Below are 52,643 nucleotides of genomic sequence, written 5' to 3'. Positions count from 1 at the left end.
CATGAATTCACAATTTGGCACAAAACCTTATGGTCTCTGACCGAATTGAAAATTGAAAAACACTGCATTAAAAACAAAAGACATTTGCCCACAATGCCCAGGTCTCAATTCGATTTTCCATATATATATATATATATATATATATATATATATATTTTTTTTTTTTTTCTTGTGAACCCCGTAACGGCACCCGTTTTTTATTGTTATTATTAGTATTATTATTATATATATATATTTTTATGAAAGAATTTCAAGATTTGTATTGTGATACACTGGGTAACAAAGCCCTTGAAACAATTTGGTCGAATTTGTGACCCGATACTAATAAAATCTAAAAATTTAATTTCGATCAAGCCATCATCAATCACTATAAAAGCAGGAATAGCATCTGAATCTTCCACAATATAAAACACATAAAAATACAGTTTATGAATTTTATATATCTAGGCTATGATACCGCTTGTTAGTGCTACCATAATATAAACAACTTAATATACATAAAATTATAACATTATAATCACAAGATTTTCACGCACATAATTATAAAATTGTATTTAATTAAATTATTAACATTTAAGCGTAGTTATTAATTTATCAAATACATTTGTAAAACAGAACACTCTAACCTTTCTTCTTTATATTTTTATCAAATAGGCATTATAGATACCTCAAAACCTGCATCACTCATTATGTATATTGTATATGTCACTAGTGACTTCCCAATTTATCTATCTATATATACAAAATAATTAATAAATAATAATAGTAATAGTATAATATAATAATAATAATAAAACAGCAAATAAGCTAATTGGGCGTCTAGAAAGAATAGGTCTTTCAGTCCAAAGAACCAATTGAAGTATTACCAGGAGTATGTGATTAAGAACTCTACTGAAAAGTTCAGTAAACAAATCAATCCCATTATTAGTATAAATAAATCCTGTAAATAAGTCACATGATTATGACTAGTTTACACCAACAGTCGCTACCATCCAAAACCAAGTAGGAGTTATCAGACCAAAGATCATTTGGTAGGCCACGGCCTCCTCTAACTTTGTGGATGTTTATTGCTAGTGGGACAAGTAGCAGAGGAAGAAAAATGAAACATGGTGTTTTTGTTATGCTCTTCTTCATACCTTCTTTGGTGGCGTGTGTTGTTAATTGATTATTAGCCTGAAGAGTGACGATGGAGGCCATTTTTATATTATATATGCATCTAGCTTGATTTATTCAACAGGTTGGAAGTAAGGTTAAGGAAACTAATTATTAAGATTTTCCTTTATTTAAATATTATTCAAATCTATGATTCTTTGCTTGTTAATTTATAATTTGGGATAATATCAAGTGAAGTCCCTAAACTATATAAATTATAACATTTAAGTCCCTAAATTAATTTTTGTGACAATTAAATCCCTAAACTATATAACTTATGGTAATTTAGTCCCTAAACTAATTTTTTAAACAATTAGGTCCCTAAACTCCTTATAATGGTGCACCGTTAGTCCAAAATCCAAGTTTCCATCCAAATATTTAACAAAAAATGCATATGATTCTCACTTATCATTTTATAAAGGCATTGTATGTCATTTTGACTCAATGAACCTCTCATCTTCTTCCAAAATCTCCTAAATTAAAAAAATATTATAACTTTACTTTTAAAATTAAGAACCATGAGTTGGAATTCGAACAAGTCACCTAAAGTGAGTTGTAACCTGAAATGAGTTGAAATTAAATGTTCAGCCAGGTGACCTAAAGTGACCTGAATTAATTTCAACACACTTTAACTAGGTGTTCCAACTCACTTTAGTTAGATGTTCTTCATTTGGAATCTGGTCTAAAGTGATTCTTTCCTTTAGCTAGGTGACCTTGAGGTCTTCGCTGGAGCTTTTAGGTACATCGATGATTGCACCAAACGAGTCTCATGCCAAGAGCAATTGGGCTTTAAATGCCTTATAAAATGACATATGAGAATCATATGTATTTTCTGTTAAATATTTTGATGAAAACTTGGATTTTAGACCAACGGTGCACCGTCATAAGAAGTTTAGATACCTAATTGTTTAAAAAATTAGTTAAGAACTAAATTATCATAAATTGTATAGTTTAGGGACCTAATTGTCACAAAAATTAGTTTATGGACGTAAGTGATATAAGTTATATAGTTTAGGGGCTTCATTTGATATTATCCCTTATAATTTCAAATGAATTAGGTAATAATCTAATGGATTTTCATATTTGAAAAAAAAAATAATAATAATAATTAGACATGTTTTAATATATATATATATGTATGTATGTATGTATGTATGTATGTATATACGTACTAATAGAGTTTACTTGTAGAACTTTTTTATATTATTTTTTCTTCCATCGCTCATATTTCATAGGTTTGATTTGAATTAGACTTATTGGTTAATTAATTAATTGGTGGTGGTGATCAAAACACATTTCTTTTGTGTCTCGTCGCGTGATGCTTTGGGGATAAGGTTAGTACTGTCTTTTTACTTGAGAATTAATAAGAGTCATATATATTAGTATAATAGTATATATGTTTGTATATAGTAATTGCTCCCCAATATTCAATGGCCTCTAACGTCTAATTAGAGTACCGAATAATTACGAAGCTGCTAATATACGGTGAAACTGAGTTTTATTCCTATTATTTACAGAGAATTCTTCTGGAAAACAAATTTTTGATAAATCTTTTGTATAAAATAAAGATTTGAATATCAGAATATGCATCTTCTTTGTGTCGGTGGTCGAAAAATGTTAAAAGCCGAGTATCGTCAACTGATGAAATTAATTGTAGGCAAATATATAGGGTGACTTGAGAAACAGAGGAGGTTGAGTATTTAAAATTTAGATTGAAATAGGATAATTATTAAAAAGTTAAACAACAACAAACTATCCAAATTACCAAATGGACCACTACACTGCCATTGAATTACAAACTATCATTAAAAGGCAAACAAATATAATTCATATTTTATTTTTTCTATATTTGATAAATTTTTGAATTTAACAATAGTTATTGTATAAAAATATATATGCTTTTATTTAAAAGAATAACAATTTTTTTTAAAATTTTAAAATTTCTATTTCTATATTTTAATGTGGATAAACTTTAAAATATTTCTGTCACATTTAGATTTAAATTGATTATCACATACTAAAAATACATAAATAAATATAAAATTTAATTTTTAATTAATTTTTTTCAAATTTGAATGTTTTTGAAAAAAAAATATTTATAAAAGCTAAACCTTAATTTTAAGTCAATATTTTTACCAAATATATAAATAGGAATTATTAATTCATTTTCCATTTTTTATTCCTATGAATAATTATTCCTATTTTTAAAAGAATAATTATTTTTTACACCAAATGTTAGAGTTAAGAGTCAAGGAGAGCCTTAATATAAGATTTTGTTAATGCTCTTTTAGGTGTTTTTGGGTTCTTTTGATTATAGGGAAACAACTAAAGTTGCTCATTATTTAGATAGTATATTTTTTCTGTAGATTCTTTCAAATCCTAAGTGGACAAAACAAAAATTAAGAATTCTGAATGTTAGTTATAGTTCTACAAAATGATGTATTTAGCTCTTCTTCTTAATAAAAGTTTTTCTTATTTTGAAAAAATAAAAAGAAGGAGAGCCGTGAATTGAGTTTAAAACTAATTCCAATTAATTTTTAATTTTTACGTTCATTGATTGTTACTGTTTGTGTTTTCAAACTCTTGAACATTGCAGAATCAAGAGGATCGGCAGCAACAGAATGTTTCTTTGTCCAAAATTGTTCATTAATTCATGGGGTTATACAAACACATAGAAGTGGTAAATTAGAAATGAAAGAACCGTTTTAATTAACTTATAGATTTTTACTTATTTTGTGTTATTGGAAGATCTAGTAATTAAAATAATTCCTAGCTAAATAATGGTTAATCGTGACTAAACCAATAATTAATGGTCAATCATCCGAGTTCAAGTCAAGATTCAATGGTCACAATAATGAAATATACATAAATATACATATACGCATAATGTGTATATATATATATATATAGATATGTAGCATTATTATAAGATAAAAGAGAATATTTGTTTATTAGGTGTTTAACTGGACTCTTGCAAGCAAACAAAGCGTACCACATTTTGTCATGGAAATGATGATGCAATTAATTATAGGTTTTCTCCACATGGGAATTTTTCGTCGTTTAATAGAAGTTACGCCTACTTTATAAACTATTGATAAAAAATTAACAGATTCCATGGCATATAATTCAAAATATATACATTGTTATTAATTAATTCAGGCATCTTAATTGGCTTTATATCTTTATATCTTATATACACAAAATAAAATATCAAGAATGAAATTAATCTACTTTTTGGGAATTAAGTTCATGTGTAGCCAAATTAACAAACGGTATATATTGATAGCATTTCTTGCAGCTTTTGATTTAAATCAAACTTAAAAACATAAACATGTACATTAAGGTAAACGGCCTCTTTTTTGGGACATCAATTAGCAACTGCTTTAATTTAAGAACAGAGGTTGAGTAATTAAAATTTAGATTGAAATAGGATAATTATTAAAAAGTCAAATAAATAAATAAATAAATAAACAACTGTTTTGCGGTGTATTTAGAAGCAGGCTCGAAATGAGGCCCCTTGATGTATTGTCGAATAAGGAAAACGGTAATACAGTATACCAGATGGGCCAAATATACTACCCAAATTATAAATGAGAATTACAAACCACCATTAAGTGGCAAACGAAGGAAATAGATACATATTAAAAAAAAAAAAAAAACAAAAAAACAAAAAACAAAAACAAAAAGTTAAGGGTCAAGGAGATTAAGTTTTTGTTAATTCTCTTTTAGGTGTTTTGGCATTCTTTTGATTATAGGGAAACAAATAGAGTTCCTCGTTGTTTAGATAGTAAGATTTTTCTCTAAATTATTTTTGAATTCTAAGTGGATAAAACGAAAATTAAAACTTCTAAATATTGGTTAAAGTTCTACAGAATGATATATTAAGCTCTTCTTCTTAATAAAAGTTTTTCTTATTTCAAAAACAAAGGCCGCAAATTGAGTTTAAAACTAATTCCAATTAATTTTAGTTTTTTTACATTCATTGATTGTTACAGTTTGTATTTTCGAAATCTTGGACATTGCAGAATCAAGAGCATTAGCAACAACAGAATGATGGTGTTTTTGAAAGCAACTTGAAACAAGAGCTTCAGCATCAACATGTCCATAACATTTCTGAAAGCCGTCCGAATTAAAACATCAGCAGCAAGAGAATGTTTCTTTGCCCAAAATGTTATTTTTGTTCCTTTTGAATAACATGTTGTAATAGTTGTGCTTTGCATGTATAAGCTATCCAATAGCCAACTTCTCTATAACAAAATGATGAAAAACGTGCACCAACTCATTCAAATATAAGAAAAGTCCAAATCGATCCAAATGATGACTACCCATGTTTTGATCACAACAACATAGAGATCAAAATTGCAAACAGATATATATATATATATATATATATATATATATATATATATATATATGTATGTATCAGTCCGTTTATGGTGCGGTCGGTCCTCATACGGACCACAGTATTGGTGACAGTTTTTCATAGTATTGGTGACAATTTTCTAAAAAATCGTTGTTAATACTATAAAAAATCATCACTAATACTGCGGTCCTCATGCGGACCATTTTCACCATAAAATTTCCAATGTATGTATATATATATTTGTGTGTGTGTGTGTGCGAGTGCGCATGCCTTACTCTGTATTACTACTGTAACAAATCTTCGGACATATAAAACATCTAAAAAACAATTACCAAAAAAAGAAAACAAATCTAAAAGACAGAACATAATGTTTAGATAACCTTAATCGAGAACAACGTTGTCCAATGACATCTGAAAAGTTTCAGTATTGTATTTTTATATATTCTTATAATAAATTTAAAAAAAAAAAAACAAACAAACGATAGAAAGTGAATACTCTCTTTGGCCATGTGCTAGAAAACTTCGTTGTGTGTCTTAAAATCATATAATTTACATGGCCAACCACAAACACTATAGCTGATTCTAGCTATCTTTTGTTTGGGAGAAAATTCAATTCAATTTGCATGAGAGGTTTCGACTAAGTATACCGTTTGTGTTTAGGAAATAGCAACTCAGTCAAAGATTATGACAAAGATTATGAGGGAGGAATATTGTAACTTGGCTATAATTTTGCTGATGTTTTTGGTATCTAAAATTAGGGTATTAATCAACCCCTTTTTAAAATATATTCCAATTAATCGATATATTTAATCTATTATTTTTTGAAAAATTAATCCAAAATGATATAACATTAAATCAATATAATCATATTTGATTAATTAAATTCTTAGTGAGTCTATTTCATCAATTTAATTAAATTTGTCTTAGAAAACAGACCTCATACATTATTTAATTCATAAAAGTTAATGTTGTCTTTCTAAAATGATCTTATAAGGAGCACTATAATAATTGACTTATATAAGTTAAATACAGGTTATTGGAATATATGAATAAACGGTTCCAAAAGTCAAAGTCAATTCAGTATGCTTCACAGGAAAGCACTAGAACGTCATGACTCATGACTCGGTTTAAAAAGAAATCAAAAATTTTACCAAGTCGTCAGTCGAAGATTCTTATGTCAACCTAATTGTCATAGAGGAATATTACTCAAGAATAAGGGGAAGATTCTTATGTCAAGGGAAATTCATCAGTCGAAGACCAATTTTACTTTTCCAAAATTCAATGGTTAGAATAGGCCAACCTTTAACTTTCCCATACTTTGATGCCTCTAATTTTTATATATGATACATATATATATATATATATATATATATATATATATATATATATATATATATATATATATATATATATATATATATACAATTCTACCATAGAGAGCTTGTTCATTTGATATTGTAAATACCCAAACATAATTTTTTTTTTTTTTAATTTTCAAGTGCTATACAAGTGTATGTACTAAAATTTATGAAAATTAAATAAAAGAAAAAGAAAAAAATTAATGATCGGATGCTCATATATGTAGTGGACAGGTTCTCCTTATAATAAGTAAATTATATATATATATATATATATGTGTGTGTGTGTGTGTGTGTGTGTGTGTGTGAAGTCCCATATCGGTTGGAAATGAGAATGAAGTATGGCTTATAAGCGTGTAGATACTTTTCCTTTATAGATGCTTTTAAACCCGTGAGGGCTAGGTTATAAGAGGATCGCTTTGGTTGTAAAAGGATTCCTCAGCTCTAAAGCGGACAATATCTACATGCGGATGGATTGGGCTGGTACCGGATCGGTGTGCCACGGACAATATCTACGTGCGAGTGGATTCTACCGGATCGGTGTGCGCCACAGACAATATCTAGATGCGAGTGGATTGGGCTGTTACAGTTAGTATCGGAGCCGGATTGGGCTGCTACCGGATCGAGTTAGTATCGGAGCCGGATTGGGCTGCTACCGGATCGGTGTGCCACAGACAATATCTACATGCGAGTGGATTGGACTGTTACAATTAGTATCGGAGCCGGATTGGGCTGCTACCGGATTGGTGTGCCACAGACAATATCTACATGCGAGTGGATTGGGCTGTGGATTGGGCTGTTACATTAGTATCGGAGCCGGATTGGGCTGCTACTGGATCGGTGTGTCACAGACAATGTCTACATGCGAGTGGATTGGGCTGTTACAGTTGGTATCGATATCTACATATGGGTGGATTGGGTTGTTACAGTTGGTATCAGAGCCGGATCCAGATCGGTATGCCAGCAAGGATGCTGGTGAGCTGTTATAGTTGGTATCGGAGCTGAATCTGAATCGGTGTGCCAGTTGGACTGTTATATATATATATATATATATATAAATGATTGGACTGTTATATATATATATATAAATGAATTTTCAAGTACGATACTTACGGTATGCAATGCATATATATAAAATTATATGTTTGACTACTAATTAGGCATATACCATGTGGTTTAGTTAGATAGTTACGTTTATGATTAAAAAAACCAATGATTTGAGCAGAAGATGCCAGGTAGCTTATTCATACAAACTCTTTTAACAATATTTACTCCTCGATCACCTTGGAAAAATTCGTGAATGCACGAGGAAATTGCAGTGGTATTTGCACCATTTATACTATCTAGAATGTTTGACTCTTTAGTCAATTAATTAATATCTAACTAGCTAAATGCCCAAAAAATAGAACATTATTTCTATGTTGACCGTTAACAAGACGTGTACTAGTTGCTTTCTCATGCATGCATGACTATAAACAGGAGCAGAGAAACATGGCTATGAGACAATATTTTTGCCCATCATAAGGAGATAGAGACAATACTAAGCACAAAATGTACAGGCTTTTCCCTCTCTACCACTTCTTGATCTTCGTTCTGATATCTACCGAAAACTTCACAGCTGCTGATCATAAAATTGGTAGTGAAAAAATGAAGGATGGGGGTGTTATAGGTATATTAGGTGCCATTGTTGATAACACTAGCCGAGCCCGCAAAGAAGAGAAGGTAGCCATGAAAATGGCCATTGAGGATTTCAATTCCAGCACAAATCAAACCTTGATTCTCCATATCATTAACTCCTCTGGGGATCCCCTGCAGGCAGCTCTTGCAGGTAATTTATTGTCCTTCTAGCATTATTGCAAATTTGGTTTTTTTTTTTTTTTAATTAATTAAATTTTTTTTTTTGGGGATTTTGGTAATTTGGGTGACATTTTCATTGATCAATATTGCAGCTAGAGATCTTATAAGTAAACAGCAAGTGAAAGCGATTCTAGGACCGCAGACATGGGAAGAAACGTCATTAGTAGCCATGGTTGGGAGCGAGAATCACGTCCCTGTTCTTTCTTTTGCTGAAGATACTCCCAAATGGGCAAATGAAATTTGGCCATTTCTTGTTCAAGCTTCACCTGATCAATCAAACCAGATGAAAGCCATAGCTGCTATAGTTAAATCATGGGAATGGTTTCAGGTCACTGTAATTTACGAAGAAGGAGACACTTCTGCCAGTGAAGTTTTACCTCACCTATCTTATGCCCTGGAAGAAGTAGGTGCAGAGATTACTCATTTCCTACCACTCCTACCTTTTGTATCCTCTTCTTTGCTGTCTGAAGAGCTTGAAAGGCTAAAAGGAAACCAAACCAGAGTTTTTGTTGTTCATTTGTCCTCTTCGTTGGGATTGAACCTATTTGAAAAGGCAAAAGAAATGAATATGATGGAAAATGGCTATGTATGGATCACCACTGATCCTTTTACAAGCCTTGTTCATTCATTCAATTCCTCCATCATTTCCTCCATGAAGGAGTTCTCGGAGTTAAGCGATACTTCTCCGAAGATTCTGACCCTTTTCGTTATTTTGATAACAGATTTCGAAAAAGATTTCGCTTAGAACATCCCGAAGAGGACAACTATGAGCCTGGTATTTTTGCAGTGCAGGCTTATGATGCTGCAATGACGGTAGCTTATGCAGTGAAGAAAAGCACCATATTAGGGGGTCAAAATTTGTTAGAAAACATTTTGCAAAGCAAATTTCAGGGCTTAACAGGGAAGGCTGAGTTTAGTACTAACAAAAAATTACCTCCAGCAGACATTTTCCAAATCATCAATGTGATGGGAAAGAGTTATAGAGAACTTGGGTTCTGGTCTGAAAAATCAGGTTTCTCTGTGAGCTTAGGTGAAAATGCTAAGAACTGCTCTTCCATGGTAGTTTTGGGGCAAGTATTTTGGCCAGGTGCACCTACTTCTACTCCTAAATGTTGGACTCCAACAAATTCAAAGCCATTGAGGATTGGTGTCCCAAACCTATCAAGTTTCCAAAAGCTTGTGAAAGTAGAGCAAGATAATCAATTGGGAAATAACTTTTCTTTCAGTGGACTTTCAATAGTAGTCTTCAAAGAGACTTTGAAGAAACTGCCATACAATTTTCCTTACGAATTCATCCCCTACAACAATGGCACATATGATTCTTTAGTGGAGCAAATACATCTCAAGGTAAGAGATCTACTTCTTAATTAGATGAAAAACACAAAATTAAATGGTACAAACTTTTACTCATTGAATTGTACCTGTTTTCTTTGTTTTAGAATTTTGATGCTGTAGTTGGTGATGTAGCAATTCTGGCCAACAGACAGAAACATGCAGAATTCACACAAGCGTACACAGAACCTGAATTGATAATGGTTGTCCCCGTTCGACAAGAAACGTGTAATAGAGCTTGGTTGTTCGTGAAGCCTTTCACAACATCCATGTGGGTTTTCATAGTACTTGTCAATGTTTACAATGGCTTTGTGGTCTGGTTTATAGAGAGAAACCATTGCCCTGAACTCAAAGGCTCCATGATTAGCCAAATTGGAACATTGATTTGGTTGGCCTTCTCCACTCTTTTCTCCTTACATGGTAAGATGATAATGATATATATATATATATATATATAGGTATATGATTTTGCACTCAAACTCTTCAGGGGGAATTTGATTATAATTATGTCTTTGATTTTATTTTATTTTATTTTATTTTTTTTCTAATTGAACATAATAAAGGGGATAAATTACATAGCAACTTGTCTCGGATGACAATGATTGTGTGGCTATTTGTGGCACTAGTCATCACACAGATATACACGGCTAACCTCACCAGCATGCTCACTGTCCAAAGGCTCGAACCCACCATAGCCAACGTTGATATACTGCGTAGCACCAACGCCATGGTCGGTTATTCCACGGGATCCTATGTTCGAAGATATCTAAATGAAGTCTTGGGATTCAAGGACAACAACATAAAAAATTTCTCCACAGCAGAAGAATATGCTAAAGCCCTCAGAAGCAGAGAAATAGCAGCAGCTTTTCTTGAAGTCCCTTTGGCCAAACTATTCCTTGCAAAATACTGCAAAGGGTTTGTCACACCTGGACCAACCTATAAAGTTGGAGGCTTTGGATATGTAGGCAACTTATCTTTCCTTACAATTATTCCAACTACACACATTATACAGATATATCTATATATATTAATATATATAAACTATATTTTGATTGAAATGTATAGGCATTTCCAAGGGGTTCTCCAATGCTTCCCAGTATAAATGAGGCACTACTAAAGGTATGCGAAAGCGGGAAACTTCTAGAGTTAGAAGAAAAAATGCTTGCATCTGAGAAGTGTGAAGACGTGGATGAAGAAGGTGAAGAAAGTACTAAAAGTCTCAGCGTCAATAGCTTTTGGGTACTGTTCATTATCACAGGAATCACATCCACCATTGCTCTGGTGTTTTACTTGTGTCTTGTGTATAAATCAAAGTCTGAGCAAAAAAATTGGATGTGGAGGTTAATGATGGTTGTGATGAAATACTGGGGATATGGAAAGAGAAGGTTCTCCAGAAGAGTGAGTGATGTTCCTGAAAGTGGGAGGAATTCTGTGGATAATGGATCTGATTCTCATATACGTACTTTAGTTTAGACAAACAGATCAAGCCCAAATTTTTTGGCGACAAATTGAAGCATATAATCTTAGAAATTTTTCCATTTCTTGTAGTGTCTCTGCAGGATATGTCTAATTATTGACACATTTTATTCTTGTAGCATTTAACTTCATATTTGGCTTAAATTTGCTAATGTTCTAATGAACCTACTATAGAAGCATACTCTACGAAAAATTTCAAGCGGCATATATGATTTACAAAAGGAGCTAGCAGAATTTGTTCAAAGCTTTCAAACCATCAGTATTTATAGATATGCGAACCATTGTTTCCTGCTTTTTATTTCATTTAAAAAAAATAAAATAAAATAAACCATAAGAAAAAGTAAAATACACACGTCGTGCTGACGTCATCACGCTGACGTCAGCAGACTGCATCAAACGACAGGTCGTTGTTCCTGGCTTCCCTTGCCGACCGGGTCCGCTTTGACCCGGTATCCCCGCAAATGGGTGGCGCGACCCGTAATGTCGACCCGCCAGTTTCTCGCACTTCTATTTTCGACCATTTTTGCCGTTTTATTCGTCTCTTTATGGGAAGGAATATCTCCATATCAATTTGGCCAAAACCAAACTGAAAAACGATGCCTAAGAAGCTTACTTTTCGGCCATGAATTCACAATTTGGGAGAAAACCTTATGGTCTCTGACCGAATTGAAAATTGAAAAACACTCCATTAAAAACAAAAAACAATTTCCTACGATGTCCAGATCTCAAGTTTTTAAATTTGACAATAATTATGGTATAAATATATATATATATATATATATATATATATTTATTTGAAAAAATAATAATTTTTTTTTAAAACTTCAGAATTTTTATTTTTATGTTTTAATTTAAATAAATTTTAAAATATCTTTATTACATGTAGATTTAAATTGATTATCACATATTAAAAATATATAAATAAATATAAAATTTATTTTTTAATTTATTTTTTTTAAATTTGAATATTTTTGAAAAAAAATTATTTATAAGGGCTAAACTTTAATTTTAAATCAGTATTTTTATCAAATATATAAATAAGAATTATCAATCATGTTTTTATTTTTTATTTCTATAAATAATTATTTTTATTTTTAAAAGAATAGTTATCTTGTATACAAAAAGTTAAGAGTTAAGGGTCAAGGAGAGCCTTGATATAAGATTTTGTTAGTGCTCTTTTAGGTGTTTTTGGGTCTTTTGATTATACGGAAACAATTAAAGTTGCTCATTATTTAGATAGTATACATTTTCTATAGATTCTTTCAAATCCTAAATGGACAAACAAAAATTAAGAATTCTGAATGTTAGTTAAAGTTCTACAAAATGATGTATTAAACTCTTCTTCTTAATAACAGTTTTTCTTATTTTGAAAAAATGAAAAAAAGGAGAGCCGTGAATTGAGTTTAAAACTAATTCCAATTAATTTTTAATTTTTACGTTCATTGATTGTTACTGCTTGTGTTTTCAAACTCTTGAACATTGCAGAATCAAGAGCATCAGCAGCAACAAAATGTTTCTTTGTCCAAAATTGTTCGTTAATTCATGGGATTATACAAACATATAGAAGTGGTAAATTAGAAATGAAAGAACCCGTTTTAATTAACTTATAGAGTTTTACTTATTTTGTGTTATTGGAAGATCTAGTAATTAAAATAATTCCTAGCTAAATAATGGTTAATCTTGACTAAACCAATAATTAATGGTCAATTATCCGAGTTCAAGTCAAGATTCAATGGTCACAATAATGAAATATACATAAATATACATATGCGTATAATACATATATATATATAGATATATATATGTAGCATTATTATAAGACAAAAGAGAATAGTTTTTTTATTAGGTGTTTGATTGGACTCTTGCAAGCAAACAAAGCGTACCACATTTTGTCATGGAAATGATGATGCAATTAATTATAGGTTTTCTCCACATGGGAATTTTTCGTCGTTTAATAGAAGTTACGCCTACTTTATAGACTATTGATCAACGATTAAGAGATTCCATGGCACATAATTCAAAATATATACATTGTTATTAATTAATTCAGGCATCTTAATTGGCTTTATATCTTTATATCTTATATACACAAAATAAAATATCAAGAAGGAAATTAATCAACTTTTTGGGAATTAAGTTCATGTGTAGCCAAATTAACCAACGGTATCGATAGCATTTCTTGCTGCTTTTGATTTAAATCAAACTTAAAAACATAAACATGTATATTAAGGTAAACCGCCTCTTTTTTGGGACATGAATTAGCAACTGCTTTAATTTAAGAACAGAGGTTGAGCATTTAAAATTTAGATTGAAATAGGATAATTATTAATAAGTTAAAAAATAAAAAACAACTGTTTTGCGGTGTATTTAGAAGCAAGTCATCCTAAATGAGGCCCTAGATGTCTTGTCGAATAAGGAAAACGGTGATACTGAATACCAAATGAGCCAATACACTACCCAAGTTATCAATGAAATTACAAACCACCGCTAAGAGGCAAACGAAGGAAATAGAAACATAATTAAAAACAAAAAAAAAAACCAAAAAAAAAAAAAAGGGTTAAGGGTCAAGGAGAGCCCTCATGTTAAGTTTTCGTTAATGCTCTTTTCGGTATTTTCGCGTTGTTTTGATTATAGGAAAACAAATAGAGTTCCTCTTTGTTTGGATAGTATGATTTTTCTCATAGTCTTTTGAATCCTAAACGGATAAAAAGAAAATTGAAAATTTTGAATATTGGTTAAAGTTGTACAAAATGATGTATTAAGTTCCTCTTCTTAATAAAAATTTTTCTTATTTCAGGAAAAGAAGAAGAAGCCGTGAATTGAGTTTAAAACTAATTCCAATTAATTTTTAGTTTTTTACATTCATTGATTGTTACTGTTTGTGTTTGAAAGAAGAGCTTCAGCATCAACATGTCCATAACATTTCTGAAAGCAGTCGGAATTAAAACATCAGCAGCAAGAAAATGATTCTTTGTCTAAAATGTTATTTTTGTTTTTTTGAATAGCATGTTGTAACATCGTTGTGCTTTGCATATATAAGCTATCTAATAGCCAACTCCTCTGTAACAAAATGATGAAAAACTTGCACCAACTCATTCAAATATAAGAAAAGTCCAAATCGGTCCAAATGACTACCCATATTTTGATCGCAACAACATGAAGATCAAAATTGCAAGCAGATTTATATGTGTACATATATATATATATATATGTGCCTTATTCTGAATTACTACTGTACCAAATCTTCGTGTATATAAAACACCTAGAAAACAATTACCAAAAAGAGAAAAAAAATCTTAATAAAACAGAAAATAATGTTGTAGATAACCTTAATCAAGAACAGGGTTGTCCAATGAAATCCGAAAAGTTTCAATATTGTATTTTTTTTATGTATTCTTATAAAAAAAACAAAAAAAACAAACCATATAAACTGAATACTCTCTTTTGCCATGTACTAGAAAACTTTGTGCTCGTGTGTCTTAAAATCAAATCATTTACATGGCCAAACACAAACGGTATAGCTGATTCTAGCTATTGTTTGTTTGGGAGAAAATTCAAATCACTTTGCATGCAAGGTTTCGACTGAGTCAAGTATACCATTTGTGTTTAGGAAATAGCAACTCAGTCAAAGATTATAAGGGAAGATTATTGTACCTTGGCTATAATTTTGCTGATGTTTAAGGTTATAAATTTTTTGGTATCTAAAGTTAGGGTATTAATCAACCCCTTTTAAAAATACATTCCAATTAATCGATATATTCAATCTATTATTTTTTGAAAAATTAATCCGAAATGATATAACATTAAATCAATATAATCAAATTTGATTAATTAGATTCTTAGTGAGTCTATTTCATCAATTTAATAAAATTTGTCTTAGAAAACCGACCTCATACATTGTTTAATTCATAAAAGTTATTGTTGTCTTTCTAAAATGATCTTATAAGTACTATAATAATTGACTTGTATAAGTTAAATACAGGTTATTGAAATATATAAATAAACGGTTCCAATAGTCAAGGTCAATTCAGTATTCTTCACAGGAAAGCACTAGAACGTCATGACTCATGACTCGGTTTAAAAAGAAATCAAAAATTTTACCAAGTCATCGGTCGAATATTCTTATGTCAATCTAATTGTCAGAGAGGAATATTACTCAAGAATAAGGGGAAGATTCTTATGTCAAGGGAAATTCATCAGTCGAAGACCAATTTTAATTTTCCAAAATTCAATGGTTAGAACAGGCCAACCTTTAACTTTCCCATACTTTGATGCCTCTAAATTTTTTTAACTCTTCCATACTTTGATGCCTCTAATTTTTATATATGAAACATATATATATATATAGACAATTCTACTATACAGAGAGCTTGTTCATTTGATATTGTAAATACCAGACCATAATCTTTTTTTTATAATTTTCAAGTGATATTCAAGTGTACGTACTAAATTTATGAAAATTAAATAAAATAAAAAGAAAAAAATGAATAACTGGATGCTCATATATGAAGTGGACAGGTTCTCTTTATAAGTAAATCATTTATACATATATATATATATATGAATTTGCAAGTCAAGGATACTTAAAAAACCAACCAATTTTATATATAGTACTTACGGTATGCAATGCATATATATAAAATTATATGTTTGACTACTAATTAGGCATATACCATGTGGTTTAGTTAGATAGTTACGTTTATGATTAAAAAAACCAATGATTTGAGCAGAAGATGCCAGGTAGCTTATTCATACAAACTCTTTTAACAATATTTACTCCTCGATCACCTTGGAAAAATTCGTGAATGCACGAGGAAATTGCAGTGGTATTTGCACCATTTGTACTATATAGAATGTTTGACTCTTTAATCAATTAATTAATATCTAACTAGCTACATGCCAAAAAAATAGAACATTATTTCTATGTTGACTGAAAACAAGCCGTGTACTAGTTGCTTTCTCATGCATACATGACTATAAAAAGGAGCAATGAAACATGGCTATGAGGCAATATTTTTGCCCATCATAAGGAGATAGAGAAAGAGAAAGACAGAGACAATACTAAGCACAAAATGTACAGACTTTTCCCTCTCTACTTCTTCTTGATCTTGGTTCTGATATCTACCGAAAACTTCACGGTTGCTGATCATAAAATTGGTAGTGAAACAATGAAGGATGGGGGTGTTATAGGCATATTAGGTGCCATTGTTGATAACACTAGCCGAGCCTGCAAAGAAGAGAAGGTAGCCATGAAAATGGCCATTGAGGATTTCAATTCCAACACAAATCAAACCTTGATTCTCCATATCATTAACTCCTATGGGGATCCCCTGCAGGCAGCTCTTGCAGGTAACTTATTGTCCTTCTAGTATTATTGTTAATCTTTTTCTTTTCTTTTCTATTTTTTTTTTTGGGATTTTGGTAATTTGGGTAACATTTTCATTGATCAATATTGCAGCTAGAGATCTTATAAGTAAACAGCAAGTGAAAGCGATTCTAGGACCGCAGACATGGGAAGAAACGTCATTAGTAGCCAAGGTTGGGAGCGAGAATCATGTCCCTGTTCTTTCTTTTGCTGAAGATACTCCCAAATGGGCAAATGAAATTTGGCCACTTCTTGTTCAAGCTTCACCTGACCAATCAAACCAGATGAAAGTCATAGCTGCTATAGTTCAATCATGGGAATGGTTTCAGGTCACTGTAATTTACGAAGAAGGAGACACTTCTGCCAGTGAAGTTTTACCTCACCTATCTTACGCCCTGAAAGAAGTAGGTGCAGAGATTACTCATTTTCTACCACTCCCACCTTTTGTTTCCTCCTCTTTGCTGTCTGAAGAGCTTGAATGGCTAAAAGGAAACCAAACCAGAGTTTTTGTTGTTCATTTGTCCTCTTCGTTGGGAGTGAGCCTATTTGAAAAGGCAAAAGAAATGAATATGATGGAAAATGGCTATGTATGGATCACTACTGATCCTTTTACAAGCCTTGTTCATTCATTCAATTCCTCCGTCAGTTCCTCCATGCAAGGAGTTCTCGGAGTTAAGCGATATTTCTCAGAAGATTCTGACCCTTTTCGTGATTTTGACAACAGATTTCCTAAAAGATTTCGCTTAGAACATCCCGAAGAGGACGACTATGAGCCTGGTATTTTTGCAGTGCAGGCTTATGATGCTGCAATGACGGTAGCTTATGCAATGAAGAAAAGCAGCAAAATAGGGGGTCAAAATTTGTTAGAAAACATTTTGCAAAGCAAATTTCAAGGCTTAACAGGGAAGGTTGAGTTTAGTACTAACCAAAAATTACCTCCAGCAGACATTTTCCAAATCATCAATGTAATAGGAAAGAGTTATAGAGAACTTGGGTTCTGGTCTGAAAAATCAGGTTTCTCTGTGAGTTTAGGTGAAAATGCTAAGAACTGCTCTTCCATGGTCGTTTTGGGGCAAGTATTTTGGCCAGGGGCATCTACGTCTGCTCCAAAAGGTTGGAGTCCAACAAATTCAACCCCACTGAGGATTGGTGTCCCAAACATATCAAGTGTTTTTCCACAGTTTGTGAAAGTAGAGCAAGATGATCAATTGGGAAATAATTTTTCTTTCAGTGGATTTTCAATCAAGGTCTTCGAAGAGACTTTGAAGAAGCTGCCATACAATTTTCCTTACGAATTCATACCCTACAACAGTGACACATATGATTCTTTAGTGGAGCAAATTCATCTCAAGGTAAGAGATCTACTTCTTAGTTAGATGAAAACACAAAATTAAATGACACAAAATTTTACTCATTGAATTGTACCTGTTTTCTTTGTTTTAGAACTTTGATGCTGTAGTTGGTGATGTAGCAATTCTGGCCAAGAGACAGAAACATGCAGAATTCACACATGCTTACACAGAACCAGGATTGATGATGGTTGTCCCTGTTCGACAAGAAACGCGTAATAGAGCTTGGTTGTTCATGAAGCCTTTCACAACATCCATGTGGGTTTTCATAGTACTTGTCAATTTTTACAATGGCTTTGTGGTCTGGTTTATAGAGAGAAACCATTGCCCTGAACTCAAAGGCTCCATAATTAACCAAATTGGAACTTTGATTTGGTTAGCCTTCTCCACTCTTTTCTCCTTACATGGTAAGATGATATATATATATATATATACACATATATGATTTTGCACTCAAACTCTTCAGGGGGAATTTGATTACAATTATGTGTTTTTGATTTTTTTGATTTTTTTTATTGAACATATTAAAGGGGATAAATTACATAGCAACTTGTCTCGGATGACAATGGTGGTGTGGCTATTTGTGGCACTGGTCATCACACAGACATACACGGCAAACCTTACCAGCATGCTCACCGTCCAAAGGCTCGAACCCACCATAGCCAACGTTGATATACTGCGTAGCACCAACGCCATGGTCGGTTATTGCAGGGGATCCTATGTTCGAAGATATCTAAATGAAGTCTTGGGATTCAAGGACAACAACATAAAAAATTTCTCCACGGCAGAAGAATATGCTAAAGCCCTCAGAAGCGGAGAAATAGCAGCAGCTTTTCTTGAAGTCCCTTTGGCCAAACTATTCCTTGCAAAATACTGCAAATGGTTTGTCACAGCTGGACCAACCTATAAAGTTGGAGGCTTTGGATATGTAGGCAAATTATCTTTCCTTACAATTATTCCAACAACACACATTATACATATATATCTATATATATTTTTATTTATAAACTATATTTTGATTTAAATGTATAGGCATTTCCAAGGGGTTCTCCAATGCTTCCCAGTATAAATGAGGCACTACTAAAGGTATGCGAAAGCGGGAAAATTCTCGAGTTGGAGAAAAAAATGCTTGCATTTGAGAAGTGTGAAGACGTGGATGAAAAAGGTGAAGAAAGTACTCAAAGTCTCAGCACCAATAGCTTTTTGGTACTGTTCATAATCACAGGAACCACATCCACCATTGCTCTGGTGTTTTACTTGTGTCTTGTGTATAAATCAAAGTTTGAGCCAAAAAAATGGATGTGGAGCTTAATGATGGTTGTGATGAAATACCGGGGATATGGAAAGAGAATGTTCTCCAGAAGAGTGAGTGATGTTCCTGAAAGTGGCAGGAATTCCGTGGATAATGGATCTCATTCTCATACACATACTTTAGTTTAGACAAACAGATCAAGCCCAAATTTTTTGGCAACAAATTGAAGCATATAATCTTAGAAATTTTTGCATTTCTTGTGGTGTCTCTGCAGGGTATGTTTAATTATCGACACATTTTATTGTTGTAGCTTTGAACTCATATTCAACTCAAATTTATGTTTAATTATCGACACATTTTATCGTTGTAGCTTTGAACTCATATTTAACTCAAATTTGTTTATGTTCTAATGAACTTACTATAGAAGCATATTCTTCGGAAAATTTCAAGCGGTATATATGATTTACAAAAGAAGCTAGCAGAATTCGTTCAAAGCTTTCAAACCATCAGTCTTTATAGATATGCGACCCATTGTTTCCTGCTTTTTATTTCATTTAAAAAAAAAATTAAAGGATATATTACGGTATTCATCTTCGTTTTTCAATTTTTATCTAATCAATTTTTATTTTTTTCACCTTTTGTTTCTTGTTTAATGTATAAAATTTTAATTTAAAATCCTATTAACAAAGCTGTTACCAAATGACAAATTAAACTGACTAGTCTCATACTTTTATCAACGTTTTTTGACCAAGACTAAATACCAAAAATTCCTATATAACTTTAGATATGAAAAGATACGGCAACCTTAAGATCTCCGTCTACAAATTTATCGAAACAAAATTCATATCCAGGACAAAAAATAAAAAGAACAAAAAAATCTAGACTAGGGAAATAGAGAAGAAGAAACCTGCACTGAAAGTGTCTATTTCTTGACCTATCTCCTCAAGCCATGCATCCACGTATTGAAGAACTATTTTCCTTTATTTTGACTTTTCTATTACATATATATGTATACAAATATATATATATATATATATATATATACTTTTTTTTTTCTGTGGTTAATATTGAAATTAATTATTAATCATATATGAATGTTATTGTACAATTATACAGGCTTCAAATATTTTCTTTTGAATAAATATTCAACACCTATACGATCTTTTTTCTTACAATCCGAACAATCGACCAAGAAAAATACTCGTTATATACAATATATATACACAAACATACAACACGACAAGAAAAATATTTCTGTAGCTACAGCTAATTACCACCAATTCTCCACTAAAATGGCCAGCACTGTTCATCCCCTCTTCTCAGTCTTGGCCTTGTTTTTGTTACTTGTACGAGAAGCAACAGCTCATGGAATCACGAATACCAGGGAAGAAACCCAACTTATAGCAGCAATCTTAAACTGCAGTCTCGAGCCGGTAAAGAAGCCAAGGTGGCTATGGAAATGGCAATCAAAGACGTCCATAGATATGCCAAAACAAATCAATGCATTCGACTTCTATTATAACCTGGCACATCTCATATTAGATAATATATCAGATAATATGTGGTTGGATTAAAGTATTAGATAATATGTTATTTAATATGAAACGTCTGTATTATAATGGTGGGGTCTGATTTTTTTTATTTATATATATATATATATATAGAGTTATAAAAATATCTCGTTTATTAATTTACAGCGATGGATTTGATCCACACCCAAAACTTGCAAGCCATAGTTGGACCACAAGGGTCGAAAGCCGTGTGGAAATTATGAAATATCTCATTTTCATAGTGAGATATTTCATTAGGGATCTCTTTCAAATTTCAATCCAAATAATTGGTTACAATTCATGGCACGAGTACTGACAAGTTTCCTCCTTGCACCGGGTCAAATGAAATTGGTGAAAAATCAAGTATGCATAAAATCTTATGTACGCACGACTTAGTCAAGTTGCTCATATATATTAGGGACGACTGTCTAACTAATTTTGATAACATAAAGATTGAATTGTAGTATCTAATTAAATATAAAATATTAATTAGTGCGTTCAACCAAATTCCAAGTTAGAAAGTGTTGTTTTCTTCATAACTATTTTTAACAAACTGCACATTAAGTAATTTGGCGTCAAAAGTTTTGTTAAGCAAATTTAATGGCCGTAGCATATCACTCTTTATGATATATTTCAACTCTTACACATCGACACAATTATATTTCAAAAAATTGAATGAAATCGAATCTCAACGCATTAATCAAATGATCGATGTAATAAAGTTTGATAACTAACTTAATTATTAGATGAATCATTTTCATTGATTTAATTAAAATATATTTGTGAACAAATTCCCCTAAGCCCAAAAATCCAATATAAACGTACATTAAACTCTAATATAAGGAAAATTTCACCCATAATTTCCAATTGAGCAATTTCAAATTTCAGTTTTACACTCATATTTTTCATGCACATTAATCAACAATCTAACACTCTTCCAGCGGTCACTCTGACACAAGATGAAGACTTGATTTAATTTTTCTTTTAGGGGGAGAATCTTGATTTAAATTATTTATTAATTAATTGTACATAATCAAATTGTTGGCATACGGCAAAGCTGCGAAACTATAGTGTTGAGTTGGCCAGGTGAGGTTTTCAATACTTGATTCAATTCCTGGGAAGAAATTACTAGATCATAATGACTCCGTCAAGCTGTGGAAAAAACATCTCATTAAAAATAAATATATATAACTTTTCTCTCTTAAAAAACAAAACCAAAACATATAATTATCTGGATAGGTATAATAAGTATTCAATTATAGGGGAGGGTAAAGATTGTAATTAGGGTCAAAGAGATTCACTGGGCCAAAGACCAATCACACTGCCCACAATTGCAATGGTTTAGACAACCCGTATATGATCAAATTTTACCTTTTTAACCTCAACTATTTTTATATACACACACACACACACACACACACACACACACACACACACATATATATATATATATATATATATTTGCAGTTTATATATGAAGAAAAGAAAATTCTAATTTCCAGCCAATGATGCTTTCATGATTTAAAAAGTTACATACATATATATATATATATATATATGTGTGTGTGTGTGTACACTCCAAATATTATTTCGGCGCTGCATAAAAAGTTCCCGAAAGTTACATGGAAATTTCAGTGGGTGGTCCTTGGTGACCCTCGGGAGTCCAAGCAAAGAAAGAAACCAAATTTATTTAATATCTATTCAAATCTACTTCGAAACTAGATGAATAATTCAGAAGATTATTACCCAGTAAACACGTACTATAAGTTTTTCTTTTTGTCAAAGTTTTTTTCTATTTTGATGAGTGGATTTGGAGATCTATTCTGATCTTTAATTCCTATGCGAGAAAACTAAGTAATATTTAATTAGACAAGATTAAAAACTAAAAGTCCAAAACTACAAACATTAATAATATAATATCTAGTATAGTTTCCGTGTACTGCCTGCCTTTGATTATCTTCGTTCTAATCATCTGAATTAATTTACCGGATCTATTTAATATAGAAGTGAAAATTGATAATTAATTAATTAATTAGTAATATATAAGTTGTTATATATTCCTTGAAATTGCATTTGAACACCTTACAAGGTAGAATCAATTCTATCGGTCAAAGACCCATTGCTGCATTCTTTTATTTTTTTGCTGGATATTTATATTATTTGATTATCTAATATCCATAATTATATATTTAAAAAAAAAAAAAAACTAATGTCCACAGATTATCAAACATATGTTATAATCGAGACACAAAAAAAAAAAAAAAAAAAAAAAAAAAAAGAAGAAAAGGGGGGAAAAATCCTAGTTCTAGATTTTCTCTTTTGTTTTAATTGGGAGTTTTGACTAGGACCCAAAAGTAGAAAATCATTTTAATGTTGACTGAGTATACAAAATATGGGTTGGAGAATTCTTATATATATGCGTGTCCATAAATATAGGAGGAGAGAAATATTTGCATACAAAAATGGATACATTTTTGTCTCTGAACACTTTCTTGATCTTAGTTCTAATAATATCTACCCAAAGCCTAATAACTGCTGATCATAAAATTGCTGATGAAACAATGAAGAATGGGAGTGTCATAGGCATAGTAGGTGCCATTCTTGATAACTCTAGTCGTGCTGGCAAAGAAGAAGAGTTAGCGATGACAATGGCCATCGAGGATTTCCATTCCGACTACTATTCCTCCACTAATCAAACCTTGATTCTCCATGTCATTAACTCTGATGGGGATCCCATGCAAGCAGCTCTTGCAGGTAATTTTGATCTCCTCATCTCCCTTTTTTTATCCTTTTTACATTTTATCATGATGAGTGATATTTCTTTAACACATATTAAACGTTTAACATCTAATTACATATAGTTTTTTATTTATATTATTAGAATCACATGTATATATATCTAATTATGATGAACAATATTACCCAGCTAATATATATTGAGGGCCTGATGTCTAATTATATATAATTCATGAATTATATAATTAGAATTACATATAATCAAAGCTTTTGTTATGCTTGATGACATTAATTTCATCTATTGCAGCTAGAGATCTTATAAGTAAACAGCAAGTGAAAGCGATTCTAGGACCGCAGACATGGGAAGAAACATCATTGGTAGCCAAGGTTGGTAGTGAGAACCATGTCCCGGTTCTTTCTTTTGCTGAAGCTGCTCCAAAATGGGCAAATGAAATCTGGCCATTTCTAGTTCAAGCTTCACATGACCATACAAACCACATGAAAGCCATAGCTGCAATAGTTCAATCATGGAAATGGTTTCAGGTAAACGTAATTTACGAAGACAGAGACTCATCAGCCAATGAATTTTTACCTCAATTTTCATTTGCTCTTAGAGAAGTAAATGCAAAGATTACCCATCTTCTTCCACTCCCACCCTGTCCCTCTTCTTCTATGTTGTCACGAGAGCTCGAAAACCTTAAAAGAGACCAAACAAGAGTTTTTGTTGTTCACTTGTCGTCGTCTCAGTTAGGAGTGCAACTCTTCCAAAAGGCAAAAGAAATGAATATGATGGAAAAGGACTATGTATGGATCACTACTGATCCTCTTACAGGCCTTGTTCATTCTTTCAATTCCTCCATCATTTCCTCCATGCAAGGTGTTCTCGGAGTCAAGCGATACTTCCCCGATGATTCGAACCGTTTTCACGATTTCCGTAACAAATTTAGGAAAAGATTCGACTTAGAACATCCCGAGGAGGATAACAATGAACCTGGTATTTTTGCAGTGCAGGCATACGATGCTGCATGGACTGTAGCTCTAGCAATGAAGGAAAATAGCAAAGTAAATAATGGCCAAATATTTTTGGAAAAGATTTTGAAAAGCGATTTCCGTGGTTTAAGTGGGAAGGTTGAGTTTAATAGTGACCAAAGATTACCTCCAGCTGATATATTCCAGATCATCAACGTGGCGGGAAAGAGTGGCTATATAGAACATGGTTTTTGGTCAGAAAAATCAGGTTTTTCATTGAGTTTACGTGAAAATGGTAAGAAAAGCTCTTCAATGGAAGATTTGGGACTAGTTTTCTGGCCAGGATTCCCAATGAAAACTCCAGAAGGATGGACTCCTCCAACAGCTTCAAAACCATTGAGGATTGCTGTGCCAGGCCTTTCAATGTTCAAAGAGTATGTGAATGTAGAGCTAAATGGAAATAGTTTATCTTTCGGTGGATTTTCGATAGATGTCTTTGAAGCGATGTTAGATGAACTTCCATACTATTTACCTCATGAATTCAACCTCTTCAATGACACATACGACAAGCTAGTGGAACAAATTCATTTGAAGGTCTGTATAAAGAAAAGACTCAATTTACTTTCTTAACTGATGTGAAAACGCAAAAACCTTAGGGGCCGTTCCATGACTTTTTATGATGTATTTGACCTAGGGGTAAACTAATACAAAACAAACAAAATCATATACATAATCAAATGGCTCCTTATTGGATAATTTTTATTTTCGCTTATGTTTTTTCAAAGCTTAAACTTTTCCAAAAAAAGCTTTTTAAGAATGTATACTTAATTGGTTTTAGTATAAAGTCAAAAAACTGACAGATTTTGGGGAAACAGCTTTTAAATTTTAAAAGCTAGCAACAACTTTTTAGAAGTCATATCAGATACAGTCTAATTAAGCACTAAATTTTTTATTTTTCTTTTCTCTTGGAATATCAGAATTTTGATGCAGTAGTTGGAGATGTCGCAATAACTTCCCAAAGATATGAGCATGCAGAATTCACACAGCCCTACACCGACTTAGGATTAGTAATGGTTGTCCCTGTTCAATCAGAATCTTCTGATAAAACATGGTTGTTCATGAAGCCTTTTACAAAATCCATGTGGGTTTTTATAGTACTTGTTAATCTTTACAATGGCTTTGTGGTCTGGTTTATAGAGCGAAACAATTTCCCAGAACTCAATGGCTCTATACTTAACCAAATGGGAACTTTGATTTGGTTAGCTTTCTCCACCCTTTTCTCCTTACAAGGTAAAGAACAATTACTCTGCTTTGTTTAATTCTCTTATAATTAATCTGCACTCGAACTCTGAATGAATTCGATTATAACTTTGTGTAATTTTGGTTGAACAAAATTAAGGGGGTAAGTTACATAGCAACTTGTCTAGGATGACAATGGTGGTGTGGCTATTTGTTGCACTAGTCATCACACAGATTTATACAGCTAACCTCAGCAGCATGCTCACCGTCCAAAGGCTCGAACCAACAGTAACCGATATCGAGACACTGCAAAGCAGCAACTCCATGGTCGGTTATTGTAGAGGATCCTATCTGGAAAGATATCTAATTGAAGTGTTGGAATTCAAGCACAACAACATCAAGAAATTCTCATCGCCTGAAGATTATGCAAAAGCTCTCAGAAGTAGAGAAATTGGCGCTGCTTTTCTTGAAGTCCCCGCTGCCAAATTATTCCTTGCGAAATACTGCAAAGGATTCAGAATGGTTGGACCAACCTATAAAGTTGGAGGTTATGGATATGTAAGTATGTATAAAATTCTCCCACCAAGTTTTTTCCTTCCCATATATAATAAATTTATCTTATTATATCAACTTTGGTGTGATGTATAATTTGGTGCCATGTATAGCTCGCATAAACAATATTAATATATAAATAAAAAATGTGCAGGCATTTCCTAGGGGATCTCCAATGCTTCCAATCATAAATGAAGCACTGCTGAAGGTATACGAAAGTGGGAAGATTTGGGAGTTGGAGACCACCATGCTTGCATTAGAGGAGTGTGAAGAAAAGAATGAAGAGGACGATGATGAAACTAAAGCTCGCAGTCTCAGCGCCAACAGCTTTTGGGTACTCTTCATAATCACAGGAACCACATCGACCATCTCTCTCGTGTCTTACTTGTTTCGTGTTTATAAATCTTTGTTCAAACACAAAACTTTGGTGTGGAGGCTAATGGCTGCTGTAATCAAATACTGGGGAGATGGAAAGAAGTGCTTCTCCAGAAGAATTAGCGATGTTGAAGAAAGTGGTACAAATTCTCTGAATGCATCAGACTCACGGACTCGAGTTTAGACAATTAATTGTATTATAGGCCGATTCTGTGACAATGAATTAAAGTATAAATATATTAATCTGATAGAATAAATTATGTCGTTTTGTTCATGCTTTTAACATGAACAATTTTTATCAATAATTATAATCATAACTCAAAATCCATGAAGCATTAGTTGTAAGTTATTATAAGTCTCTGTTAATGCATAGCTGTTTCATTATTATCATTCAAATTTCTGCACTACATCCAAACTATTAATTCAATGTTAGTTCATTTGAGGAAATACATGTGGAATATTCAATCAAATTGGGATTTAATTAATCAACTTTGTAAATCCTTTTGCTTTGTCTAAATGCGAGGAACAAGGAACTTTCAGCCTTTGGAAAAAGTCCATTTGTGAATTCTTTTCCAATAATGCTTTTTTTTTTTCACATTTGTCATGAAGAAAAGTAACATGGAATTAGAGAGAAAGAATGAATGAGAGACATGGAACAATTTGAAGCCTGCAGAAAGGAAAAAGAAAGCACAGAAACAGATTCAACAGTCAACATTACCACTCCTTCCCCTGACAATTTCCCCTTTAATGCCACCCTCTCAAGTCTCAACCATCTTTTGGCCCCCCCAAAAAAAACATTAAAACCAGCAAAAATAAATAAATAAATAAATAAAGACTAAAATAAAATAAAATAAAAAAATCCAAACCAAATCACCCCCATGTCCAAACTCCCAATCCCAAAACATTGATTACCATTTGTTTCCAAAAAAATAAAAATAAAATAAAATAATTAATTAATTTTTTTTCACCACCCTACCTAAAATTTCCACGTGTCCATTTTCCAACCCTCCAAAATATCACAAACTTTGTCAGGGGTCCCACATAAAACATACAAGTGAAAAACACATCACGTGAAAACCCCAGGGTTTGCATTATGCAAAACCCTCCCCACCAAAAGTCCCTTTTTTCTTTTTTTCTTTTTTTCCCCCTAATTCACCTCCAAAAAATTCCTTCCACACCAATATTCTCAGTTGAGAAGCTGTTCTTTATCAGCCGCGCAAACCATTGTATCTGAGTTGGGTGGTTGTACTGGATGTTGTTGAACGGCTTGTCCATGTTGGTTTCCTGTACTGTTTCCCATCTTCTTTAGGCGTTGTTGGTGATAGACTTGCCTTAATCTCTCTATTTCCTTCTTCAATGCCTCTTGGTGAGCTGAAAATTAATTATATTAATATTTTTATTATTAGAAAAGATACAGAGATGATCATTAATAAGAGAATTATTGTATTTTTATTTTATTTGCATATATTCCACAAGGTTATCCAAACTATAATTGATTTCTAAACTGCATTATTAAGCCACTTCTGGCCTACTCAAAGATAATATATTCTAAATCCATTTCTATTATTCCACACGTTGTGTGAGATGGGAAAACTTGCTTCCCTATCAAGTGGTCTACAAATCATAAATAATGCCATTTTTTTAAATTGAGATTAATAAGGTCTTATTGATAAATGCTTATCCAATTATAGAAACTTGGACTTTTTTTAGGGGGACATAATTAGAAAGTATGAAGAAATAAACAAAGTAGTTAATTTCATAAAATTCCCCTTGAAAATTCTGCTCAATTATTGGAAGTGGAAGACATGTATTAGAAAAGGGTTTGAAGCATTTTGGTTATTTTTAATTGAAATAACTTTTTTTCTGTTATTTTTGTTTGATCAAATTTCAAGACCTTATATGCATTATTTCAACCACAATGAGTTTTTTTTTTTTTTTCTATCCTAGCAAATTAAATAAATAAATAAATATATATATATATATATATATATATATGTGTGTGTGTGTGTATGGTCCATATATATCCTATCAAATTGAAGACCTTATATATCCTTAGAAAGATTAAAACAAAAAATAAAATAAAAAAGTATGTAAGTTGTTACCGTCTTTGAAAATCTTATCTTGAGCCAAAGCAGCAATTCGCTGTTTAATCGCGCTGTTATCTACATTGAGAATCAACCTTTGGTGGTCTAAAAATGCAACCCTCGGCGACAATGCTGATACCTCCGACTTCATTACAAACACACCAAATAAATCCTCATCATTAATATAACCCCTAAACCCCCCCAATAATTAAACTTAATTAACAAGCTTAATTATTAATTTCCCCCAAAAAAAAAAAAAACACATAATTAATTACATAAAATTATAGAAACTATGTACCTGTAGTGTTGTTACGCTCCGTTCTAGCTCTGATATGTATTGTAGCTTTCTCACTCTCGACCTTTGTGCTGATTGCCGATTTGCCAAAATTCTATTTATTAAAAAAAAATAAAATTATACAGAAGATTAATTCTTAATTAACTTTTAATAGGGTATTAAGTGAATTATCCATGCAAATTAAAATCTTATTGTTTTGGCTGGCTTTGCTTATTTTACCTCTTCACCCTCTTGGGGTCGAAGATGGGATCGCTGGCAGAGGCGGTGGGAGCTACTTGAGTTTCCGGTTCGCAGGAGCTCTCAACCTCTCCCGGTTCGCTCTTCGGCTGCTGCTGCTGCTGCTGCTGCCCGTAATTACCGCCGTCAACCCCCGGCATTGGCGGCTTCTCGTCGTTGTTGCTGTTCTGATCGGACGGAGTGGAAGGATTGGAAGAAGAAAGCGTAGGCGGCACGGTCGCCGACATGTCGTCCGTGAACATGGACATGAGCTGGTCGTCGTCTAACCGGTCGAAGCCGCTGGTTCCATGCATCAAGTTGTTGGTACCGCAAGAATTCCGACATTCTTCAACCACCAACGGGGATTCGAGAAACGTAATGGAATCGCTGACCGAACGGCGGTGGTTACCGCGTCTCGCCGACGTAAAGTCGAGAAACTCGTCGACCCAAAAAGGCGATTGCTGCTGTTGTTGTTGTTGCTGTTGTTGTTGTGGTGGTGTGGATGGTATGGTAGAGGTGGGAGAAGAGTTGGTAGTAGTGGGGATGAAATTAGCAATGGAAGGCATTTTTTGGTGAGGAAAAGATGGCCAATTTTGGGTCATGGTTGGTATTTTCGGTGGTAATTGTGCCATTCCTGTATGGTCTAAAATCTAAACAAAAGTATAACTTGGTATACCCAAAAAAATAGTGTAAAGAGAGAGAAAAAAGAAAAAAAGAAAAAGAGAAAAAACTAAAAACCCCAAAACAACAAAGTAACTAACCAAAACCAAAACAAACACCAACAACCGAAATCTTTTAGCAAGATCTTGAAGTCCTAAAAAACAGTGGCAGATATTAAGGGGATGAGAGCCAATACATGGGGAGCAACCAAAGCACCTAGCATCATCATCATCATCAGCATAATATCACTGCTTTTTTTTCTTTTTTTTTCTTTTTTATTCTCATTTTTGTATTGGATTTTTTTTTATTTTGAATATTTTTATTTTTTGTTAATTTTTTTAAGGCCCAGAGGTTTTGGAAGGGGGTGGTGGGTCACATGGGGAGTGGGGATTAGGGACAGCTAGCAACAGCTGGGGGAGGGAAAGAATTGGAGGTGGGACTCAACGGTTTCAGTGGAAAGTCGCCAGTGTTGTTTAATTAACAAGAGGAGGAATCAGCCACCACGTGCCGATGTGACACCTCCCCTTCTCAATTCCCATCCCCTCCCCCTTTCTTTCTTATTTTATTCTTATTACTACTACTATACTAATCTTCTCTAATCTAATCTATAATCACTTTCTATACTTCTAATATAACATATAATGGTATAGATTTCTATAACTCAGTTTTTATTTACATCCTTGGATTTCAAACAAATCATTATCATCAAAACCCATAGACCTGAACTTCTGTAGTTAGCCTATATGATCAATATTCTCACTAAATAGATATATTTTTGGTTTTTTTAATTTATTTATTTATTTATTATTATTATTGCTGGGTCCTTCTTTTATGAGTGTAAGAAAAAGAAAGCCCCCAAATGGGCAATAATTATCAATATCAAAAAAACAAAAGGTCAAGATCATAACATTAACTAATAAGACTGAATCAAAGTTTTTTAGAAATTTCAAAAAAAAAAAAAAAATACTATTTATGTATGTATATTCAACCAATTTGGTGTGGTTGAGTTACATGGTAGAAAGTCTTTTTGGGTGGGGTTGATATTACTATAAAGAAATATACATTAGATAAATTATATTATAAAAATATTTGTTTATTTTATATATAGGATATTGGTATATAGTGGCTTTAGGGAGAGGAGGAAGAAGAGGATGAGCTGTGAAAGGAAGGTTGTAGGAATCATGTCCTCCTTCACCCCCCATGTGAAGTGCTAGTAAGAGCCCACCTTTGTTTGCTTTGTTCCCAAATCAGCCTCACATGGGAGGCTTTTCTGCCCCTTTTTTTTTTACCCTTTTTGCCCTTCTCTCTCTCTCTCTCTCTGTTCCTACTAATTAAAACTAGTTCTTTATCTTCCGTCATCCCCCATGTTGGTTATTTTAAATCAAACTGCTTGGGAAACACTAATAATGATTAGTGCAAAAGTTAAGACTGCATGTTAAAACTACTTCTTCTATATAAAGTTTGTCTAACATTTAATTAATTGAAACTCTCAGTTTCAAATACTATTAAATGTGAAAAATTTAATACTTCATCCACTTGATGATATTGTACTTAAACATTATACAGCAATAATGATGTTCCTCTTTGGTCAATTCACAAAATCCCAAACATATCAAGGGCTCTGATCATTGTCTCCCTCCTTTCTTTCTTTTATTTATTTTTTTTATTAAAGTGTATATATATAAAAATATAGTTATATACCAATATTCTATGGTAAATTAAAATTTAAAAATATATTTACAGAAAATAAAAACTGAAAAAAGAAAAAGGTTTGCTTGCATGTGCTTTCCATTACCACCTCACAACCAAAATTATAACTTAAAATATATAGTAATATTTATCACAGCTAAGAGAATAATTCTTTCAATTTCTCTTCTCTGTCTATTTTTTATATTTTTGGGATCCCTAAAATCCTTGAGGTACCGTACAAGAAATGGGAAAGCGGACTGTTAAGGTGATACAAACTAAGCATTATTGCACGTGGGAGGAGCAAAGATGTCCCTACATGTTTTTTTTTTTTTTTTTTGGTGATATATTAAGAAATAAAATAAATAAATATTATAAAAAGCCCAATTAGAGAACGCGTAGACACACTAATAAAGATGTCCCCTAAAAAAAGCACGTTAATAAAAGTAAACAAAGTTAGGTGGTGAGTGACTACTTCCCACAGTTTGATCCATTTTAGATATATAGAATAAATACGTTTCATTTAAAATATATATATATAAATAAGAAAGAAAGAAACGAAAAAAAAAAAAACAGAGATATAAAGAATAAATACAGCTTCTTATATATGTTTTTCTTTTATCTTTTTTTTTTTTTTTTTTTTGGGTGAAAGAACAAATGGAGATTCTCATTCTCTCTCTCTCTCTCTCTTTCTGCAGGATTGTGAGTGATGTATATTTATATTCTTACCCATATTTTTCATGTAATTTTTCTATATGATTCAAAGAAGTAATAACCATTGTGATTCACACAAATAAGTTATTCTCTTTCATATATGAAATTATAAATAAAATTTTATAATGTTTTGTGTGTATATATATATAAATCTAGTTTTCCTAGATATATGCTTTATAGATGCATAATTGTCCATATTCAAACAAATAATTATAGAGTGACAAAATTCTCAATGGCTTATGTGAAATGTGAAATGTGAAACGTGAATGTGAATATGTGATATCATTAACATGTCAATTATGCGCATATATATATATATATATATATATATAGTAATTACATCATCCCATATGATCGAAATAGTATAATTCCCCACCTAAGATACAAATTATATTTTTCAAAGAAAATAAATTGAATACAAATTATTTTACAGCTAATAATTATATAGTATGAATACTATTTTAGCTAACCACCAAAATTTTGAATCCATAAATGTCTAGACATAACCTAAATGGCATCTAAGGAGTACCGCAAGTACGGATGAGCATTCCTCGAGGGGTTGAAAGGTAATTTTAATGGATCTTAGATTTGAACTTTTGAGAGATAATGGTCGTTTTGAAACAAACCTTTCTCTTTCCTTTCCTTTTTTTTTCTTTTTTTTTCTTTTTTTTTTCTTTTTTTTGGGGGGGGGGGGGGGGGGGGGAATGCCAGAAAATTTGATTTTTTTTTTATTGTTATCAGTGAGTCAAGCTTTAGTTGAATAAATTCCAGTTTTGAGAGAGCTTTCACTATTTGCAATTTCTGTTACTGTTTTGCCTACTATTTAAGCTACACCACATAGATTGTAAAAGAATCTTATTTTAAAAAAAAATGAAAATTTATAAATTTTATTAATCATTTTCGTGCTTTTTTCCCTAGTATTCTAACTAATTAACATGAATATATATATATATATATATTTTTTTTTTTTTTTTTTTTTCCTTCTCGTTATCTCGGCAGAGGATTTTGAAGGCAATGATTCACAAGTATCACAAGTTATAGTGGTACAATATTTAAATCATCGGTCACGAGAAAATATTTTAGTAGCTTTTTTATTTTTTATTTCAGCAGCTTATTTTCTGATCATATCAGTGAATATCCTTTGGCTAGAATGAACAATATATTGATAAAGTGAGTAGAAAAGATGCTAAATTAGTACATTATTATCGAAGAAAATCAGAACGATATCAACGAAGACATTAAATTTAAAATTAAATAATCTTAAAAATAAATTAAACTTCCATAAAATCTATATATGGAAAATTTGCTATACAATATTGACTTTATAAAATTAAAAAAATAAAATAATAATGGATATGATATGAGAATCTATGTAATAATTTTTCTGGTTTCCTACTTTTCCTTTTATGGGGATATGGATTGTGCATTGTGGATTCGTATATCAACTATAAAAAGAATATTATGGGCGTTTCCCCATTCCCATACCTTGAATATTAATGCATCATAAATCCTAATAACCCCTTCAAGCTCATGTTAATTCCTCTAAAATCTCAAATGATTTTAATCAGTCCCAAAAAAACATAAATAAATAAACTAATTGTTAACCATAGCAAAAATCAGAACCTAAATTATATTGCAAAACCCCACTATACCATTCATTCTTAAATGCTCATTTACATAAACTACAAAAGAAATTTAATTGTAATCCCTTGGAATCCATCGATCTAAACAAAAGATTCTTGGAGAACCATGATTCATAAATATTGGATCAGACTTCAAAGCAATATTTTCTTTGTGAGCCACTTGTAAACAAACATATTTAGCATCAACTTTCTAAAAATATGTAATTCCAGCCATAACCACACAAAGGGACAAACAAATATAGCATATGGTGGTCAATAAGGAAAAGTCAAGTATTTGAACGGTGAGGATTATCAGCAACCAATTTTCCTAATTAATAAACACCAATTCTCATTAAAAAAACAAAACCACTTAAACAGATGCAGTAATGGTACGTGCCCAATATATATATATATAAACCAAATATTATAAATCCTTTCCTAATAAAATTTGGGATGGGTCTGCAATTTGATACCAAAGAAGAATTATTGCACGTGAGATGGGGCAAAGAAGTCCCTACGTCTTCGTAATTCTAATTTTTGTTTTATTATTGTTTTTATTTTTATTGTTATTTTTTTCCTCATAGCCATTGGATGTAATGATCAGAGGGCCCGAAGGAGAAAAGAGAAAAATGACCTCCAAAAAGATTAATAAAAGCAGAGAAAGCTAGGTGGGTTCTAACTTCTCAGTCTCTGACCACTTTTTTCCACACTTTCTTCCATTTTGGACTCAGTAGAAGAGCGTCTTCTTTTTAGTTTCTTTCTCCTTCTTCTTTTGTATTTTTTTCTTTTTTTTAATTATTTGTGTGGGAGAAGCAACTTAACAAAGAATGGATTTTTGAGGTTTGTAAGGTAGGAAATCAATCAGTCAAGTACACTGTTTTTCCTAAATAAAAACAAAGAAGAAACACCGTTTTCCAAATTTTTGGAAGATTTAAAGACTCGACTCTATTTAGCACCAAAGTACCAGAAATTTTTTGTATGATTTTTTTTTTTTTTTTTTTTTTTTTTTTTTTTTCCTTTCAGGAAAGTAGAAAGAAGATATATATTACAGTTTAAAGCCAAGATACGTTTGTTGCAATGTCAATTTCATCTACATGCTTTATAATTGGAACAATGAATTGTAAAAATATCAAGCTGATTGAATTTCTCGGTCAATTTTACAACAACAGAGAACATCAACAAATTTAACAATCATTTTCTGTGATATATTACAACAAGGATGTATTACCAATGGTCCTCCAGTACACAATAATAACAACAAATTTATATAAGAAAAAGGTCGATTAGGCCTGATATACAGTTCTGGAGCTTTGATGCATTTCCTCTAGCATTAACTAACTCCATCTTCTATCCCATCTATCTCTCATATACATGCATATTTAATTCATAGCTCAAAAAGTATGAAACAATTCACATCTGCATTAACCCAGGTAAATAAGCAAGAGCTTAAACAATAATTTTCTTCTTTATTTGAATTTGTTCAGACTTTGTACAAACATGTTATTTGTATGGTTATGTGCAATGATGTGGGTTGTACTGCTTCTATGCAACCAAGACAGTCTCAACTTTCTGTCTTCACCATGCCCGCGTATATTTGCTTTCAAGTCTTAGACTTTTGGTTCTTCACCAGTAAAATGGGATCTCAGTCCAATCCAACACTGATAGTAATCATGATCTATGTATGGAGACTCAAGAGCCCATGTACAGACTCGGGGGATCAAACATGATTCAAACATAAAAGCCATGGTATCCTTGATTTTATATGGTCCTGCTTCATTTCCACGTGCAATTGTAGCCTGTCAGTAGAAAAGAGATGGAAAGTGTTAAGACAGGGACGTCCTGTTGAGCACTTGTGTAGTATGTCCAAGAATCTCGATGCTTGAGATAGCTAGTCGATTATAAATATGTTTTGTGGGACATTTACATTATGCAGAAAAAGTTAGAAAAACTTGACAGCACGGCAATATTAAACAAAAATAGAATTACCATGCTAAACTTGACAATGAGACATTGTTAAACAGAAAATAGAGTTAGCATGCTAGCCATACATTGCAAAATTATGGCTGTCCCACCACATTCAGAGAGCCAAACGTTCAGGTCCGCTTTAAGGTCTTTAATTTGTGGATAAAATATTTGTGTTCCAAAATTATAGACAGATCACGTATACCTTCTATTTGGGTTGTTAAGGAGAAGTATACCTCGAATGTCTTGGTATCAGGACCATGGGGTGTCATACAGCTATGGAGGCTGGATCCACCTGGAAGAAACCCATCAGCTTTTGCCTGAAAAGAAGATGCAAATTAATTTATTGTAGAGAGAGCAATTATCAAAGTATAGGCTCTGGTCATCTAAGGACATGAAACATAACTAGTACAAATACTTCTACCCAGTCCTAGTGTTTAGTCCACTTCTGTATCCTTAGGCATATAAGAGAAGATGGTCCCAGAGCCAGAATTTCAGCCAAAATACCTCACCAAAGTAAATGCCTACATAGTATTGAGCATTCAGAATAGATTATTTCAATCAACGTTTAAAGATGTGATTACCATCTATTCTCTATCCATGCGCTAAGGAAGACAAGGTTTACTTCCTCACCCTACCCCACTCTCCTCACATCAACTTTCAGCTCCAGAGCATTATGTAAGTCCCTTGTCATCCTTATGACCATAAAGTTAATTTTAAATAATTACAAAGTCAAATTCTTTTTTTAAATTGTACCTCATATCCACCATAAATAAGGCCCATAAATTCACTCATGCAATTACGATGGTAATATGGGGGTCGAAATGTGTGCTCAGCAACCAACCATCGGGGAGGAAAGATAACAAAATCAAGCAATGCAACTCCAGGTTTTTCTGTTGGTGCTGTCAGTACTGAAAAACCATAGCACAAAATCAGTAAAACAATTAATACAATTAGCGGTTAAACAATAAATGGCCAAAAAATTATTTTATGTAAAACAGAGTTTCGATAATCTCTGTACCTGTATTTATAGATGGATCACCATGATCAATTAAAACAGTATTGTAGGGGCAGAACTTACTCAGATCATACTGCCAGAAACCAAGAATTTTTTTCCAATCAGGTTATGACAATTCATTATCAAAATCACATAAAGAGGTAGTTTTAGAATTTTACTTGCAAAGTTGTACAATCTAACGAAAATAGTAAATGAAATAATGCTTACTGTAATTGAAAACACAAGTAGAAAAAGGTTTAAAATAATTGCAAACACCTACCTTATACGGAACATAATTACCATGCCAAGCAACTACATTGAATGGGGAAAAATCTTGTTCTGCTGTGAAAAGCTCACCACCATATTTTTGTACAATAATGTAACCTGGACGAGGACTCTCCTCAAACCATGCTGTGGGAACCAGGAAATCCCTTGGAGCAGCAAGACCATTGGCTCCTACACGTATTCATAGTTATGAATTACTTCCAATATCTAATGAAAAGAATCAAATAGAAACCAACATTGAACAAAAAGATAAAAGTGGATTTTACAATTCATTCACTCATTCTTCACAGCTAGACATGTGATTAGGTACCTATTGGTCCAAGATCAGGCAGTTGAAAATGGGTTCCAAATATCTCAGCTACATAACCACGTGATGGGCCATCAAGAAGATCAACAGAAAAACGAAATCCTTGAGGCAAAATGGCAACTTCACCTGGAGAAACTTGCAACCTTCCACATTCCGTAGTGATCCACAGTCCTTCACAACCACAATAATGTATCAAAAAGAATACCATTGATCAATTGCACACATAGTACAAGAAAAATGACTATCTAATTCAGTTATTGGCATTGGTTTAAATAAAACTAGGTTAGATTATGTATGAGTGCTGGAAACTCTGAGATATTATCTGGTAAATTAAAGCAACTTATAAGGCAAGAAACTTACTGTTGAAGTATCAGTTGAGGTTTTTAGAATGGTTCAAAAGATGAAACTATTGCAGTTTTTAGGACCACATCTTTCTAAAAACGAAGGCACAAATATCAGGCAGTAAGGCTTGATTTATGTGCTCATCTCAGGGAGATTGCAAAGATGGTGTTACTCATACAGAAAAATTAATGATGACATTACATTGAGAATTGATCTGTACAAAAGGAATTTTCAGTGTCCCTCGAATAACAGTTGCTACAGCTACTTACTTCCTTTCTGAGGGACTATCAGAAAGTCACCGTCAGCACTGCAGAAGGCACAATTATCCATTGATTTGTTCGCGGCGTACCTAGACGTGGTAAAATATATACAAATTTCAAATATGGCCTTTAAATTTCCTAAGAGTCCAAAAATGACAACAACAGGACCAGGAACAAAATATGAAAAATAAATAAATAAATAAAGGTACTTACTAGCATTCACACAACTACATAGATTAAGTAGATATCTTGCATTTTTATAACACCAAATTAGCCACTAAAACAGTTACCCAGTTGACACCAATCATATAAAGAGTAAAACCCATACATAATTGTTTCAGTCAGAAATCATACAGGTTTTTTGAGCAGTAAAAAATATATATCTATTAAGATCAGCTGGCTATAGTGTCCACTGTTAGCAGACAACAAGAAAGAAAAGAAAACAACCAGCTTGTAAAGGATATGGATAATAACTATGTAAACAAAAGGAATACCAATTACATGTGAATAGCATAACCATGGCGAAGAAATGAGCTTCCAGCTCCACAAACGGTAAACAACCCATCAATGAAATCAGTGGGAGAGTCAGGAATATCCACTGGCTTCCACCGTAACTGGGTCGGTGTGGCAGAGCTATTGGATTGGTTGAACTCGCTTAGAATTCTCCCATGTTTTGGGACCCGAGGCTTAAAGGGTTGGTGGGTCACCGAGGGTTTGATCCGATAAAACCAACTGTTAACAACAGCAACAAAAACAAAAACATATATCAGAGAGGAAAAAAAAAAAAAAAAAAGTGAAGGTGAAAGAACACCCAATATGGTTATTGAAATGAATACCTTCGGAGGTTGAGCTTGCGAGGGGAAGTGAAGGAAGTGCCGGAAATCTGCTCGGCATAGAGGCCGTATGGGCAGAGAAGAGGGCTGTTCTGGCCATGTGGGAGAGCTCCGGCTATGGCTTCCGATGAGAAGCTGTTGCCGAAACCTGACTGGTAAGCGAGATCGTCCGGTTGATCTTGGCCGTTGGTTTTGATGACCGGTTGACTCTCCATGAGTAGAGCGTCTAATCAATCTGTTTTTGGCTTTCTTCGCTTGAGAAAAGCTGAAAAGCTCTTTTTAATTTAAATATATCTATATTTATATATATATATATATATAAATTATAATGAGGTGGTGTACTGATCGCATTGAAGGGAGAGACGTGTGGGGAATTGGTTTTCTTTTTTTTTGGTTTTCTTTTTACATTTTACATTTTATCAATTTGATATAGAATTTATGTAGATTTGCTTGAAAACTGCTTTATTCTATTTTATTTTTATTTTCAAACGGTATCTATAAATGATTAACTTTGCTAAAATTATTTTAAAAAATTGCATTATTATAATAAATTGACGGAAAGATAATATTTCAGACCATATGAAAGAAGTTTTATAATATAGGGGGCAAATATGCAGAATAATGCATTATTGCAAGGTATAAAATATAATTATTCTTTTTTTATTTTTTTTAATTTCATAAAATATAAGATATTCTAAAGATTTTTTTATTCATACATGGCATGTCAAAAATCAATATACGAAAAATTTCACTTGTGAAGATATCAACATCCATCATCATTATCAAAAAAAAAAAAAAAAAAAAATCCATGGTTTTTAGTAATTATTATGTCCCATAAGCAATTATTATTATCAAATAAAAAATAAAAGTTCATTTAAAAAAAAAAAATTAAGGTACTTTTTTTTTTTTTTAAACTTTTTTGCACCGTTTTTCAAGAAAACGTTTTCACTTTTTTTAGGTGAAAATAGAAACGGAAAATTTTCATTTTTTTTCAACAAATCTCCCATCCCGCCAGTCTCCGGTCTCAGTCTCCAAAAGCTCTCTCGTGGTTGCTCTGCATTCCTCATCGCCGGCACCGGAATAATCGCCGGTGAGTTGAATGTTTCCAGTTTTTTTTCCGACGAAGTAGTGGAATTTTTTCTCAGTTTGATTCCCGAAGTCTAATGTGTCACAATAATCCCTAGGTCGTCAGCTAGTATGTCCGGAATCGAAACCCCAAAGCGCCAAGAAGATGAACATGGCAGCGCAGACCGACCAGGTGAAAATCCAAAAATGTTCGGAGCTGAAACCCTAGAGCACCAACATGATGAATATGGCACAGAAGACCAACCGCATAACCGCAAAAGGAAGTCCGGCACAGAAGTTAACGATAACACTGATGCCACATCAACAAGGCTCATGAAACGCATCGTTTTATCATTGACCAAGCCTTCCTACATCCTAGGCATTGGTTCCAAGACTATCAGGGCCGAGAACCGTATCAGACTTAGCCATCTCTTGCGTCGCCTGGTGAGGCAGCGTAACTGGACCGATGCCAGCGGCGTCTTGAGCGTCTTGTTGAAAGGGACGTGCAAGGACAGGTCGCCGATCAGCAACCGCTTCAAGTATTCGGTATCCTTTTTTTTTTTCTTTTTTTTTTCTTTTTTTTTTTTTTTGGGTTAGCGAAATAGAAATTTGAAATTTTGGATTAATTTTGTGCAAAAATACAGTTTATTGAATTTTCAATAGCATCTGTTATTAGGCATCAATGGAGCTTCTTGATCATATGGGAGGTGATTATTTTAGTAGGACAAGGATCAAGAATATTTATGATGTTTGGATGAGGAAGCTAGGATCAATGAGAATTTGGCCAATTGAGGTATGGTTTTTGGATTTTATTATAGTACCGTGCTGGCATTGGCTCAAATTTGAACTTTTTGTTAAGCTTGCATTGTGGTTCGTGTGTACAATTGTATTTTATTTATCTTTGGATATGTTAATTATTCTATGTTGGCTCAAAAAATAATCTTATTTTATTAGTATTATTATTATTATTTTAATGAATGTTAACATGAGAGAAGGTCATAAATATTGAGCATTCCCCAACCAATAGTTACCCTTCCCTCTTGTGTGATGATTTTGCTCCTCAAACCATTTGAAACAAGATTTTAATCTTACCCCTATAAGACTTTAATAGCTTCTGAGATTTTCACTTTTAATCTTTTTCATTTAAATCAAGGTCTCTACTTTAGAGATTCAATTAGATTGGTTTCTGCTATGCATCGATTATAGTATGATAAAGAGTTGTTTTTATGTTAGTGAACCTTAGTTTTGATAGATGGAGAACATATTTTTAGCATTATGAGGGAATGCTTGACTTTATATTATAACAATTAAAAAGCTAGTTTAGTTGTTATATTGTCTCATGATTTATTTTCCCCCTTATTTATATTTACATTCTTTCATTTAACTGATAAGATCACAGAGTGAATGCCATTTCATTAAACTAGTTTTTGCTTGTTTCATGTTATACCCTAGCTAAATTAAGCATTATGAAACGAAAACTGATCAAGCTGTATTAATGTATTCACTAATGCTCCATATGTTCTTTTATGCGTTATAGCTTAGCTAAATTAAGCATTATGAAACGAAAACTGATCAAGCTGTGTGAATGTATTCACTAATGCTCCAAATGTTCTTTTATACAATGGTATCAATTTATGGAATTTTGCCTTTGAGCAGCATAGATTTGCAGTTCATGTAGAGTTCGTCCTTTTCTGTCTTTCACAAGGAAATGTTGAGGACGCTTATCAGGCTGCTCTAGGGTAAGAACTCATTTTTCTCATGCTTAGTTCTTTGCGTGGGTGTAGGTGCAAGTGACATATAAGAACTTCTTACATCTTGGAGAATCCTTGTTGAATCTCAATGACATGGTTATGCATGATGCTACACAATGAATGGGATTCCCTTAAATTCAGCTAGTATGGTGCAAAAAAAGAAGAAGCAAATTTGTTAAAAAAATAATAATGATAAAATAATGTTCTTTGTCCCTGCAAACATGATAAGAAGTTCTTTGTAGTTATAGAAATTGGCTAAGGAAATATAGGTTTTTCTTTTTTGGCATAAATATAGACAATTTGATTTTTCAATGTACTTTTGGCAATATTCATATGCACAATAGTGGTTTATAATGCTATCATGCATTTTTGGTTATTTGCATGCCAACATTTGTGAGCATGATAGGCTTCATCAACTACCAAGATATCATTTAGCATTTGTTTTTGATTGTTTATTTCTTAGTTATTTATGCTGCAAATATGATTACTTTATTGACATATCTATGCACATCAACTGATTACATATTCTGGTTTTCAGCCTTATGCAAGAACGTGAGTTTGGGAAAGACCCGGTATCAAATCTGATTGTGGGATTGACATACCGTCATTTGTGGTTTTCCACCATTCCAAAAGAGATGCAGTGGGTGGAATCTGAGCAGTTTCATACCACCAGACAAACAAATGAACTACATGCTTACTCAGAAAGGCTTAGTGCAGTTAACGCTCAAGAAGCTGCAACTGCCCTTCATTGCGATTCGGACACCTCTATCGTGAATGGTAAAATGTTAACAACTGATGCTGACAGTAGGTTACACAGAGAACCTTCTGCTGGGGTTGATGACATGCAGACAGATACTCTTCCACAGAATTTCCAAACCCAGGACTTCTATGCAAATTCTGCTGAAAGTACGGGAAATGAAGCTTTTATGTCGAATCATGGTGATCAAAGTCAAAATGTTTGCATTTTCTCTGCTCTGGGTGAGTAGTGAATTTCATTTACATTTTTAATCTCAGTAATATATTATCATCTAAAGATTCTGTTAGCCATTTTTGGCCTCTTATGTTCGCTGTTGGTTTAAGGTTATAATTTGTGCATCATTTTGTATTCCCAGAGGGATTGGATTTATTGTTATTGCCCTTACGGTTGCCGCACTCGAAGGGGAATTTTGAGGAATTATTTTATTTGCATAGGCAATTGCTTAATGACTACTATAAGGATGCAGTGAAGTACTTACGCCTTGCTCTTTACTCAACCCCTCCAATGTTGGCATCCTTACTTCCTCTGATACAGGTGAACATATTTGAAAAGAGTTGAAGATTATATATCTTTATCTACAGATGCAACATTCAGAACTCTTATTTGCTCATATTATCAACTAAAAATAACAAGCTCTCATAGTCCTTGTTCAATGTGAAGAAAACAAGATAATAAATATTGGATCACAATTGTTCTTTTTTTCTTTTTTGGTTTTGTTGGTCAACATTTTCATGTTCCTTTTTTGAATGGCAGTTACTGCTGATTGGAGGTCAAGTTGATGAGGCCCTAGATGAGCTTGAGAAGTTCTGTAGTGATTCAAACACAGCACTACCTATTCGGTAACTATTTTCTTTGCTAAGATTTTTACTCTTGCTGGTTATAAGAGGGATTTAGGAAATTGAGAAGGGAAATATGACACAACTGAGAAAAGAAGATCGCAAACATTCTACTAAGGGTTTAAGAAAACATGGAGTAAAATGGGATAAATACTTGCTATCATAAGATTGGCTGCTTATAACTGTAGTAGCGGTGGTAGTGTAGTAGGTGGTAGGTTGGTGGGGTAACTAGAATAGCCGTGGTGTCCTGGTGGTGCTAGGGACACCATGGATAATTAATTGTGAGACTAATGAAGGTCTAACTTTAGTATATATGAAGGAGAAATCACAGCCAATGGTGAACTAAACAAATAGTTATAGGTTACAAAATTGAAAATCTTTGCAACTATTGAGTAAAAACGGGTTCCTGCATATTTAAGGGTTCCTGCATATTTCAAATATTAGTACTGCTTTCTCAACAAGAACTCTCCTTCAAATGCAAACAACTTTCAGTGATTTAGAAAATGCATCATTGAAATTATTTCTTGTTAGTCCATTTTTTGGTTTTCTTTTTAACAGACACTTGATATTTCATTGAGTTTAAGCTGATGGCTTGTCTGAATATTCCTTTCGTGTTTTCTAGTAGAAGGCTTAATGTAATCCCTGCATTAATATTTTATTATTTTGGATAACATTTTAAACATCCAGCCTCTTCTGAAGTCGCTGCACTTTTCCTGTAGTTTTGGTTTAATTTAATTCAACTGTATGTCTTTTAGTCATGACTGTCAGAGGGCAACAATCTCTATAGATACACACGAGTATCTGTTAATGCTCCATTCTTTGGTTACCTATGAAAAAACACGTGTATGTGTGTTGCAGATTGAGGGCTAGGCTTTTGGAGCATTTTGATTGCAACAATAGTGCCCTGCTTTCCACCTGTTTTGAGGATAACTTAAAGAAGGATCCAACATGTTGTTATTCATTGGCAAAGCTTGTCAGCATGCATCAAAATGGTACACGACTTTTCTGAAACTTGTTCATTTACATGTTCTGGATGGAAAACCAATTTTTACACCATGCAAACAAATGATATGCTTCATCCTTTCAACATATTTTACGCTTCATCCTTTCAACATATTTTACAAGCTCTCTTCATTTGGGAATGATTTTGAATCGATTTCAACAGCTAGAAGAAAGAAACTACTTTAGATTGTAAGAAACAAGCTTACCCTATAGATTATCTTTAAAATTTGCTTCCTTTTTTATACTATGCAGGAGATTATAGCCCCGAATCTTTATTGGAAATGATAGCCATGCATCTAGATGCGACCTATGCAGACTTCAATACATGGAGAGAGTTTGCTTTATGTTTTCTGAAACTTTCTCAGCATGAAGACGACCGAGTTTCAGTATGTCTTAATGAAGATGGATATAAACATCATAGCTTGGTTTGCTTCAGTAAGACACCTAAAATATTTACAGAGGGTAAATCAGGAAAGAGTTGGAGACTTCGCTGTCGATGGTGGTTGACACGGCACTTCAGTCATAAGATACTCTCATCAGAAATTTTAGCAGGTAGAATACATAATAAATCTCCATCGAGTTGTCTCAGTCATGTTTTTTTGTGTAAGGGCATGCATATTGTCTGGGTCTGTTGGGTTTCTGTCCCACCATAGATTGATGATAAAATCTTTTTGGAAACGAAAAATGAATTTTAATTTGCATTTAGGATTGCATAACAAAACTAGTAGATCTGAACTGAAGTAGATTAGTTAAAGTTCAGTTAGCCTGAGTAAGTTGTATTTGGTTTTAATCTCTTCTAGTTCCCCATAAAAAAAATAATAAACTTGTCGAGACCTTTAGAAAACTTGTCAAGATCTTGATTGCCCCTGATTGTTATTGTTTCCGGTTCTGCTATTTTGTACCTTGAATTCAGTGGAAATTACATTGATATTGTTTTTTGTGTTTTTGTTTTTTTGCATTTTAATTTGCCCCAGGTGATTTTCAACTTCTAACTCATAAAGCAGCTTGCGCGGCTCATATGTACGGAGAGGAGTTTGATTATGTAGCAGGTGCTAATACTTCTCTGAAGGAGACTGGTGAAAGGGATTTGCTCTTATTCTTGCAAATGAATATTCAAAGTTGCGTTGGATTCTATTCCAATTTCCGACGGAATACTAATTAAATAGATATGAATTATTGTAAATACGTCGGTTAATAGCTTTTGCTATTATTTCTTCTGCCAATGTCTATCGAACCCTTTGCAATCTTAATACAACAAATTAAAATAAAATAAAATAAAATAAACCAAACAAACAAGCCTTTGTATACTCCTTGCATTTTTCAAGTTTTTCTGTTGCTAACATCAGCACTAACTTTTTGTTACCAGAAAAATGAATAAATAAAGATTTTTACTTTCTTTTGGCTTCAAGGAAGCCTATATAGGATTGATATTGAACATGTATATGGTAAAAATGAAATAAAATACCAGTAAATTATAATCAATTATTTATTTGTTTTGATAAAATAATTAATAATATTGATCATTGTTAATAATAAACATTATGAAAATACAAATAAATAATAATAATAAATTATAAATATTTATATTGATATTGATATTAATCAAGGTACAATATAAATAAAGAAATAGTTATAGTATTAACAAATTATATGTATGTTAATTAAGCAATAATAATATCCATAATCATAACAAATTATATGTTCATTTCTTAACATTACTATCGTTATAAACAATGATAACAATAATTTTCAAATCCAACATAAATATGTTAAACAAAACTTCTAATAAAAAGCTAATAATTTTTCATTTTCGATTTATCAACCTTTTTTTTTTTTTTTTCGGGTGAAAAGTAAGAACCTTATCAGAAAAAATATCAAAATATATTTGTAAGAAAGATATTCAAGGAGGTGATCACTACCTTATCCTTTAATAATCATTAGCGTCAAATTAAAAAATGTATATATATATATATATATATATATATATATATATATATAATTGAATTACCTTTTTATATAAAATTGAATTACCATCTCTTTCAAAATTTAAACTGATAAAAGATGGACTATCATTTCTTTTAAAAATTAAATTGATAAAAATATGTTTTCATTTCTATTATATATTTTTTTTTTCCTAAGTTCATCTCTTTTTTGTTTCTTTTTGAATCCTTGCATGTGGGTTTTAATACTTCTTTTATACTTTTTTCTTTAACACTTCTTGCTACATTTAGATCAGCCTGGGTTACTGAGTTTTGGATTATAATTTTTTTGATCCTCACATGTGTTTTTTAATTTATTAAATAAAATTATTGAATTTTGAATTAGAACTTCTTCGATCACATACCAAGTTGAATTGTCATTTTTCTCAAAAACTTAAGCAAATAGAAAATGAATTTTCATTTTTTCATACTTTTCTCTAACAGTTAGCTTATATATGTAAGGGAAAGTGCTACGCACTTAATGCATATTCATTGGATACAAAATATAGGTTATTGGATACGCACAAGGCACAACTCATCTATAATGGGGGTGGTAGGCATTTAATGCATATTTAATAAGGAATATCCAAGTAAATAAGTAGTAAACATCTTTTTTTACCATAGCATTTTGATATATATATATATATATATATATATATATATATATATATATATATAATCCTTCTATGGTCAGGACTGACCGGACGAAAAAGGTGCGGTCTAAAAACATAGGAAATTGCTCAGCCATCGGATTACAATGAGTCTTGCGAATGGCTCAGATTACTTTTTGTCACAGGTGAGAAATAATTGCGGAAAATTTTACATTCCTTTAACATTCCCGCTATTCATTTCCTGCCTCGCACGCACCATATTTTCACACAGATCTGGCCGTTTAAAATTTCCCACCCATCATCATAAATTTTTCACTAAACGGTGCAGCCGGGAGGCCCGACTTAACCATTTCAAAAATCCGTTGACCATTTCAAAAATCCTAAATCCTTCCGAATCGGCCACCATTCCGAACGCCACATGGCCGTCGGCGCTACCATACTCAGGGTTAAAGGTTAGTATTTCGTTTCCTGTATCGTAATCAGTAAGTATAATCCGTTAGATTTAAAGATAAAATTTTTAAATTCTGACAATGTGTATTAATGAATTTCTTTTTGTTTCCGATTTAGGAAAAAAAAAAGGGGAAAGAAACATGGACAGAGGAGAAGAGGAAGCTCCAATTATGGGAAGCCAAGGTTTCACCCGTTTTATACATGTTCAACAATTAATTTTGATTGCTTCCATCCCTTCCCTGTGAGCTTCATTGTAGTAAAATCTATGCTTCCATCCCTTTCTTGTGGCATTAATGATTAATAGCATGTTATATAAATTATAAGTAGTCAGTAAGTGTGATTTGGAACTGGATTGAGATGTATTATATGAAATTAATAATGATCATATGTTGATGTTTACATTCCCCAAGTGTCGGAAAACTTAAAACCAACGTTGGACAAGAGTTTATATCGATATATGAGGCACCTGAGTTTTACATTAAGTATTCAAAAAAGGCGGGATTTAGTGTTCGTAGCAATTCTAGTAAGAGACGTAAAGGTACCAATGAAGTTATAAGGAAAGAATTCGTTTGTTATAAAGAAGGAGAATCTTCTAAAAAGGACGGTAAGAAAAAAAGGTGTCGGGGGATAACAAGAGATAATTGTAAGGTAAAATTAGCCGTGGTTATGTCCGAAATGGGGAAATATGTCATTAGTGTATTTGTTGAAGAGCACAGTCATCCATTATCAAGCCCTAAAAAAGTATATTTATTGAGGCACATCGTAATGTGTCTGAAGCCAAAAAATCACTAACACAGCAGTTTTCAGCAGTAAACGTGCCAACTCACCAACAAATAAGTATTCTTGAATTTGAAGCTGGGGGTATAGAGAATATTGGGTGTACGAAGAAGGATATTTATAACTATGAAGCTAAGTTGTGTAGTGAAATGCAAGGACAAGATGCAGAACTATTGAAGGAATATTTCTTAACAGAGCAAGAAGATCCATCATTTATGTTTGAAATAGATGCAGATGATGAATGTAAATTGAAGCATTGTTTTTGGTTTGATTCGGTTTGTAGAAGAGCTTATGGATGTTTTGGTGATGTAGTGGTGTTTGATACAACTTACAACACTAATCAGTATGGTATGATATTTGTACCTTTAGTTAGGGTTAACAATCATGGTCAAACACTGATATTTGCATGTGCATTCTTAAGCGATGAAAGAACTTAATGTTTTGTTTGGTTATTTGAGCTATTAAAGAAGAGCATGCCTACAAACACCCCAAAGATGATTATCACCGATCAAAATCTTGCAATGACAAAGGCTGTAGCTCAGAGCTTAACGAATACATTCCATAGGTATTGTAGTTGGCACATATTTGAGAAGTTTTTTTTATATTTAAATGTAATCACTTACAGGGATTTTTACCAGGATTTCAAACACTGCATTTGGGAATCAGAATGTCTGAAAGAGTTTGAAAGAAAATGGGCTTCTATCATCGAAAAGGCGAACCTACATGACAATGAATGGTTAAAGTCAATATTTGAACTACGTTCAAGATGGGTGCCAGCATATATTAATCATGTATTCTCAGCTGGAATGTCAAGTAGCTAACGTGCAGAAAACTCTCATGCATTTTTCAAGAGGTACTTTTCGAAGATAAATTTATTGATGGATTTTATATTTCAATTTAATAGGGCACTTGCACATCAATGTAACGAAGACTTAAGTGCTGATCATGTTGATATTAATGAGAAGCCTGTTTTGAAACTGTCATTGGAAATGGAGAAGCAAATGGCTGAGATATACACACGCAAGATTTTTTGTAAGTTTCAAGATGAGTTGTGGCATAACTTATTAACAATGCCACAAATTGTTAGTGAAAATGATACACATAAAATGTATACTGTCCAGAGTTATCCAAATGGAGGTGTTCCAAGGTTTCAAGAAATTGCTTATGATAAAGTTTTGGACTATGCATCGTGTAGCTATAAAAAGTTTAAGAGTGAAAGGATTCCATGTAGACATATTTTGGCATTTTTGCGACTCTTTGGTGATATTCCTCTGCCGAATCAATAGATAATGAAAAAGGTGGACTAGAGCTGCAAAATCTCAAATAATATACGACAAGGAAGGTTTAAAGATAACTGGAAAAGGTGGTTCAATGTTAATGTGGCGAAGTAAACTGTTCAAACTTTTCTCAGAACTCATTGATAACATCATGTCAAATGAAGAGGTAGCTATAATTGTGAATGATGCTCTGCAAAGTTCGGTTGATCAATTTAAATGCGTAGGTGGTAGCACAAAGAGTGGAGGCATTTCTGAAAAAGGTAGTAATGTTAATGACACAACTTTGAAAGACCAATCTTAGGTGAGGGCAAAAGGATGTGGAAGAAGATTAAAAGGGGGGACAGAGAAGCCAACATGTGCTGCTAAGTATAGAGGTCGACGTTGCAATGGATGTGGAAAAATTGACCAAGCGCACAACAAAAGAAACTGTCCAGTCCTTAACAATCAGTAAGACAAAAAAACTGTATTATTTATTGGTTTTGTGCAATTGGAACAATCACATCATGTACAGACTACTATGGTTTCTATGTAGGTCCTCACAACAAGAGAATATATGTCAACAAAAATCGAAATTTGAATCTGACGCTAACCAATTTTAATTATATAGGTATAAAACTAGGTTATAACTGTTGTATGCTTGATAAATATCTTGTCCCTGATGCCTATTCGAAAGTAGTCCTTATAGTCTTCAACGTTTTGTTATGCAAGGCCACATTAGCAGCTTAAGGGATAACCCCTGTGTGTGGACTACCAGGCTTGCAAAACTGACGCAGAAATAATTGTTTCCTTAATTTGGTGCCGTTGTCTTAGCCTTCAAATACCAAGTATTATAACAGTTTTTTCGATACTTAAGAGGACTACGCCGACACTATTGACTTATAAAGGCGTCGGCTTTGTACCCCAAATATATTTTAGACAATATAATTACATGCAAATATTTTTTATTTCTTCTTTCCACTCAACATTATAATTTCGTTTGATGCTTGTAAGTTTTTAAGCCGATTTTGGACAAAATATTTACTAAGGAATTTAAACAAACTTTGCAAAATCCTGTAAAAAATAAAACAAAAACAAAAAGAAATATTATTTTTGTTAAGGGACCAACGCCGACGATACGTTGACTATTCATCGTCGTCCTATCCGTCAACACCAATGCTACTTTAAATACCACTCGTCAGCTTAGGGACACAAATTTAGTATAATTTTTTTACTGTCTTGCCTTTGTAATTTCGTTTGATGTGTTTAAATTTCACGACTGATTTTGGTCAAAATAAGTACACATAAATTTAATCAAAACTTTCAATCTCATTTGAAAAATGGGAAAATTATAAAATAATGTGGAACAACGCCGATGTGAACATAACGCTATAACGTCGGTTTATAACCACGCCGATGCTATGTTGACTATTCATCATCGTCCTAGGTAGAAACGCCGATGCTATATCAACGACCACACATCGCCTTACGTCCACAATGTTACGATAATTTATTGACTTTATTGTCTTCGTAATTTCGTTTCATTCTTGTAAGTTTTTGCACGGATTTTGGTCAACATAATTACTGAGGAATTCAAACAAACTGTGCAAAATCATGTAAAGAATCAAGCTAGAACAGAAAGATATGTTATGTTTATTAGACAACAAACACCGACGCTACGTTGACGCTTCACCGTTGTCTTAAGTAGAAACACCGATGCTATATCAACGACCACGTGTCAGCTTACGTCCAAAAAATTAGGATAATTTATTGAGTGTATTTCCTTTGTAATTTCGTTTGATTCTTGCAAGTTTATCCATCGATTTTGGTCAAAATAATTACTGAGGAATTCAAACAAACTTTGCAAAATCATGTAAAGAATAAAGCTAGAACAAAAAGATGATGTGTTACGTTTACTAGGGAACCAACGCTAACGTTACATTTTCGCTTCAGTGTCGTCTTACTCATAAACACCGACGCTAGGTAAATGACCAAGAGTAGACGTAACATAATTTATTGACTTTATTGCCTACGTAATTTCGTTTGATTCTTGTATGTTGTTGCACCGATTTTGATCAAAATAATTACTGAGGAATTCAAACAAACTTTGCAAAATCATGTAAAGAATCAAGCTAAAACAAAAAGATATATTATGTTTATTAGGGAACAAATGTCGACGCCACGTTGACACTTCATCGTCATCATGGGTATCAATGCCGACGCTATATCAACGACCACTCGTCGGCTTACGTTCAAAAAATTAAGATAATTTATTGAGTGTATTGCCTTTGTAATTTCGTTTGATTCTTACAAGGTTTTGCACCGATTTTGGTCAAAATAATTACTGAGGAATTCAAACAAACATTACAAAATCATGTAAAGAATCAAGCTAGAACAGACATATATGTTATGTTTATTAGGGAACATACGCCGATGCTACATTGATGCTTCATCATCCTCGTAGCTATAAATGCCGACGCTATATCAACGACCACTCGTCGTCTTACGTTTAAAAAATTAGGATAATTTATTAAGTGTATTGCCTTTGTAATTTCGTTTGGTTATTGCAAGTTTTTCCACCGATTTTGGTCAAAATAATTACTGAGGAATTTAAACAAACTTTACAAAATCATGTAAAGAATAAAGCTAGAACAAAAAAATGATGTGTTACGTTTACTAGGGGACCAATGCTGACGTTACGTTTTCACTTCAGCATCGTCTTACTCATAAACGTCGACGCTAGGTAAATGACCACACGTCGGCTTAAGATAATTTATTGACTTTATTGCCTTCGTAATTTCGTTTGATTCTTTTACGTTTTTGCACTAATTTTGGTCAAAATAATTACTAAAGAATTCAAACAAACTTTGCAAAATCATGTAAAGAATGAAACTAAAACAGAAAGATATGTTATGTTTATTAGGGAACAAACGCTGATGCTACGTTGACACTTCATCGTCATCATAGGTATAAA

General features: G+C 32.7%; 5 protein-coding genes and 1 pseudogene across 9 annotated transcripts; 4 read left to right on the top strand and 2 right to left on the bottom strand.

Annotated features, from left to right (window-relative positions):
- The first annotated feature begins 8,406 nt into the window (after window positions 1-8,406).
- LOC112488945 (glutamate receptor 2.7-like) lies at window positions 8,407-11,706 on the top strand (annotated as a pseudogene).
- A 4,844-nt stretch (window positions 11,707-16,550) lies between these two features.
- Window positions 16,551-20,970, top strand: LOC107432575 (glutamate receptor 2.8-like). Its single transcript, XM_016043748.4, has 5 exons — window positions 16,551-16,887; window positions 16,997-18,255; window positions 18,347-18,659; window positions 18,783-19,180; window positions 19,285-20,970. The coding sequence occupies exons 1-5, from the start codon at window positions 16,611-16,613 to the stop codon at window positions 19,690-19,692; spliced, it is 2,655 nt and encodes an 884-aa protein (XP_015899234.3). The 5' UTR covers window positions 16,551-16,610; the 3' UTR covers window positions 19,693-20,970.
- A 2,546-nt stretch (window positions 20,971-23,516) lies between these two features.
- On the top strand, window positions 23,517-27,109 carry LOC107432474 (glutamate receptor 2.7). The gene is made up of 5 exons (XM_016043621.4): window positions 23,517-23,808; window positions 24,098-25,353; window positions 25,737-26,049; window positions 26,159-26,556; window positions 26,705-27,109. Exons 1-5 carry the CDS (start codon window positions 23,517-23,519, stop codon window positions 27,107-27,109), a joined length of 2,664 nt encoding a protein of 887 aa, XP_015899107.4.
- A 350-nt stretch (window positions 27,110-27,459) lies between these two features.
- Window positions 27,460-30,539, bottom strand: LOC107432516 (basic leucine zipper 61). The gene is made up of 4 exons (XM_016043667.4): window positions 29,524-30,539; window positions 29,308-29,398; window positions 29,028-29,154; window positions 27,460-28,296 (listed from the first exon to the last, which is right to left on the bottom strand). The coding sequence occupies exons 1-4, from the start codon at window positions 30,150-30,152 to the stop codon at window positions 28,112-28,114; spliced, it is 1,032 nt and encodes a 343-aa protein (XP_015899153.3). The 5' UTR covers window positions 30,153-30,539; the 3' UTR covers window positions 27,460-28,111.
- Window positions 30,540-35,444: 4,905 nt separating this feature from the next.
- On the bottom strand, window positions 35,445-39,484 carry LOC107432562 (homogentisate 1,2-dioxygenase). Of its 3 annotated transcripts, none has more exons than XR_007238346.2 (10): window positions 39,192-39,484; window positions 38,857-39,087; window positions 38,365-38,444; window positions 37,757-37,924; window positions 37,442-37,617; window positions 37,186-37,255; window positions 36,921-37,075; window positions 36,571-36,688; window positions 36,401-36,484; window positions 35,862-35,998 (listed from the first exon to the last, which is right to left on the bottom strand). XR_007238346.2 is itself a non-coding variant. In XM_016043730.4 (9 exons), exons 1-9 carry the CDS (start codon window positions 39,401-39,403, stop codon window positions 35,810-35,812), a joined length of 1,365 nt encoding a protein of 454 aa, XP_015899216.2. In that variant the 5' UTR covers window positions 39,404-39,483; the 3' UTR covers window positions 35,445-35,809. The 3 variants fall into 3 exon arrangements, 1 of the variants encoding a protein (XP_015899216.2); XR_007238345.2 differs by lacking the exon at window positions 36,571-36,688 and adding an exon at window positions 36,251-36,369 and having other exon boundaries at window positions 39,192-39,483; XM_016043730.4 differs by lacking the exon at window positions 36,571-36,688 and having other exon boundaries at window positions 35,445-35,998; window positions 39,192-39,483.
- A 605-nt stretch (window positions 39,485-40,089) lies between these two features.
- Window positions 40,090-45,906, top strand: LOC107432494 (uncharacterized). 3 transcript variants are annotated; one of them, XM_016043637.4, is made up of 10 exons: window positions 40,090-40,278; window positions 40,373-40,799; window positions 40,930-41,046; window positions 41,910-41,992; window positions 42,543-42,982; window positions 43,117-43,295; window positions 43,515-43,600; window positions 44,456-44,589; window positions 44,852-45,151; window positions 45,574-45,906. In XM_016043637.4, the coding sequence occupies exons 2-10, from the start codon at window positions 40,386-40,388 to the stop codon at window positions 45,759-45,761; spliced, it is 1,941 nt and encodes a 646-aa protein (XP_015899123.2). In that variant the 5' UTR covers window positions 40,090-40,278; window positions 40,373-40,385; the 3' UTR covers window positions 45,762-45,906. The 3 variants fall into 3 exon arrangements, with proteins under 3 accessions (XP_015899123.2, XP_048321139.2, XP_024922553.2); XM_048465182.2 differs by having other exon boundaries at window positions 40,090-40,799; XM_025066785.3 differs by lacking the exon at window positions 40,090-40,278 and having other exon boundaries at window positions 40,659-40,799; window positions 40,917-41,046.
- The last annotated feature ends 6,737 nt before the right edge of the window (window positions 45,907-52,643 follow it).

This window comes from Ziziphus jujuba, chromosome 11 (assembly GCF_031755915.1).
Source record: "Ziziphus jujuba cultivar Dongzao chromosome 11, ASM3175591v1".
NCBI lineage: Eukaryota > Viridiplantae > Streptophyta > Magnoliopsida > Rosales > Rhamnaceae > Ziziphus > Ziziphus jujuba.
Note: the sequence above shows the minus strand (reverse complement) of the source record. Positions and strands in the feature narration are given on the sequence as shown.

Bases quoted from the DNA above. Each gene is read 5' to 3' on its own strand.
- LOC107432575 (XM_016043748.4), top strand. From the start codon at position 16,611: ATGTACAGACTTTTCCCTCTCTACTTCTTCTTGATCTTGGTTCTGATA. The intron at 16,888-16,996 runs GTAACTTATTGT...TCAATATTGCAG, and splicing joins CCTGCAGGCAGCTCTTGCAG to CTAGAGATCTTATAAGTAAA. The intron at 19,181-19,284 runs GTAGGCAAATTA...TTAAATGTATAG, and splicing joins AAGTTGGAGGCTTTGGATAT to GCATTTCCAAGGGGTTCTCC.
- LOC107432474 (XM_016043621.4), top strand. From the start codon at position 23,517: ATGGATACATTTTTGTCTCTGAACACTTTCTTGATCTTAGTTCTAATA. The intron at 23,809-24,097 runs GTAATTTTGATC...CATCTATTGCAG, and splicing joins CATGCAAGCAGCTCTTGCAG to CTAGAGATCTTATAAGTAAA. The intron at 26,050-26,158 runs GTAAAGAACAAT...AACAAAATTAAG, and splicing joins CACCCTTTTCTCCTTACAAG to GGGGTAAGTTACATAGCAAC.
- LOC107432516 (XM_016043667.4), bottom strand. From the start codon at position 30,152: ATGGCACAATTACCACCGAAAATACCAACCATGACCCAAAATTGGCCA. The intron at 29,399-29,523 runs GTAAAATAAGCA...TTTAATAAATAG, and splicing joins GACCCCAAGAGGGTGAAGAG to AATTTTGGCAAATCGGCAAT. The intron at 29,155-29,307 runs GTACATAGTTTC...TTTGTAATGAAG, and splicing joins GGAGCGTAACAACACTACAG to TCGGAGGTATCAGCATTGTC.
- LOC107432562 (XM_016043730.4), bottom strand. From the start codon at position 39,403: ATGGAGAGTCAACCGGTCATCAAAACCAACGGCCAAGATCAACCGGAC. The intron at 37,076-37,185 runs GTACAGAGATTA...ATGGTTTTTCAG, and splicing joins TGATCCATCTATAAATACAG to TACTGACAGCACCAACAGAA. The intron at 35,999-36,400 runs GTATACTTCTCC...TTCTACTGACAG, and splicing joins CTGATACCAAGACATTCGAG to GCTACAATTGCACGTGGAAA.
- LOC107432494 (XM_016043637.4), top strand. From the start codon at position 40,386: ATGTCCGGAATCGAAACCCCAAAGCGCCAAGAAGATGAACATGGCAGC. The intron at 41,047-41,909 runs GTATGGTTTTTG...GCCTTTGAGCAG, and splicing joins TGAGAATTTGGCCAATTGAG to CATAGATTTGCAGTTCATGT. The intron at 44,590-44,851 runs GTACACGACTTT...TATACTATGCAG, and splicing joins TGTCAGCATGCATCAAAATG to GAGATTATAGCCCCGAATCT.